The sequence below is a fragment of the Peromyscus maniculatus genome, chromosome 10, assembly GCF_049852395.1.
Source record: "Peromyscus maniculatus bairdii isolate BWxNUB_F1_BW_parent chromosome 10, HU_Pman_BW_mat_3.1, whole genome shotgun sequence".
In the NCBI taxonomy this organism is placed as follows: Eukaryota; Metazoa; Chordata; class Mammalia; order Rodentia; family Cricetidae; genus Peromyscus; species Peromyscus maniculatus.
Window position 1 is genome coordinate 54,816,144 of NC_134861.1, and position 72,089 is coordinate 54,888,232.

The 72,089-nt window shown below is 37.9% G+C and overlaps 1 long non-coding RNA gene across 2 annotated transcripts; it reads left to right on the top strand.

Moving 5' to 3' along the window:
- The first annotated feature begins 23,955 nt into the window (after nt 1-23,955).
- Nucleotides 23,956-39,794, top strand: LOC143267522 (uncharacterized). 2 transcript variants are annotated; one of them, XR_013042658.1, is made up of 3 exons: nt 23,956-24,077; nt 25,171-25,281; nt 39,321-39,794. It is a non-coding gene; the product is annotated as an uncharacterized LOC143267522 (long non-coding RNA). The 2 variants fall into 2 exon arrangements; XR_013042659.1 differs by having other exon boundaries at nt 23,962-24,077; nt 25,166-25,281.
- The last annotated feature ends 32,295 nt before the right edge of the window (nt 39,795-72,089 follow it).

Consider the following 72,089-nt stretch of genomic DNA (forward strand, 5'->3'; position numbering starts at 1 on the left):
CCTCCAAATACGTACTACAGTACACACACATAAAAATGAGCAGGCACACACACAATAGATATACTAATAAATCAATAGATTTAAAGAACACAGATCCACCGAGCAAGGTCCAGGACAAGCTTCAAAGCTACACAGAGAAACATTGTCTCAAAAAGAAACCTAAGTAAATAAATAAAGTTAAAGCACACAGAGGTGACATTTCACATTTATATATGCATTCCATAATTTCCTGTTTAAGAATCTACTTTTGTACAAAACTAGTTCTCAACACTTTACATTTATGCTAACAATTTATATTTATAGGATATAAAAAGTCTAAGTTAATATATGTTAAGTAACAAGTACTTTTTAAAGTATAGAATATGTTTACACATCAGGGATTTTGAAATATTCAGTCTGTCAACAACTTCTTTTACATATTCAGACCACTTGATTTAGCAAGCAAGTGAGGCAAACACAGATTATATTTTGGTTATATTCATTTATAAGTTCAGAGAGAAACAAAGATGAATTTTGTACATTTTCAAATGATAAAGTGCAAGAGAATATAACCACAAAATCTGCACTGTTCTCAATTTATAAAATTTAAAGAAAAAAAAAAGTCCCATGAAGGTTTCTTAAGCATATTTTCTCAGAATTATCTGTTTCTGGCATGATTTATACTATTTCTCTAGGAGTTTATCTATTAGTTATGTCATGTGGGAAGTCAGTCAAAAGAGAGAGAAACTAGAGAAAAAGTATGAGTCACATCTATGGAAATACCAAATAAAACCCACTATGCTAAATTAAAGAATAATTATAATAAATTTACAAATGTTATATGCCTATACAATAGCTATATAAATATACAGGATTTCAAAATCAAAATGAAACATATAGTTATTTTATAGCCCTTACTTTAAAATTATTTAATTATTAGAATTTCCTTAAGTAAATATTCAGAAAACATACATATATGGGATTTACCATATAACAATTTTTTTTACATATATTGTTTTGAAAATTTCATTCATGAACACTTTATATTCTTTTAATTAAGTGTTGCTTATGTCCTCATGGTTAAGATGCAGGTTTGATATAACTGAGCCTTTCCTGCCTGTCTCTCATTCTCTTTTAATACCACACAAAGCAACCCACATCACACATGTATTTAGGGAGGAATAATAGTAAACTTAAAAAAAATTATGATTTAATACTATTTCTCAAACTTTATATGTCAAATACTAAACAAAATTTGGTACAATGAAACACATTGTTTTTTTAATTAAAAATAAATTTGAAGTATTCCTTAAATCATTAATTTGTGTACTATGATAAAATAATTTAAATTATTTTGTTAATTCACTTAAAAGTGTATGTTTTGTATGTTCTGTAAATTATATCTCAAACCTTACCTTAATTTTATAAAATATAACATGAACATTATAACCCAAACTCATGTTCCATACTTCAAACACTTGAAACAAAATGCATGATGTCTCTGGGTACTTGGAATCATAAATATCCAGTGAAGAGAAGCAGGTGAGAAAAACTCAGAGGACATGGTTCATTTGGAGACTGACAAGTCTTGAGTATTAACAGAAGCATGATAAGAAATAGCACTAAAGAAAATTACTCTGGGCTTTGATTTCTGAACAAGAAAGAATGACTGATGTGTATTTCTACGTTACGAGACTGCAAACATTCAAAAATATAAAATGAAATAATTAGCTGTGTACTTTGTCTTTTCTAAACATTGCTTTGTTTAATTGAGAGAGCATGTCAAGAAAGATATGGAGAATGGATAATCAATATTTGGTATGAACACTTTAGAATAAAAGACAGAGATGTTACTAGTATATATGAATGTTTCTCTTCCCCATGTACAAGAAGAACAATTACAGTCATCTGTAGTTCTGGGAAATAGTATGATGCTAATTTATAAGACATGAGCTCCTTCCTATGTCTGGGTAGATTTAGAGGCCATTGTTTCTAGCAAATTCCTAGGATAAAGTTCTTAAGAAGAAAAAGGAAGAGGTGACATCACATAGAATAAAGAAGAAACATAAAGACAGAGAAAAGTAATTACTTTTTCTCCCAATCTTCTTATTCTTAGCATTCAGTTCTTGTGTAGACAATGCATTTAGATTATGTGTTACAGTGTTCCCTTGGTATCACTCATAGAAAATATTCAATATGCCAGGCATTTTTTTCCTTCTACTAAATATAGTTTCTTTTCTCATACAATATATCCTGATTTCAGTCCCCTTCACCCAATTCCTCCCTGTCTCTCCTCCCGTATGGATCCCCTCCCTTTCTATCTCTCATTAGAAGAGAGCAGGCTTCTAAGAGATAACAACAAAATGTAACAAAATAAAATGCAATATGATAAACAAAGCCAATCAGATCAAAGTTGAATGAGGCAAAACAACAGAAGGAGGAAAGCTACAAGAGAAGGCACAAGAATTGGAGATCCACTCATTCATATACTCACGAGTCCCATAACCATACTAAACTGAAAGCTATAATAGTTCTTAAAAATGATTTCATGATTCTCAGAATGGATTTTATAAGGTCACTTCTCACACAGGAAGAAAATTAAAGCAAGAGTAAATTAGACACTAAAATACAGACAGATTGCCAAATCAATAGGAAGCATATCTCGAAAATTTAATTTATGTTGTTGTGTTCAACATCATTGCAATATGCTTTTTTTCCTATGTCAAATAAATCCATAATGTTCTGCTATTAAGCCAGTGTGTACTTTCTCTTGAAGTAATATGGTTTTGATTAAAGTAATGTGAAAAAATTGTGGGCAGAATGAGAAGAAAATGTGTTGAAATGAGAGCCTAGGTTATTATAATTTTCAGACTGTACATGGAAAAAAGATTACATTTAAAAGAGAAAACTAGAAGTGATGAGACCACAGAGAATTCAAGAAATTCTCCCCATATTCAAGGTTTCCTTGAACCACTTACATCACACAACCAGCCAATTTCTGGCTGTATATTTGACTTGGATTTGGAAGATTACAGGATATTCCACTTTATTAAAAAAGATAAGATTATTAGATATCCTACTTTATTAAGAAAAGAAAAAGGAATAAAAATCATTAATTGGTCAAGGTCTTAGACAATGCCTAGGCCACATTTACATTAATGAAAGCACATAAAATATGAAAGCAAGGTGAAGTGTTCAGGGAAGAGTTGCCAGAGCTCAGCAGAATTACAGCCATGACCCTAGTCTTTGTTTTTCAATTGAGCTCACACTGGTTTGTTTCCTCTCAGTCTTCATCACCTTTTGTATGTTCCTACAGTCTTCTCACTCCTCTACTATCATAGGATCAGATCATAAGAAACACTCATTCTATGAAGTTTTTTTGATCTTTTCAGTCACAGAACTTTCCTGAAGGTCATCACTCCATAACTCACTTTCTGATTCTTCAGCTGTCCTGCTTAATCAACAATGCTAACTGGTTTGTGAGAGAGCAGCTTATCCTCCAAGGGGAAGGCATCTCTCCATTGAGTGCATCCCGGCATAGTACAGGCTCACAGAGCTAATCTTGCCTATCACAGTGAATTCTTCAGGTTAGCAAGCTCATAATTAAAAGTCTTCACTAATGACATGGTAATTGTTTTAATGGATTTCCAATGAAGTGTGAAGTTCCCTGCTGATATGTCAACAAAATATGAAGCATTGTGAAAAGAACGATGTAAAGCTTTTTAGAATTTTGAGTTAGAGGAGACCTTAAAATTATCAAAGGTAACCTTTCCATATTAGAAAAAGGAAAATCACCCCTGGAGAAGGGAAGTGTGATGCTGAAGGTCAGTACTCTGAATGGAAATGTAGGTGATCTGTACAGCAAATTGTTTCCATCTCACTGGTCATTCATTTTGAACTGCTTTTTATTTATATGGTACTTGTATTTTTTTAAAAGTTGCATTTCTATTTTTTCATAATATCAATAGAAATATTTATTTATTATCTAATAAAATAGTGCATATGAAAACAATTTTATTACATTAGTTTTATGGGAAGATTGTGAAGGTGACTTTGAAGATGAAAATCAACAGGGCTGAGAATGTCTTGGTCCAGTGCTTTCAGAATAAATACCTTGGGAAGTCAATGCAACAACAGCTCTGAGGGAATCTTAGTGTAACTGAAAGCATGGAAAGTTAACTACCTGGAATTTGTTTATGACTGTATAATATTAACATGCCTAAAAGTCTTTCTTGCGATTTTTGTTTCAGAACTACAAGGAGAAATAGAACCTATTTCAGAGTGTCCTAAGGAGGAAAGTGAAGGGGCAAAAATAAGCAGCTTATGTTACTAAACCAAAACTTGAATTTCTTATTTCAGAGGTAATTCAAACAATGAAAAATAAGTTGCAGACATTTTTCAGCATCACTGACAAAATCCAATTTGAATATGTGATCATCACTGAAAAATACAGAATTTCTCCACTATGCAATCTAAGACTATTCCTTAGAAAAAAAATTACAAGAGTATTTTGTTTTGATTGCTTTCAATTATCAAATGAGAGGTATCCCCTATAATATAGGACAGCTTTAGCATCTTTAATTTCAAAATATGAATTAATGACAGAAGTCTTGTGTTTACCCACTCCAAAGTAGGTTAAAACATATGTTCTTAAGGAATTACAGATCCCTTTGATTTAGTCTGGTTTGTGTTACTATAACAGATAACATGAGCTTTAGTAAATTACAGAGAGTAGGTAGTATTTGTCTTTGGCTGATGTTTGTGGAATTTGGGAGTTTCACTTGAAAGAAGCCAGTGTTAGTTCTAGTCATGACACAAAGCAGAAGAGCATGGATCACATAAAGAAGGGACAAACTAGTATGTTTTTTTGCTTTCTCAATAACCTCTCATTTAGAACAACTGAGTTCTGAAAATGAGTTCTGAAAAAAATCACAGTACTTACTAAACACCCCGAGAAAGAAGAACTCACTTCTCTAAGACAGTGTTAATCATGAGTATAGAGCATGCATTCTAACTACCTCTCACTAGGTTCAATCTCCTGAATCCATCATCCTTGGACCAACAGGTGATTTCTGGAAGATACTGTCCAAACACAGCATTTGTTCTTTTCCCAATACTTTAAACCCCAAAGAATTAAAAATTGATGACAATGATAGACCATATCTCTGACTGTGTTTCATTTTAAATAGGGATGGTGTTCTTATGCTTGTCCTCATTTAGGAAACATCCAAAGAATGATAATAATCACTCAAGAAGTTTCCAAAGGCACCATTTAAATGCAAAACACTCTTATTATCACTGTGCAGCATCCTGGCTCTTGTAGAGAAAGCAATGCTACTGCTTCCTCACTTATATCTGGCTTTTGATGGAGTCTCATGCTGTTAAGCTGACTGTTTAGACTGTTTGATTTTCCTACTTGATGAGGGAAAGTGAACTTAACTTTAATTGGATTCCTGTAATTCATTACTTGCAAATTCCACTCTTTTTACTTAATTTCTGATAGATTTCATCAAAAATCAACTCCAAAATAGATTCTATCATGGGGAGTCTTCTATAGTTCGCCTAACGATTATAGTCACTTTTAAACTTAAAGGGTCTATTAAAGACATAAAAGAAAAAAAATAACTATGATGTCTGATCACAAAAAAGCATCTTAAAAAATAAACTTTCTTCTAAAGTTGAATCTTAAATGTGTCTCCTTCACCTTCTCTGGGATCTTAGATTTTGTCATTAATGTGAATAGCTGTCTATGTGCTATGGCATGAATATTTAATGTCTTATGGTCTATTTGTTGGAGGTATGGTGCCTGTTATGCTACTGTTGGGTGGTGCTTTGGACTTTTGTGAGGCTATGCTTCAAAGGGTATCTCTAGGCAAGGAATAAGCAATTTCACTCAGAAGTCAAACATGAGGGGCAGCTTTGGCATTTTACAACCCTTGAAGGAAACTGATACCCCAGTCTCTTTCTGTTCTCTAGCTTCTACTTTCTGACATGTACATTTATGTGTTAAACAGTTTGTTATTCCATATATTACTGCCATAGTTTCACAGATGTTCAAAAATAGAGAGGCACTCATAATTCAAAAGTATAGAAACACCAAGGCCATGAAACACAGTAACCATTTCCCCTTTACAAATATAATTGCCAGCTGGGCAGTGGTAGCACATGCCTTTAATCCCAACACTCGGGAGGCAGAGGCAGGCAGGGTTCTCTGAGTTCGAGGGCAGCCTGATCTACAAATTGAATTTCCAAATAGGCTCCAAAGCTACACAGAGAAACCCTGTCTGAAAAAAAAAACAAAGAAAAATTCCTATGTGTGTGTGTGTGTGTGTGTGTGTGTGTGTGTGTGTATGTATGTATGTATATATATATATATATATATATATATATATATATATATATATACTTTGCCTAATATATTTCATCAAAGTAGTATTTAACTGAGTAAAAAGAAATGCATGATCCCTCCGTAGGATAGCATAATTTTATTCTTGACATGTATTTAGAATAATAGCGTTCAATAAGTCACTCAGTTAAGCACTAGTGAATATACAAAGAACAAATATGATCTGCTACAACTGTAAAACCAAAAATGCAAATTACTTTCTGGATATTGAATAGAATGTAACATGTAAATATAATTGCTAGATAGTATCATTGGAATCCAGGGACCCAGAGTTTTATCTTCTGTACACCAAAATTCTTCTCAAACATAGATGGATGGTGTTATGATTTGATGTCAAAATGTTACCCACTGACTCATGAGTTTCAGTACTTCCCATGCAAGGGATACTGTTTTGAGAAATTTGGATGCTACAGAAAAGAAGGTATGACTAGTAGAAGTGTACCACTGAGGGCAGATATCTGAAGATTATAACTCAGGCATGTTCTTGGCTCAGGATCTCTGCGTCTTCATCTCCCAGGATTTAAAAAAAGTAGAATACTCAAACAACTAACAGGACTGTTTCAGCAACAATTCTTCCACAGTCATGATGGAATTCATTCTTGAATCAAAAGCAAAATGATTCAATCCTAGTTTAAACTGCATATCAGATATATTGTTATAGTAACAAAGCATATAACTCCCACAAATATTTGGTACCTAGAAGTAGGTTTGATGCTGTGATAAACTTGACCAATGTGTAATAATACTTTGAAGCTAATTTCACTAGGAAGATAGAAATACGTGGAACTGAATACACACCAGAGAAATCTTAGGAGGTGGTTATAGTCCAGTAGGCCACTTTGCTGGAAGTGCAGAAGTCCAGAATACTGACAGATATGTGAACAGTGAAGACTGTACTTATGAAATGTTATACTGGAACAAGGATTCTATTGGTTACTGATGTAGAAGTCATTTGGGGTCAATTTTGGCAACATATTTGGCTAAATTTTAATCCTGTCCTGAAAATTTGGCTGGGTTTGATTTCAAAGGCAGTAGAATGATCTGTATGCTAGGGGAAACTTTACAATAGAATAGCATTCAGACAGTGGCACAGTTATCATTAACTATTTCTAGACAGATTTATGGTGAGACTTTACAGGAAAATACAGAACCAAAAGATGTGAAAACAGGTGATTTAGTGAGAAGATATAGCATGTGCATAGTAAAAGCTTTCAGCCAAGCAGGTATGGACTAGCCTGAAGCAGATAAACAGATGGAATACTGGTAACAGTTAAAAAAATAAATGAGCACCACTTAAGGGAAATCTCACTATTCACACTACAATAGCAGTGACATTTCTTTGAGGAAAAAATCCATTCTACCCATCAATGTTGTAAGAACCTACAAACACAAACCTACATGAAAACATTGGATTTGAAAGGAATGTATAAAAATATAGATCAATAGTTGAACCCCCCCCTCCTCAGAAAAAAATGCCCCAAAACAAAACAAAAAATGTAACACAAAAAGAAAACAACTCCATAGTTTAATGTTTTCTTAGGTTATCAGAAATATTGATGCTGCTATATTTATGGGCCAAAAGAACCTAAATACATCTGAAGCTGTAGCAGAATTTCTTGATATTATCCACATTGTGATATTTTGTATCGAAAAGGTTTGGAACCCTTGAAATTTATGCCACATTTCCAGTTAAAAGTCGAAGTGGACAAAAAAAATGTGGAGGTGGTTGAATTTCATGTATTAATCTCATGAGAGAATTGTGCATGAAGCTTTGATAATGAAATACACATTGAAATAGAGACTCCCCAGTGTTAAACTCACTAAGAACATGGGCAGTGCCCTGAGGAATGCTGTCATCAGAGTGTGGAGAGCCAGCCTGGCAAAGGGATATAGACAGGGCTCCTTCAGACTGTTGGCGCCCAGACTGTTTCATTAAGTATTCCAGAAGCTACATTCTGATGTTATATGTGTTGGTGGTTTTTTTTTTTCTGGTTTTTCAGTCTTATTTTGCCCAAATTTGTTTCTTGTGAATACTAATTTTTACTCAGTAACATTGTCTGTTTACCATGTTTAGCTTTCTTTTTTTTATTTTACTAAGATTCAAAAAAAATTTTTTTTGTATTTTTCAAGACAGGGCTTCTCTGTGTAGTTTTGCGCCTTTCCTGGATCTCGCTCTGTAGACTAGGCTGGCCTTGAACTCACAAAGATCCACCTGTCTCTGACTCCCAAGTGCTGGGATTAAAGGCATGTGCCACCACTGCCAGCCAAATTAATCATTTACTTTTAGACTCTGAAGAGACTTGGGTGCTGTGAAGGTTAATATGAGGACTCTTGAACTTACAATGGCACACACACACATTCACACACACACACACACACACACACACACACACACACACATTGCAGTATAAGTTCAAGAATTCCCATATTAATCATCGAAACCCCCCTCTCTCTCTCTCTCTCTCTCTCTCTCTCTCTCTCTCTCTCTCTCTCTCTCTCTCTCTCTGTGTGTGTGTGTGTGTGACATGTTTGTGTGTAAATGTGTATGTATATGTAAAGTTGAATTATGGAATGATCATGAATTTATGAAAAATGTTTTGGCTTTAACTTATGCTGTATCCTGTAGGCTACCATGTTTTAACATTTCATTCTGAGATATCTATACTATTTTGAGAGACTGTGAAGTGTTTGGTATGATGATCATGGCTGCCAACAATGGGTCAAAACAAGTGATTCATTGGAAGTTAAAGCTGTCCTTTTTTCCCACAAGATCACCCAGTTTTCTGTTTTGTTAAGATGTGGAAAGGGAAGAGCCATTACATCTTCCCTGAACTAATAGAGGCACAATGTCTTTCCTCTGTGATTGAATATATTCAATACACTCTTAGTCAAAATAAAACTGTATCCCTTAAGTTGCTCCTGTCATGCATATTTTTTTTCACAAGGAAAAAAAGGAAATAACTGATGCATATAGACAGTAATACTATGAATGTATCATGAATACAGGGTTGCAAACGGAGGCAAGCAGAATTTGATCTTGTAAACATAGGTCACTTTGATTGTATGGCCTATAAGTATGCCAGGAAATAATAGCAGTAAACCTTTAATGTCCCCTACAGAAGATGTTTTATATATATATATACTTTGATATAAATATATATATATATATGTTATTTGAAAATAAAAATCTGTTTCTAGGATTGAGCTATGTTTATGCACAACATGGAGATGATGACAGAGCATATTTAAGCCCATGTGAAATGCTTTCTTTTCCTTCTCTACTGATGAAAATGTGTACAAGTCAATGGTTCTCATAAGACAATCTAAATCAGTTTGAAAGTTATAAAATTAAGCCTTAGCATGAATTTTATGAACTATTAGTTATATAATTACTGAATTTTCTAAGTACTTAAAAATGATAAAACATGAGAATTTTTAGTATTCTATCCCAAAGCCCCTTTTCCCCCTTTTTTTTGCCCAAAACGATAGTCTATTGACTAAAGATCAAATAAAAGATGATATTGCAAATTAACTGCAGCTCACTGTAATTTAATGTCTGGAGCCAATTTCTCTAGCTCTGTAGAGTTGGCTTGTAGTCCTTTGGCCAATGGCAATTGGCATTGCTCTTGCATCAGCTCTAAATCCAGGCTTTGGTTTTTTCATCTCCTAAACTTGGAATCTAAATCCAGGCTTTGGTTGTTTCATCTCTTAAACTTGGAATTCTGCTGCAGCCTTTAAAAGCCATGTGAAACCTGCCCTGGGAGGTGAAATGCTATCCTCCTCTGACTTAGCCAGCTATTCCAGCTAAATGGGTGAGTTCATACAAGCCTGGACAGTTTTGGCTGGGTTCAGCCAAGTGCCTAGCTGAGTTTTCTACTTATTTCCAATTTACATAGAGTAAAACAAAATATGATTGTCATTGAAAGCAACAAATTTGAATGAGTTGTAGAGTAAACTGAAGTCAACAAAATGTGTTGAACATTCCTAAGGCGCTCATAGTATAAGTAAACAGATTTATCAATGGTTTCTAGCATGGGTGATGCAGAATATAAAAGTTATTCTATCTTCTGTTAAAAATCCTATGGAGAAATTTTGGATGTCATTGTTCAAAACAAAAATAAAGAAAACCCTATTTTTTTACACACGTTATTTTATTTTCCTATACTTTAAGATATAATCAGATGACTTCTTTATTTTGTCCACAAAATTCTCCCATATATTCCTCCCCATTCTCCTTTTAGATTCACTGGCCTTATCATGACCTGAATATCTCTAGTGTTTTTTCAAGAATATGTTAATTCAATGTCATTTTGCATAGCATTGAACGATGTAGAAAAGAAAATAATTTTCTGTAAGATTCACACTATGAAAGTTAACAGGATAGTGCAAAACACAGAAAATTTATGCCAATGTCTAATATAAAACATAAAATAAATTAGGGGGAAAAGACAGAACAACATTATATGAGCTGGAAATTAATGATGCAAGAGTTTGACAGTTTTCCTTAGCACAACACTGCCATGATTGTTTCCTATTGAACAAGTGTTCAGAACATGGGATTTTTCCATGTTCCTAAAGATGGTAAGTCTTTGATTAAAAAATGACAAAAGTCAAGGCTAGGTATACAGATCAGTGTGCAAAAGCACTTGTTTTTCATATAGAATCACCTGAGTTCAAGTCTCCAGCAACTCACCAAACTGCTGTGCTTGTATTTACATACTTATAACCCTAGCATTTTGAGGACAAAGACAGGAAGATCATGGCAGCTCATTGAATAGGTTTAGCAAAACAGCAAGCTTCTGGTCTAGTCAGAGTGTCTTTTTCTGGGCAAGAAGTTGAAGAATAAATAGAGGAAGATACTAGCACTTATACAGGCATGCATCCCCACAAATGCAAACACACACACACACACGCAAGCACGCACGCGCAAACACACACATATGTACACACATTCCATCATCTTTAGTAGTTTCCAACAGTGAATTTTGCTAAGACATTTTATTAAAATGATAACTAGTAAAAGTACCAATTCCTGTCACTATTGTAATTTTCAGTTTTCATTCATTATAACAAAATTATTATAGAAAGTATGTCCAAAATAAATAGTAACTACATTGTTTTATGGATAGATTAGAATGTGGAAGGGAAGAAATATTTCAAATTTTTTAAAGATTGCTTCTATAAATGAAAGTGCTTCATAATGCCCTGAAAATTGGCCACCTACCAAGTTCACAACAAAACTTACCTTAAAAATATTTGTCATGAAATTTAAAGATATCAAACCACATCAAATGCATGCACTTACAACAAAATAATTTGAATGCAAACCATTGTACTTGTCACATATGATGGAAAATTTATCTTCAAGAAATTTTAGTTAAGCTTCAAATGAATTATGATTTATTATAAGAGATTCATTGGAACTATGTGAATAATAAATGAATATATACCCTAACATGTGCATATGTATGTATATATATATATATATTATATATGAATGCGTGTATGTTCTAATACATTCTATTATACGTAATTAAATTGTTGTTTGTAGCATATCTTTGTTTTGTGCATTAATTTTTCTCAAATTGAAACATTTCCTCCAAGAGAGAGGAGAGAGATTCATAAGTCTCAGGAAGCACACAGATAAGCATGCCCTTCACACACACACACACACACACACACACACACACACACACAGAGAGAGAGAGAGAGAGAGAGAGATGGAGAGAGAGAAAGAAAGACAGAGACAGAGACAGAGGCAGAGAGAGGACACATCCTAAGGAGCAAGGAACACTGAGTAAAGAACAAGGAGAAATTATATTTTGTTCATGGCTCTACTTTCTAAGGCAATCCTATTTCTGTAGGCAAGTTTCTAGGTTCTCCATTGTTCTTGATTCCTTATTTTCCATCTTCTTTTTTTTTGTGAATTTATTGCCTTCATCCAGAAGAGCTAATGAGCTTTGGAAGTTCAGCATTGTATGTGGCTTTTCCAACATTCACTTGTGATGTTGGGAAACATCAGAGTATATGTTCTCAGTATATAAGCAACAGAAATCAAAATGATCCAATCAAAACTCTGAGATTAAATTACTATCCTGGTTAGAGGTTCCACGACAGTGCCTTTTACTGATCCTGAATGCACAATAGATTTGGGCTTATATGAAACCTCAAAATGAAGAGGACCCACATGCATCAGCCTAAATAAGTTGGCTAAACTACATTTGGGTATTGTCATTTTCTATAGTTTGTAGCTGACAGAAAACCAGAATTGACCTCAATCTGTTGGTTTGAAGAAACCATAGACCATGAAAACACCAGCTGGTGCTGGTCTGAACGAATGAATGCAATGGAGATGTGCACTCTCATTTCATATTTAATTGGATACTTTGGCCATATGTAGAAGAAACAGTTCTGTTAAGTTTTCAATAGCAGCTAAACAGAGAAAGAAGAGGACAGAACAAGGTAAAAGATTGATGTTTCCAAGAAGTGACACTTCAAATCTCAACCTTAATAAAAATTAACAACAACCACCCCTCACCTTGAGGACAGTTTTTCCTCTTTCTCTTCAGATGCATCCCAAAAGACGCCACAAGTATGTACAAATACAGATGTGCTTGAATTACTGAGCTCTCTACCTGTACTATACTTTCTCTTATTAATACTTCTGAAAAAGTCTATTTTATGAATTAGGTACAGTGTGAATGTACCCATAATAAAATAGAAAGATATACTACATTAAAATTACATAATTGCATTATTTTCCCCAATTATGGGAACACTGAGTTCATTTGACAGTTGAAGCAGTTCCTAAGGGACCAATGATTATATACTATATACTGTGTGAAAACACTGGAGAGGGATATTTCTTTAGTACGTGTGAGAATTGTGGAATTTTCCATTTTATGTTTTCCACCACAGTTAACTGCAGTTACGCTGAATGTGCACAGGAGGAACTACTGAAGTCCTCCTGGCTGTATTTTGTAGACCCAGATAGATATTTGGGTTGATTTTTCAAATAAATGACTTTTCAATATAAAATAAAACTAGTCTCACTATTTAAATTTTTTCTTTCATTATTATAAAGACATCCATTAGTCTCCAATTATCTAAGAGAAGTATATTAGCTTTCCATGAATATACCAATTTAAAAAATATGATCAATATATAAAAATAAAGGTTTATATTTTTTAATGGTTATAGAAGTTCCTGTGCTGGATAAGCCAACCTAGTTCTGTCGAGGGCTATGAGGTTAAAAACACATCATGTCAGAAGTAGGTAGCAAAACTGAATCACTCACCTCATGTCCAGGGAGGGAAACAAAAGATAGAGTTTAGGGTCCTACAACTCTCACCAAAGGCATATCCCCAGTGACACTGATATTACCAGTAAACCTTATCTTCTGAAGTTTTTACTAACCATTTAAGAGTTCCAAGGTTGGGACAAATCTCCACTGCATAGATTCTTAGGGGAATATACAAGGTCCTAATATTTCTATTGCTGCCCCCCTCAAAAAAATATCCATTTCACAATAAAACACAGATTCAGTTGGTATTCAAAGACACTATAATCCTTCGTGTTCATGCACTACACAAATCCAAAGCCTCCATAACCTGTAAGATGAATTGCTAAATGGTCTTCTTAATTAAAAACCAGGAGTCAGATGTTGGGGTTAAAACTGAGAGATTAATGGAATAGGACAAACCACAGCCAACCTTACCTCACCAACTCAGCTTCCAAAGAGCCTTACTTCCTGTATACCCATGCCTATATGCCTTTCTGTTCTGCCATCTCACTTCCTCTCTCTGCCCAGCTACATCACTTCCTCTTTCTGCCCAACTCTGTCACTTCCTGTCTGTACAGACCTCCAGACCTTTATGGTTAACTAGTGTTGAAAGTTAAGGTGTGTGCCACCATGCCTGGCTCTGTTCCCAGTGTGGCCTTGAACTCACAGGGATCCAGATGGATCTCTGCCTCCTAAATGCTAGGATTAAAGGCATGTGGTATCATTGCCTGACTTCTATGTTTACTATAGTGGCTGGCTCTTCCCTGTGATCCTCAGAAAAGCTTTATTGGGGTGCACAAAGAAAATATCACCACAATAGATAGAATGCAAATTGAACTACAAGAACCTGTGACAGGAAAAAGGAAAGCTCTAAGTTTGTAAACTCTAATAGTAGAACATTCACAGAACAAACATTAATTTTCAAAGAAAATAAGAAAAAGCACAAGTAATCATGAGATCACAGCAATATAAAACACAGCAGGGTAAATGCTAAGTATTACTTTAATTCAGCTCTATGGTACTGTGGCAGGGTTCGTGAAAACTACTACGAGGGAAGTGCTCACTGTGGCAGGTATGCAGACTGCCAAGTAATTTTGTGACTTTACCTACATAACAATGTTGTTGGTAGTCTATATTATGAATATTTTATTATAGTGGCTTTGAATGACACACAGTTTTTAAAAGAAGGTTCTTTGGAACAAAAAATTTAAAAGGGTTCTTTGGAACTAAATTTCATTTCTGTACCTTTATTCCCATGATTAGGATTCCCTAATAAGTTCCCTGGATGACCATGGGGTGTCCTTTCTATCATCTTTGACATCTTTTCAATCATGTTAATAAGCACTTTTTCCTTGGTGAAAAAGTTTCATGGTTCCCTTCTTTTCTGGCTAAGACACAAATATTTCAAGTATTTTGGCTTTGTTCCCAATTGGAATCTCACAGTAAATTCAGCTAATAATAGCCAGTAATACACACACTATAAATTAGGTGCTTGGAATCTTTGAAATTTTCCTTATACAGATAAAATCAGTATCACATATTCAAACCTGACAACCTATAAGTTTGAGGAACTGTACAAAATGCATGCAGTTTCAGTTCATAAAGCCACAGTACCTTAGTCCAATTGCCAACAGAATTTTTGTTTCCATCTGATGCTTCATCTGATACTTTCAATGATATCCACCTGATACTTTCAGTGATAGCATTGCTATCATTTTTGCTATCAGTATGTTCACTTTTAACCCTCTACAAGAATAAACTCTTAAGCCCTGTTCATAGGACCCACCTTTAGGCAGTTTGCTTCTCCAAACTTCCCCAAAATACTTCTTAGCAAATAAATTCCAGAGGATTTTCCCATGTTGCCTCAGGCACAAAAGTGTGGGAATCCCCATTTCTTCCTAAAAGTTTGTCTTTGTTACTTTGTTTTGATTTTATTTTCTGTTTTCTGTTTTGTCAACAGATATCAGAGATAATACACGTATTAAAAAGAAAATATTTATTTGTTCATGATTTGTGAGATTCTAGTCCATTATCCATGTTACTACTGTTTTAAAGACTGTGAAAAGCCAGTACACCTGGGTGGAAGCATATTACAAAGCAAAGCCTCTCACCTGGATGGCCAGAAAGTGAATAGGTAGGTACTGATGCCCATGCAAGTAATTTTTTTTTTTTTTTAATGATCTGAGGACTTCAACTAGGCTTCAACTTTCAAAATTTTTTGCCCTGGCCGACTGGCATTAAGTTTGAAGCCAATCCTTTAAAAGATGGTGGTTGACTAAACCTACAATAAGAACACTAGCAAAAGTAAATAAAATCTATGAGCAAGAAAATTCATTATGGATGACTTACTTTAACTTCATCCTATAAAATATTGTGTTATTTAGTAAATAAGGCAGACTAATGTGGACTGTATGTATTATTATGATCACAACTTGAAAGACCCCAGCATACTAGCTTAGCCTAACGCCATTTCAAGTAAGGTCTAAAAAGCGCAGGGTGTCTACAGCCGGCCTCCTGGCCCCAGAAAAGGGTACTAAAGGTCAGAAAAACAACTTGGAGCCAGGCAGCAGGCGTGTCAAGCTCGGGGAAAAACCACGAGCTGCCCTGAGTTTGAACCCGGCCTCATTTGAATCGTCCAATCAGAGCCCTGTAAACCATGAGTTGCCCTGAGTTTGAACCCGCCCTCCTCGTGCTCCTGCTGCCCGACCCTATAAAAACCCTCCGCTCCAGCCCGGGGGGGCGCCAGTCTCTTGAGCTTCTTGAGGGACTGTGTTGCCCCGGGTACCCGTGTTCCTGAATAAAGCCTCTTGCTGTTTGCATCTGACTTGTGGTCTCGTGTGATCTCTGGGCGAGGGTCTCTCCAGAGGGAAGACTGCCTTCGGGGGTCTTTCATTTGGGGGCTCGTCCGGGATTAGAGACCCCCCGCCTCGGGACCACCGACCCACTGTCAGGAGGTAAGCCGGCCTTGGTGTATGTCGTTTCTGTCCTGTCAGAGTGTTGTCTGTTTGCGCGCCTGAATCGGTCTGGAGTCAGTGGGGCTGAAGGAGCTGACGAGCTCGGACTTCGCCACTGCGACCCTGGAAGACGTTCCACGGGTCTCTGAAGTCCCCTTCTGGGGCACGGGAAGTCCCCTTCGGGGGCACGGAAAATGTTGTCGGTTTGTCTGAATGTTAAATGTTATCTGTTTGCGCGCCTGAATCGGTCTGGAGTCAGTGGGGCTGAAGGAGCTGACGAGCTCGGACTTCGCCACTGCGACCCTGGAAGACGTTCCACGGGTCTCTGAAGTCCCCTTCGGGGGCACGGGAAGTCCCCTTCGGGGGCACGGGAAGTCCCCTTCGGGGGCACGGGAAGTCCCCTTCGGGGGCACGGGAAGTCCCCTTCGGGGGCACGGGAAGTCCCCTTCGGGGGCACGGGAAGTGTTGTCGGTTTGTCTAAGTGTTGAATGTTGTCTGTTTGCGCGCCGGAATCAGTCTGGAGTCAGTGGGGCTGAAGGAGCTGACGAGCTCGGACTTCGCCACTGCGACCATGGAAGACGTTCCACGGGTCTCTGAAGTCCCCTTCGGGGGCACGGGAAGTCCCCTTCTGGGGCACGGGAAGTCCCCTTCGGGGGCACGGGAAGTCCCCTTCTGGGGCACGGGAAGTCCCCTTCGGGGGCACGGGAAGTCCCCTCTGGGGCACGGTTTTTCGGGGCCACCCCCGTATCAGAAGGATACGTGGTGCTGGCAGGGGACGGAGAATTCAAACACTCCGTGTCCCCATCTGAGTTTTTGCTTTCGGTTTTACACCGGAGCCGCGCAGCGAAACTGTTTCTTGTTTGTGGTGTCGGTCTGTTTTGCGTTCTGTGTCTAATCCTTCTCCATCCAGGTGCGGCGCCTCCTGTCATGGCGCCAGCCGCAACCACCTCAGCGGCTGCGTTCGCGGCGCCTCCTGTCACGGCGCCAGCCGCGGTCCCGGCGGCTGCGCTCGCGGCGCCTCCTGTCATGGCGCCAGCCGCGATCCCGGCGGCTGCGCTCGTGGCGCCTCCTGTCATGGCGCCAGCCGCGGCCCTTCCAACGGCTGCGTTCACGGCGCCTCCTGTCACGGCGCCAGCCGCAACCCCGGCGGCTGCGCTCGCGGCGCCTCCTGTCATGGCGCCAGCCGCGATCCCGGCGGCTGCGCTCGTGGCGCCTCCTGTCATGGCGCCAGCCGCGGCCCTTCCAACGGCTGCGTTCACGGCGCCTCCTGTCACGGCGCCAGCCGCAACCCCGGCGGCTGCGCTCGCGGCGCCTCCTGTCACGGCGCCAGCCGCGGTCCCGGCGGCTGCGGCTGCGCTCGCGGCGCCTCCTGTCACGGCGCCGGCCGCAACCCCGGCGGCTGCGCTCGCGGCGCCTCCTGTCATGGCGCCAGCCGCGATCCCGGCGGCTGCGCTCGTGGCGCCTCCTGTCACGGCGCCGGCCGCAACCCCGGCGGCTGTGCTCGCGGCGGCTCCTGTCACGGCTGAGCTCGCGGCGCCTCCTGTCACGGCGCCGGCCGCGACCACCCCAGCGGTTGCGCTCGCGCTCGCAGCGGCTCCTGTCACTGCGCTCGCGGCGGCTCCTGTCAAGGCTGCGCTCACGGCGGCTCCTGTCACGGCGCCGGCTGCGACCTTCCCGGCGGCCGCCCCCCCCATGATGACCCCGCTCGCTGGGGACTCGGAGGAAGAAGAAAAGCAGAGAGTTTTCCCGGAGGCCTGGAAGCAGGTTCCGGGCGATGACGGGAGGCCAACCCAACTCCCAAATATCATCGATGCCGTTTTTCCCTTGACCCGCCCAGACTGGAACTTCAATACACCTGAAGGTAGGGAGCATCTACGTCTCTATCGCCAGTTGCTCTTAGCGGGTCTCCGAGCGGCCGCCAGAAGGCCTACCAATTTGGCTCAGGAAAGGAAAAAGAAAAAGGAAAGGAAAGGAAAGGAAAGGAAAGGAAAGGAAAGGAAAGGAAAGGAAAGGAAAGGAAAGGAAAGGAAAGGAAAGGAAAGGAAAGGAAAGGAAAGAAAGAATCACCCGCTGCATTTTTAGAGAAGCTGAAGGAGGCTTATAGGCCGAACCGAATTGCAGCGGTTGGAAAGTTTGCAAGCGCTAGGTTTGCCAGATTTATTGAAGGAAGCAGAGAAAGTGTTCAGTAAGAGAGAAACTCTTGAGGAGAGTGAGGAAAAGAGATGGCAGAAACGGGAGGAAAGGGACAAGAAAACAACATAGGGAGATGAAAAAGGTTTTGGCCACCGTTGTGTCTCAGGGACAGCAGAGAGAGGGAGATAGGTTGGGAGAGCGAAGGAGGCCACCCCTTGATAAAGATCAATGTGCTTACTGTAAGAAGAAGGGACCAAGAGTCACAGGTCCTAAAGGAGACCCCCTACAAATCCTTGCCCTCAGTTTAGAGGAAGAATACCGTTTGTTTGAGGCAGAACCCACGGAGAAGTCACCTGAGGAGCTACAGAACTGGCTGAGGAAGCTTCCTCAGGCCTGGGCAGAGACTGGGGGCTTGGGATTGGCACGCGATCAGCCACCGCTGATGATCTCACTAAAGGCCTCCGCGACTCCCGTTTCAATCGGACAGTACTCAATGTCACGGGAAGCTCATGAGGGGATCAAGCCCCATATTCAGAGGCTCCTGGATCAAGGGGTGTTAAAGCCCTGCCAGTCACCTTGGAACACCCCTCTCTTGCCTGTTAAGAAACCGCGGACAGGAGACGATAATCTCCATCCCCCCTCCTCGGAACCCCCACCGAGTTCGAGAATTCCTGGATACCCCCTCACCAAACCAGGGACCATGTTCCAATGGAAAGAGAAACATCGGAAAGCGTTTCAACAGATCAAAAAGGCCTTACTCGAGGCCCCGGCTCTGGGTCTGCCAGATCTAACCAAGCCCTTTGAGCTGTTTGTGGATGAGAACTCAGGCTACAGGATGGCCTCCATGCCTCCGCATGGTGGCAGCCATTGTCGTATTACTCAAAGATGCCGGAAACAACCATTGACTGTGCTGGCCTCCCATGCAGTGGAGGCCTTGGTCCGACAACCACCGGACAGATGGCTTTCTAACGCCAGAATGACTAACTATCAGGCCTTACTGCTGGACTCAGACCGGGTAAATTTCGGGACCACAGCCTGAGAGAGACCCCGTGCCCTATAGCCCAGAAGACCATGAGCTAGCAAAGAAAATGGGGGCGGACTGGGATCCAACCAAGAATGAGATGGCTAACATGGTAACAAAGAAACTGTTGGAAGAAATCTTCCCCAGGTATGGGATGCCTCAATTATTGGGGTCAGATAATGGGCCTGCCTTCGTCTCCCAGGTAAGTCAGAAGGTGGCCGAACTATTGGGGGTTGATTGGAAACTCCATTGTGCATACCGCCCCCAGAGCTCAGGACAGGTAGAACGAGCTAATAGGACAATTAAGGAGACTCTAACCAAATTAACGCTTGCAACTGGCACTAGAGATTGGGTGCTCCTACTTCCCTTGGCTCTCTATCAAGCCCGAAATACCCCCGGCCCACATGGCCTAACCCCTTTTGAGATCATATATGGGGCCCCACCTCCTGTTGTAAACTTTCTCCATCCTGATATTTCCTCTCTTGCCACCACCCCTACTTTAGAAGCACATCTTTAAGCCCTCCAGTTGGTGCAGAGGGAGGTCTGGAAGCCCCTGGCCAAGGCTTATCAGGAGCAGCTAGACAAGCCGGTGGTGCCCCACCCCTTCCAGATCGGGGACTCCGTTTGGGTCCGACGACACCAGACCAAGAGCCTGGAAGCACGGTGGAAGGGGCCCTATACTGTCTTGCTGACCACCCCCACTGCACTCAAGGTCGACGGGATTGCTGCATGGATCCACGCCTCTCATGTGAAGGCTGCCAGGGAACCCGACCCAGCAGGATCCAGAAAGTCAACATGGACAATGCGCCATACACGAAACCCCTTAAAAAAAGGTTGACCCGTGGCTCCTCTTCCTCCCCCTCCTCTTAATCTCTACCTACCCCCAGGGGACTAGGGTGGCAGAGAGCCCGCACCTAGCTAAGAGGCTCACTTGGCAGGTCATCTCACAAACTGGGGAGATGGTCTGGCAAACGACCGCCTTTCACACCCCCTTTACATGGTGGCCTAACTTACATCCAGATCTCTGTCAACTAGCAGCAGGGTCAGAGGACTGGGACATCCCTACCACTGACCCCATGAACCCCAGAGCACTAGACGTCTGTCAGGATGGTAAGGGAACTTGCAAATGTAATGATGGGAGATACGGATGTGGCCACCCTGAAGCCAGGGCAGCCCTGTCACAACTATCCTTCTACGTCTGCCCCCGGGATGGTAGGGACAGAAAGCTGATTAGCCAATGTGGGGGTTATGAAAGTTACTTCTGTAAAACATGGGGATGTGAAACAACTGGCAATACCTATTGGAAGCCTTCGTCCACTTGGGACCTCATTAGGGTAAAAAGGACTACCCAAGGGGAAAGCCGCACATGGCGCCCACTCACCCGAGCACATTGTTGGGGTTTCCCAGGCGAGCTTAGTACATACTGGGAGGGGGAGGGCCCCTGTATAAACTTCACCTGCAACCCCCTAAACATATCCTTTACTCAGAAAGGAAGGGGGATGGCACAAGATTGGATTAAAGGAAAAACATGGGGACTTAGATTTTTCATGACAGGACAGGACCAGGGATTCACCTTTATGATTAAACTTAAAATTGAGGAGCCCTCCGCCTCTATAGGCCCCAACCAGGTTCTCTCTGACCAAAGGCGCCCCTCTTTACCTGCTCCAGCACCCCCGAGGGCTACCACCCGACCCAATTCGGCCATTCGCCCAAGCACGGCTCCGAATGCCGCTGTAACCCCAGTCACCCTCCAACCACCCAGACCCGGTACGGGAGACCGGTTATTGAATCTTATAGAGGGCGCTTACTCAGCCCTCAATGTTACTAGCCCAAATCGGACTCAGGAGTGCTGGTTATGCCTAGTTCCCGCACCTCCCTATTATGAGGGGGTGGCCGTAGTCGGAAGCTTTACCAATTCTTCTTCACCCCCATCAGGATGTGCCTCGACACCTCAGCATAAGCTCACAATCTCCGAGGTGTCAGGACAAGGACTATGTCTGGGGACAGTACCCTACACCCATCAACACCTGTATAATCGCACCCAGGTACTTGTTCCAGGACCCCATTATCTCGTGGCCCCCAACGGAACTTACTGGGCCTGTAGCACTGGACTTACACCATGCCTCTCCCCCTCAATACTAGCTAACACGGCCGATTATTGTGTGCTCATAGAACTGTACCCCAGGATAGTCTACCATACACCTGAAGATATCTATGCCCGATATGAAACAGGGGTCCCCCGTATAAAAAGAGAGCCAGTCTCACTAACCCTGGCCCTGATACTAGGTGGATTAACAATGGGAGGGATCGCCACCGGAATAGGCACAGGTACCACTGCCCTCATGGAAACCAACCAGTTCCGACAACTCCAGGTTGCCATGCATACCGATATCCAGGCACTGGAGGAATCCGTGAGTGCCTTGGAAAAGTCACTCACCTCCCTGTCGGAGGTAGTTCTGCAGAACCGGAGGGGATTAGACCTCCTCTTCCTGCAGGAAGGGGGGTTATGTGCTGCCCTTAGAGAAGAATGTTGCTTCTATGCGGATCATACTGGGGTGGTGAGAGATAACATGGCTAAGTTAAGAAAGAGACTAGAACAGAGACAAAAACTCTTTAAAGAACAGCAGGGGTGGTTTAAAGGATGGTTCGGAAGGTCCCCCTGGCTCACCACCCTCATCTCCACCCTTATAGGGCCCCTTCTGATTTTATTCCTCCTTCTGACTCTCGGGCCCTGCATCCTAAACAGACTTGTCCAATTTATCAGGGAACGTGTTTCTATTGTTCAGACCTTGGTATTGACCCAACAATACCAACGACTCAACCAGGTGGAAATGGAGCCACATCCTTATTCTTCCCCATGAATGGAGGATTCCATTCCCTGAGATAAGAAAATGGGGGAATGAAAGACCCCAGCATACTAGCTTAGCCTAACGCCATTTCAAGTAAGGTCTAAAAAGCGCAGGGTGTCTACAGCCGGCCTCCTGGCCCCAGAAAAGGGTACTAAAGGTCAGAAAAACAACTTGGAGCCAGGCAGCAGGCGTGTCAAGCTCGGGGAAAAACCACGAGCTGCCCTGAGTTTGAACCCGGCCTCATTTGAATCGTCCAATCAGAGCCCTGTAAACCATGAGTTGCCCTGAGTTTGAACCCGCCCTCCTCGTGCTCCTGCTGCCCGACCCTATAAAAACCCTCCGCTCCAGCCCGGGGGGGCGCCAGTCTCTTGAGCTTCTTGAGGGACTGTGTTGCCCCGGGTACCCGTGTTCCTGAATAAAGCCTCTTGCTGTTTGCATCTGACTTGTGGTCTCGTGTGATCTCTGGGCGAGGGTCTCTCCAGAGGGAAGACTGCCTTCGGGGGTCTTTCAAACTGATAGCAAACAATACATCCTAAGTCCATGAACCCATTGTTTTTTGTGGTAGAGCCTATTATTTTCTGTCTAGAAAATGAAAACAAAAATGTGAATAACTTTTTTAAGGAATTGTCAAGGAGCCTGGGTCTAAATAAACACAATTAACAGTAATAGCCACACTTCAGCTTTAAATGGAAAAACAGTTTAATTTATTTATATACTTACAGGCTAACATTTTGAATGATAGTAATTATATTCAAATTTCTACTACTTAAAATTCTTATGATATTCATTTCTACAGATTAGCTAATATTACTACCAATGCTGTTTTATAATTCATGGACAGGATATTTTGATCTTGGTGAATGAATTTTAGAACAACATTCATATTATCATATTTAGTTTATAATTTCAGCATCACATTCATCTGTGTAACTAAAAATATTTTGACAAATATTTCTTCCTTATTTAATCTCAAGATCTCTTTTATAAGAGCAGTTGACCACAAGCTTTTGGTTATTAAAATCTAATCTTGACAATATTATTTTCATTGGAAACTACTTAAAATTTTCACTAATTTAATCTACCCTTTTATCCTATTACATCTATATCCTATATATCTTTATCAACTAGTCATTTTACATGTGGGTCCTTACAGCAAAGGAGTTAAAATGTTCTTCCAAGTATTTTTAAAATATAGTAGTAAAACTTGACCTCACATTATACTTTAAAAGAGGGAAACATTCTGTGGAAATCTAATGTGACAGTCAAAATTGAGAAATGCCCTAACCAGTTCTTTAATGTTTAAGACTGTTTCTATAATCTGTTCTTTGTTCTAGATGACCCAGTGCTCAAGAAAATGTGTGATTTTGCCCTGTGCCTTAGACAGAAACCCTTTGCTTTGAACTGTGAGAATTCCATTTCTAAAGCACTAATCAAGGAAATGAGTGTGTATAGGGTAATGATATGCTTACAAATAGGAATCTATAAAGGAGTGAGGGTGGTTTTATTCACTGCTGATTACACTATTTCAATCAAAGTTTCTAGGATAATCTCTTTTGCTATTGTTCACTTATTTCTTTTTAAATAAAATATAATTATAAAAATATTTATTTTTATTTAATGTGTATGGTTGTTTTGGGTATATGCATGTCGGTGTGCCATGTTTATGTGGTACACTCAGAGACTAAAATATTGAGTGAAATTCTGAAACCAGACTCACATGCATTCTCTGCAAATGCAACAAATGATTTTAACTATTGACCACCACTACAGACCCCTAGTTTTTAAAATTGTCTTCATTCATTAATTCAGATGTGTGTGTGTGTGTGGGGGGGTGTGCAATACCAGGCTTGGTGGCAAGTAACTTTATTCTTTATTTTCTTAGCCATCACACAAGTCTCTTCTAGTTCACTCTTTCTGGATTTCTAATGATAATTATTGTCCTTGCCAACTAAAACTTTAAAGTGAATTCTGGGCTTTTATAATCTTTAAGGCACATAGCTTTATTAATGTAAGGTTATTATTGTATAATAATAATAATAATGTATAATAACGAAAATCAGAGCTAAGCATGGCAGTATACACCTGATATACCTGCCACTGATGGGTTTTCCATGCTTTGCTAGAGTGCATGTCCGTATCATCACTCATTGAACTTAGTAGCTATCAAGATTAACAATAAAATAAGAACACAGGAATTTGGGAGGAATATAGGCATTATTGAGGTCGGAGAATGAGAGGATAGATATGATCTTATTTCAAAAGACAAATGTATGGAATTCTTCAGAATAATCAGCAACTATTTTACAAAGAGAAAAATGAAATAAAAATCCACATGCTTTCTCTACTCACTTCTAAAGGCAGCAAAGGATGTAAAATTAAGGAAACCCATGAGACAGACTACATCTTCCTTAGCTTAATCATTCAGAAGAGAAAGAAAACAATTTAGGAACAGCAAATGTCAAGGGTTTTGTACTGATCAAAACTAAGAAAAATACTTCCAAAATTTCTTTCTTAATAGGTTTCTTCTCTTTTCCTTTAAAGAACAGGATCCAAAGTGCATGCTTTCTGTGCAGAATTCAATTTCTCAGAGGTGGCTAATCAATACAAAAATACAGAGAGCCTTCCTTTATGGAGCTAACAGAGGAACAAGGCTTGGGGTAAGATCAGACTCCAATGACTTCTCTGTTCATTTTCTAAGTAATTTAAAAGGATTTCAAGCCTACCAATGGAAGGAAAAGTAAACTATAAAATCTCTTCTCACCTGCTGCTAACATGTCTTCTTGCATTTATTTTCTGTGAAGAATAGTTGATATGCTGGGCAAGGTCTTTATGAAAGTGTAATTTTTGAACCAGTCTACCTGAGATTTATATCACAGTTATAACCTACATCATACTTCACAAAGGCATTCTTTGCCTCTACTTAAGAATGTATGCAATTTAGTTGAAGTACTTAATTCCTTGAAAGTCCTTTATTTAATTTAACTTTTAAAATTTACTTTTGATAATATCATTTGGGTGTACTGTTTTTACATAATAGTCAACCTTCCATCTCCCTCTCCAGGTCTTCCCCTCCTCCTCCATCTACTCCCTCTCAAATTCATGACCTCTTCTTTTTTAATTATTATTGTATAAATGGGTGTATACATATTTGTGTGTGTGTGTGTATGTGTGTGTGTGTATGCGCGCGCACGCGTGCATATGCTAGAGGTTGTCACACAGGTATCCTAACAGGAGACTTATCCCTGAAGAAGATTTATTTCCCCCTCTTAGCAGCCATGAATTGGTTATAGCTCTTCATCTGAGGGTGGTCTGTGGGAGACTGGTTCCCACTTTTTCCCAGGGTACTCTTGAGGAGAGAGGGATAAGAAATATTTAGGTAGAAGATAATGTGGGAAAGACAGACAGAAACACAGGATACCTCAGGGAGGACCTGGATCAATATCTACCACCTTCCAAGGGGCTTTTTAAAGGAATGCCAAGGGGTGGGGCAAAAGACCTCTCCCCAGCACAGCCAAGTACAGACCCTTTCAAACACCTAGTAACCATGTAGATGGTTAAGCCATCCCCTAATGCAGCCCTGCTGTGTAAAGCAAACTCATATCTCACTAGGAAACCTCTGTGGGCATCCACAGTGGTCCTTTATAGATTTGTGATATCAACAATGGAATGCCAACTCATGTTAATATGCATGTCTTGATCACATGACTGTCTTAGTCAGTGTTCACCACATTCAGGCATATCACATTCTATTCCCTGGCCTCCATAGGCTTGTAGCCATATCATAATACAAAATGCACTTAGTCCAGCTCCAAAAGTCCCCATAGTCTATCTCAGTCTCAATACTGTTCAAAAGTCCAAAGTTCAGTTTCTCTTCTCAGACTCAAGATAATCTCGTAATAGTAGGGCCCTGTAAATCAAAGTCAAAAAGCAGATCACATATTTCCAACATGCAATGGCACCATTCCAAAATATAAGGAAGGGAGCATAGTGAGGAAATACTGGACCAAAGCAAAAACCAGCTGGGCAAACTCCAAACTCTGCATCTCCATGTCTAACGTTCAGATCTCCAACTTCTTGCAGCTTTACTAACTACAACCTACTTTTTTCTCTTGGGCTATTTCCACACCCCGTTAGTAGCTCCCATTGGCAGGTATCCCACTATTCTGGAATATCCAACATCTTGGGGGCTCTAGTGAAATTCAGTCTGTACCTTCACAGCTTTACTCAATGGCCTTTCTGGGCCCGCATGCAGGAACGCCCTGCATGTCTTGCTTCAGCATTTTTCCTTAGCCACGGAGGGGAGATTCAACAACTTCTTCCTTGTATACTTGACTCTAAAGCCAGAACCGTATGGCCGAAGTTGCCCAGTTTTTCTGCTTGCTGAAGCTGGCACTAGATCCCCTGTTTAAATACATTTTCATCAGCCTTCCGTTTCTGATGGTTTCTTTCACTGCTTAAGCTTTTCTTTAATTCATTTTTATAAATTGGAAGCTTAGCCTGTTGGGTCTTGCCCTGAGGGCACCACTCCCTTTATTCCACTTAGCATCAGGCTTTTCTTTCAAGTTTTTATCTCCCTGAGCACTGGATTTAGCTTCATTACACTTCCTGGTGCTGCTTTTTTCCCCCCTCAAATTCTACAGTTTGTACTTTCCTTGCTCACCTTCCTCCTTTTCATTATATATGTACATAACAGTGGCCACTAATAACCTTGTGGCATAGTAACACTAGGCTGTCTTTAATTTCTCCTGACAACTCTATTAATCCCAAACTCCTTAATTTATCCCCAGGCAGATAGATCTTTGGGACATGGGCAGAAAGCTGCCACATTCTTCACTAAAACATTGAAAGCATTTATCTCTAGGCCACTAGCTAGTATTCTTCTTTGAAACCTCTTTGTCTGGACTTTCTTAATCTAAACTGCTCTCAGCACTGTTTTCCATGGTCCTACTGGTATGGCCTATTCAGCTCTACTGAAAAGATTCAAAATCTTTCCTAATCCAAAATCCACATTCTACCAACAAGAAGCATGACTATGCCTGTTAGAATTGTAGGCAGCAGTGCTGGTGGCTACCACACGGAAAGGTCACAGTCATGACAGAACCCAGTATCAGTATCAGAGCTTTATTAAGAGGAAGAAGCCAGTCCTGGGGCAGGAGAACTTGCAGAGAGAGAGTGATGGTGGGGGAAGAGAGGACAAAACAGAGAGAGGGGGTCGGGTCTGAGTCATGGCTCTTTAAGGCGATGGTGGGTTTACAGAGCTACACCACTCAATCATATATTGCATGACCTCGCCCTGCATATGTAATCAGCAGTGCACACTGATGACATAAGACGTATCAGTTAAGCTTGTCAAGCTCCTGAACTGAGCATGTGCGATCATGCAGCTGGACTGTGGCAGAATCTTAACATTCCAGGCTTTTTGCTTATTATAAAAAGGTGAGTTAACAGAAATAGGGGTGTTGTTCTCATGAAAAACTGCTTCCAGCTGACTTGGTAGGTATTGGTTGACTGCTGGGGTAGGTAGGAGGCTTCCAAGGTAGACAGCTGTCCTGGGATGGTGGGCTGTCCTGGGATGGTAGACTATTGTCTGCTGCCTTGGAGCTGTTCATCTTTCTTGGCTTGGCACTCTGGCTGCTTTTGTGTCTGACAGGATTCTGGTGAAACAGAGAAAAGCTTAGGAAATAGAATTTATTATTATTATTATTATTATTATTATTATTATTATTATTATTTTCTTTGGAGTGTTCCCAGGGTAATAGAAGGGGTCCCAATACCAGGAAGGTTTGGGCTTGGCACTTTACTTGAAGTAGATCTGACCTGGCCAGATGGATTTAAGCTGGTTTCTGGAGCTTGGGAAAAAATTTTAAACATATTAAGAAGCAGCCATGAGAAAATTAAAGTCTTGAGCTGGTGTCTATTTTAGTGTTTGGTACTCTGCTTGTATTGGTTTGTGTGTGTGTGTGTGTGTGTGTGTGTGTGTGTGTGTGTGTGTGTGAGAGAGAGAGAGAGAGAGAGAGAGAGAGAGAGAGAGAGAGAGAGAGAGAGAGAGAGATTGCAATGTGTTTTTAATTTTTTAACCTGAGATAAGCTTTGTCAGAGACAGATTATTTTAAGGTACCTGTTTCCTTTACTAGTTTAGCCTCAAGGAGACACAGATGATCAATTGTTGAGAGCATTTAACGGTAATAGTTGGTTATATTAAAGTCTGTTTTTGCAAAGCCTAGACCCTTTTTGGTCTGGGGATGTAAATACCTTTTAACTGTTACTGTTCCTTTTTCTTACCTCTTGGATATATCTGGTGGTCCTTGGATTCCGAATCTATGGTGATCCTGTAACAATTAGCTGAGTAGTTAATTAGAAGAGGGAACTGTGAAGAGAAAAGCTTGTAGGGTGAGACCTCATTCCTCTGGAATTGGGGACAAGGTAGAGAGTAGGGCCCTGTCTGTGTCACTGTGCATGAGGAGTAGAAGCACTGCTGACAGGTCTGGAATGAGGCACATGGAAGGAGCAAATGAAATGAGAGCTCCTACCTTAGCCAGAAAATCTTTACCCATTAAGTAACCCTGAAAGGACAATTAAGTCTAGTGAAGTAGGTAAGGTTGTCCTCTGCTACCCCAACAATAGTGAAACAAGGAGAGGTGGGACCCCCAAACTCCCCTAGGACTGAGCAAGTGCCCCAGTGTCTAGAAGGAAGGAAACAGATCACCTCCATGTTCCATTCTGGGTTCCCTGTGATCGAGCCTGTGGCCAAGCCTAGGAAGTCTGCTGGAGGTCTTTGTTTGTCCCCATGTCACTCAGGGCCTGGGTGCAGTCAGCTGACCAGTTGTCTCTCTAGGTGGCACTTTGAACAAGGCTCAATTGATGGTTCAGTAGGCCACACACTAGTCCCACCCTTAAAACAGGGACCCGGCGGCTTTCGGGAGCCAGTCGGATAGCATGTGCCAGCATTTGGCTCTGTCATTCTAGGTTTTTGAAAGTTGTTTATAATTTTCACTTCCTGTTACCTTAGGTAACACTACATCCTTCTGAGGTCTCTGATATAGCTGAAGACTAGATAGTTACAATTTTCCTTGGTTATGATAACAGGTAAATTAGATATGAAACTTTAGACTCACAAATATAGGATAAATAGAATACTTTCTTTAATTTTACAAAATACAAATAGATTAAATATTGTAACTGTAATTCTTGCTAGATAACAGTTCTATTATATGTAATTTTACTATGTTGAAGTTAAAACCTTCCTTTTAAATAGAAAGAAAAGGGGGAAAGATGGGTGATGGTGCTCTGCATGCTGTGAATGTGTTGCTCTGATTGGTTGGTAAATAAAATGCTAATTGGCCAGTATCCAGGGAGGAAGTATAGGTGGGATAAGCAGAGGAAGAGAATTCCGGGAAGAGGAAGGCTGAGTCAGGAGATGCAAGCTGACTTTCCAGGGAGCAGCATGTAATAGCAAAAGTAAAGCCACGTGGCGACATACAGACTAACAGAAATGAGTTTAAGTGTAAGAGTTAGTCGGTAGTTAGCCCGAGCTAATGATTGAGCAGTTATAAATAATATGAAATGTACATTGCCGCAATACTATAGTCATGATTGATAAAATATTTTAGATGCAAATTTTTCTTAAAATTTGAATAATCATGGATAATATTTGATAATGCCATTGAGTAATCTTGGGAGAATAATAAGATCCTGACTTTGTGGGAATACTAAAGAAGTAATGTTTAATTTTAAAGAAATAAAGAACAAAACGTTAAGAAATTCACTATCTACTGTATCTGAGAGATAATTAAAAAGCTACAAGAGATGAGAAGTCTTATAGGAATAAACCCATCTTTTTGTGTGATTTGAAGAACATTTTCTTGTAAAAACATTAATCTGAATAAATTGTATATATATATATATATATATATATATATATATATATATTTACTACTGGTAATCATTTAGATATTATATGCTGGAAAATTTCTGTCTAAATTCATAGCAGTACTACTAACAAGTTTATGTTTTAAGTTCTGCCTCATTATATGACTGTAGTTGGTTAGGTATATTCACTCAATTTTTTTCTACGAGGCCATGTTACAAAGAATTTTTAAAGGTTTTTATTTTAAATGATTGTGCATTATTTGAACATAATTCCAGGGGAGGTCAGAAAAGGGTGTCAGATCCCTGGAACTGGTATTACATATAGATGGCTGTTAGCTGCCATGTGGGTCCTGGACAAGAAACCATGATCTTTGAAGAGCAGCAAGTAACCAAACACGGAGCAGTGCCTTCAACCCCTTACACAGAATGGTAAATCAATTTATGTGTTTCCTGAAACCACTGCCCTGTCTAAATCAGGACAAACCAAAGCGTCATGACAAAAATTCCCATGTTGCCTTGCCTTCACTTACATGAGGATCTGTAGCTAACTCTTGCCATGGTTAAGTGTCAGTCTATAATTCTGAGGTTACTCATAATCTCAAATGTATGTTACGGTTTAAAGTATATATATATATATATGTATGTATATGTATATATATGTATATATATGTATGTATATGTATATATATGTATATATACATACATATATATGTCAGTTATCCTTAGTCTACCTACATAATTCCTTTTTGTATGCTCATATCTTTATTGAGGAGAATATGTGTAAATGGAGCCAACCTTGTTTTATCAAAGGACATGAATATATGTGGCAGGGTTTTTTAGACCGCCAGCCCCAAAATCATGACACAGAGACTTATTATTAGTTATGAAAGCTTGGCCTTAGCTTAGTCTTGTTTCTAACTACCCCTTATAAGTTAAATTAACCCATATCTTTTTTCATAATTTTTTTTTATTTAAAAAAATTTCTTTCCTTTTGCATACCAACTCCTGTTTCCACTCCCTTCTCTTCTCTTGCCCCTCCCAGCCTCCCCCTATCCCACCCCCATCCCCTCCTCATAGCTGGTAAGGCCTCCCTTGGGTAGTCAACACAGGCTGGCTTACCAAGCTGAACCTAGCCCCTCCCCCCTGCATCAAGGCTAAGTAAGACATTGTACCAAAGGGAATGGGCTCTAAAAAGCCAGTTCATGTACCTAGGATAAATCCTGGGAGGTGGGAACATGAAGGAGAGAAGAGGAGGGAGAGCAATGAAAGAGATATCGTGACAGAGTGTACCATTAAGGGGATGGGGCAAAATCTGCAGCTAGAGAAAACCCCAGAAACTCACAAGATTGTCCCCAGCTAAGACTCATAGCAATGGTGGAGAGGATGCTTGAACTAGCCTTCCCCTGCACTCAGATTGGTATCTCCCTAATTGTATGCATAGAGCCTACATCCAGTGACTGATAGAAGCAGATGAAGAGACACAATTTCATCTCAGCTTCCTATTTTGAAAACAGGGTACCTATATCACAAATCTTGATGTGTTTCAACATTGCTCTAATTGATTCAGATTATTCTGCATAAGGGCTTTTAAGCCACTGGATATTTCAGTTAATCCAATAGCATACTAAATGAATTTATAGGAAATAAATCTTCATGAATCTGTATAATTTGAATCTCAACTCTAGAGAAGCTTCTAAACCTCATTGTCAATTTAATAATCTTTTACTTTTATGAAAATATGCACTTTCACTATGAAAATAATCCCCTTAATTTGTACTTATTTCACTTCTATTAATAGAGTCAAAGAATATATCATTAAAATTGATAGCAGATAAAAGTTTGAGAACACATTGAATGAAAATTATGCATATAACATTAAAGAAATTGAAGAAATAGCTAATATTGCTATCTGGGAGTTTGACATTCAAAGGAATCCACCAACTTTGAAACACTATTTTAAAGATTATAGGAAAATGTGTGTAGTAGGATTCCAACATATGAATGGTTGGCATTTAGTTACATGTGGTGTTAAAGGAGATAATTTATTTTAAATAGTTTAACAAGTGCCTTAATGTTGCTAGAAAAACAGTTAACAATTTTCATATATGTTGGTACATTATCTAGCATTTGGGTAACCAACTTATTCCAAATTAACATAGACCATAAGGTAACAAGTAGGTTTGAATTTCTTTACAAAAAAAAAAAAGTCCTCAAAATTCGTGCATACCATTTCTTCATCTCTTGTGGATTTGTTGGTTTTAATGCATGTCCATGGTTATTCCTTTTGAGTCTTTTCCCAATGCTTGTTAGTTTTCCATGACTGTTCGTTCAGCTTGTAGTATTAACTTGAAGTCATCACTGTCTGAATCCCACAAATTGTACTTTGAAAATTATATCAGGAAAAAATCATAAAAAATTTTCCCCAAATATTCAACAGAAACAGCATGCAACCAATCAAACTAGGCATGCTGCTTATTTATAGAACAACACACAATAAAATGTGTTATTTTATATTACATCTCAAATTCTCTAATTACTAGAATAACACAATACATTAAATATTTCTATGTATTATTCTACTTGAGATTCTTATATAAGCTTATAGTTTAATAACCACTGTTTTTAATCTATTAGTTTCTGAGGTGTTATAATTTTATAATCAATCTATTTTAAAGATAACAATATACTCTCAGGGGCTGGAGGAGTGGCTCAATATTAAAGAATGCTTCTGGTCTTTCCAAAACCCTGAGTTAAATTCTAGCACCAATGTGGCAGCTCACAACCATCTTTAACTGCAATTTGTAGGGAGGGGAAACCCTCTTCTAGTTTCCTTAGGCACCAGACACATGCATGGCACACATCTAGGTAAATACACACAGAGATTAAAAATAAAAATATCTTTTTAAAAAAGATAATACTATATTTGGGGTCATCTGTTTAATGTTGACTCTCAAATCTGAAGTTCTGAATACATTTCAGTATTAGAAATATTTCATATCAATTCTGGAGAATATAATGGGAAATTTTCTTTTTGTAACCACCACCCCACTAAACACACCACACAGCTATAGCATAGCATGTATGATATGCTCCTCTGAAATAACTGGCTTACACTCTGCTCAGGGTCTATTTGCTTTTCCCTAAGGAGTCTTTATACCCATCTTGTCATTGGAGAAACTCACAAGCAATTCACTGTCAAGCACTGCAGTGCCATGTATGTAAGATTGAATTATGCCTTCCTCATAAGGCACTATTGTCTGGATTGACCCTTGACAGGATGAGAAGCCCTTCCTATGTCACCATTGGGATTTTGGCATGTTCTTTCTCCAAGCCAGGGCTAGAGCCCACCATACCCATGGGAATAGCATCTCCACAGACTATGTCTTCTTCTAAATTGTCAACGATGTACCGTGATTATGACAAGTAAATTCTCATTTTATATTCTGAAGGACATCATTTGTGGGAGCCCGTTCTCAGGTTCCTCGTAGCTTTACCCAGCAGGTCCACATAGAGGATGATTAGGTCCACGGGCCTGAGTGCAGGTGTCTGAGATGGTTTGCACTTGGCTGTGCTGGGGGAGGAGGTCTTTTGCTCCACCCCTTGGCGTCTCTATAAAAACCCTGGGGCAGAGACAGTCGGGACCCGTTGGAATAGGTTCCAGGCCCTCTCAAGGCTATCCTTTATTATCTATCTGTTTATCTCCGCAATATTCTCTGCAATAAATCCTTCTATCTAATATTTCCTGCTGCTCGTACTCAAAAAAACTCTAGGAAGCTGTGGGGGTGGTGGGTAAACGCCCCATAATCATTAACATGCAATTTTCGATACACAAACACTGCATTTGTATAAATGTCATTGTATGCTTTCATAAAGAATAATACTAATTCATTTACTTGTCTTGTACATAATTTATAAAATTTTTATACTTTCTTCTCACTATGAATTTATACTCTAGGCACAAAGATGTTATTTGAAAACAGAACAAACTAAGGTCTTTTTTTTTTTTAATGAAATAAGGTCAAATTTCAGTTAAGCTTCAAGAACAATAGAATTTTTCCAGGGATCACTACACCTGATCCAATTTGGCAGATGTTCCTTGACCATAATGTCTTTTCTTCATGATTACAAAGTTCTATCATGTTCACAGACAGGATTCCCCTAGCATTACTGCAAACCCTCTATCTATGATCATTTGTAAATGCATCTCATTAGAGAACCATAAACAAACAGAAGACATTTGGTGTTTCCTCTAGAACATTTCTGTTTATCATTACTTTATTGGAGGTATGTAACCTTAAATCAAAAATCACTCTCAGTGAGCCACATTGACTACTGTGAAATTCAAATCCAAACATTTAAATAATTGTTTTCCCTAGAATTTCAGTTGTGATACGCTTTTAATCGTAAATGACTTTTGCCACTAATTCCTGGATCTCAAAAACATGGACTTTGTTTACAGCAATTTAGAAAAGAAATAGAAAAGTTTGGTTTATGTGGAAGATTGAGGGATGTTGGGAGGAGAAGAGGGGGTAGACTTCTCTTAACAAATGATCAGTCCTGAAAACATACATACAAGTATCATGATAGGGACTGATTAGGCTGTATTTAAGCATATATATCTTGTCTTTGCACACATACATATATGAATGCAATAACAATTAATGAATTTAAAGGAGATTGGGGAGGGATATATAGTAGGGTTTGTAAGGAGGAAAAGAAAGGGAGAAATATAACATCTTAAAACAAACAAACAAAAAGAATGCATTTGTGTACAAACCAGGTCATGAGCCCTCAACAGCATCAAATTTTTCATCACCTTGGCATTTTGCATCATCCCATTCTCCAGAACTGTGAGAGAGTTAAATGCACTTTGGGATACCCATGGTAATTTATTGTAGACAATGAAATAGAATTAGAGGATAAAATGAGATTCTAAAGCAAAAATAATATCTTAAACATTGTTTAGATAAATAATAGTACAAAAGCCTACTATGCTATCAACATGGCATAGTTTATGCGATCAAATATTGCATCTTCATTAAAATATTCAGAAACTTTTACCCATTGGTGTCCCTGAATATGAGATGATTTAATGATGGAACAGAAATTCAAAACAAGATACCTAACAAACATTAAAGGGTATGGTATCCCTGAAAACAATTCTTGGAGAATTAGTCATTATTCATGTATTGCATTGATCAGGGCAATTATATAATTGACAACAGTGGAAATGGTGTGCCAGTTTGATATCTTAAGATTTAATTTGCTACATATGATTTAAGGGCACATATTAAGTTTCAATTTATTTATTTTTATTTTATACTTATGTATATATGTTAGTCTTTGTGCACGTGTGTGTCATGTATGTGCTGGTATCTGTGGGGCAATGGGTCTCCCATTGCTGAAGTTAGAGGGAGTTGTGTGCCACCCAGTGTAGGTGCAAGGAACTTAGTTCAGGTCTTCTGCGAAAATTGGATGAGTTACTAAAGAATGAGACATCTCTCCAATCTCCAGTTTTAAAGTCTAATATTCAAACGAAAACTGATTTTAAACATCATTTTTAAGTAAAAGGAAGTTTATAGAAATATAGGAAGGTGTAGACCTCAGGGAAAGGGGGAAAAGGTGACTGGGAATAGTCGAGGGAAGGTGTGGGGGTTTGAAAGAAAATGGCTCCCAAAGGGAGAGGCACTATTAGGATGTGTGACCTTATTAGAGGAAGTACGTCACTGTGGGGGTAGGTTTTGAGCTATTTTTCTCAAAATGACAGTCAGTAAACTTCCTGTTGCCTCTGAGTCAAGATAGAGGACTCTCAGTTCCAGCACCACGTCTAGCTGCATGCTGCCATGCTCCCCACCATGATGATAACAGACTGAACCTCTGAAACAGTAAGCAAGGCACCCAATTAAATGCTTTTCTTAGAAGAGTTACTTTGGGCATGGTGTCTCCTCATAGTAATAAAACACTAACCAAAATAAAGGGGAAACTGTGGTGGGGATTTATTGAAAACAAAAATGTAAGAACATAAAATAAAAAAGAAATATATTTCTAAGATTCAAGTTATTGCAATAGTTTAAAAAACATTTTAAAGTTTCAGAGGACTTTTGGATTTCTTTCTTGTAATGAATGTAATGAATATACATGACATTTCAATACTTTAGCTATGCTGTGCAATAAGCACTTAATTATTGTCATCGTGAAATACAATATTCAATTTTCAAAACAAATTAAGTATGAAAGGACCTTGCTATAGCTACCTTGTTATCAGATCCTATATTTATTCCCTGTGGTCTGGAACTCTATACTTCAATAATTCTATTACTCAAGAAGGATATCTGATTTACCTCAATATAAGACACCATCATTAGGATATAAGATCAATGAGTCAGCCATGAATGGTTCAGTCACAATGCTCCATTCAGTGCAAGTAGTTGTGTCTGTCTCACAACTGATGCTAAAAAAAATGGTTGTTGATTAAATGAGTGGACTGACAAAAAAGTATGTATGTGTGGACTCATGCTCATTTCTAAGTAAGAATATGTAACTTTTTTGTTTTCAAATGCAAAAAACAAATATATAAATGTCAAATATTCATGTAATTTAATTCATGAGATTAATTTACTATTTTACATACAGTTGTAGAGTCTAGTAATTTTGGAAGAAATTAAATACTTGTATTCCCAAAATATTGTATTCTATATTGATAAATTAGGAAAAAAATATAGAAGTCCTCAAAAAGGATCATTTCATTTGTTAGAATGTGACAATAGTTTGTGGTGAGTTTTAAAATGGCCTAATATATTTTTTTTTTATTTTTTAACCTAAAAGGTGTGATTTCCTTGTCAGTTGCTTGAATCTAAACTATGCTTCAATGATTCATTTTTAGTGACAACATATTGCTACAGAAACAAGCCAGAGTACTCCATACAATGTCTGTGTGTTGCTAACCACCCCCAACCCAGCACTTGATTGCTTACAATGTACTGTAGTAGCATCAGCAACACATGCTTACCCAAATGGCTCAGGTTCAAGGTCTCAGAGGAGCCCAGTCTTGGATCTGCCTGCCCTATTATCTATCTTCACAGGGGAGAAAAGTTGTGTTTAAATAAACCCAGTTCCAGTCTTTGAACAACCCATTGCCAGTTGTTAGATGTTCCATTCTCTGCCATCTGACCTTGGTGATGGAGAGATGACATATCCCTGTACATCTCTTCATCTCCAACTGGAAAATTTGTGAGCATGTTAAAAATTATTTTTATATCTTACCAGAAGTATGTGAATATTAACTGTATATTAGTAGATATCTTAAAGGATAATGAGAAAAAAAGTATCCAATTATGTAAGATTTAATTAACTCAAAACATGATGAACTCACTTAGAATATGTAGTTATTGCTAAAATAAATTTTGTAGTAGAAATGAACAGTGATACAGCTATCAAAACAAACAGCAACCCAGTATGTGTGTACTTTCCACCTCACACAGGAACTAGGGAGGAGAAGGAAGGCCAGAACAGTAACTGAAAGTATATTTCTGAAGCATCTAACAGCTAAAATGGACATCTCAAAAAGTTTGGATATAGAAAATATCTGCTATTTTTGCAGTTCTAAGGATGCATACTTATAGACACACCTCCTAATTTTGGCACAAATTTATATATTTTGAAAGAAAACACTTCTGACCAAATGCACCCACAAATAAAGCATACTTCAAAGAAACCACATTCCATACTATTGAATTTTAAATAAATAATTTCTATTTGAATAGATCTGTTTAATTTGTCAAGTGTAACTCTTCTTTTTTTTTATTCTTAGCTAACTTTATTTACATGCAAGCACTTAAGATTAAAGAAAGTGTGGTAGTTTGAAAGAAAGTGTCCCATATAGACTCACAGGGAATGGCACTATTAGGAGGTGCTGCCTTGTTAGAGTAGGTGCTGTGTGATGGTTTGTATGTCAAATGTGTTGCTCTGATTGGTCAATAAATAAAACACTGATTGACCAGTGGCCAGGCATGAAGTATAGGTGGGACTAACAGAGAGGAGAATTGAGAGAACAGGAAGGTGGAGGAATACATTGCCAGCTGCCACCATGATAAGCAGTATATGAAGATGCCGGTAAGCCACAAGCCACGTGGCAAGGTATAGATTTATAGAAATGGATTAATTTAAGAAATAAGAACAATTAACAAGAAGCCTGAGCCATTAGTTTAAATAATAGCCAAACAGTTTAAATAATATAAGCCTCTGTGTGTTTATTGTATAAGTGGGCTGTCAGACTGCTGGGGCTTGGCAGGCCCCAGAGAGAAAACTCTCCAGCTACAAGTAGATGTGGCCTTGTTGGAGGAAGTGTGTTACTGGGGGCAGGCTTTGCAGTCTCAGAACCTCAAACCAGGCCTAATGACTCACAGTCTCTTCTTGCTGCCCTATGAACCAGCGGCATACCACTCAGCTACCTCTGCAGCACTGTCTGCCTGCATGCTTCCGTGCTTCCTATAATGATGATAATGGACTAAGGTTCGGAACTGTAAACAAGACCCAATTAAGTATTTTCCTTTATTATAGTTGCCATGGTCATGGTGTCTCTTCACAGCAATAGAAACCCTAACTAAGACAACAAGGAAGTTAGTTACAATTGACAGACAAAATTAATAAATAATAAATGTGTAACAAGAATTTTATATCACAGCGCATTACCCAGCTTATTCCTTTATGCTCATAAATGTTTCAAAATTATATAGGCCTTAAAATATGTAGTGTGTGCATTATGATGCATGAATCAATGCTTTAGAGTGTACATTTTTCATTGTTCATTTTGTTCTCTTCCTTTCAGCATAGCACTTGCCAAGCTTCACCAATAAAACATAAAGAAGTAAGGCTTGAAGAAATATTTGTAGAATATTCACTAGGTTCATCATAGAAGCTCAAGTTAAGCATCACAGGAAATACCACTCTAGCCTCAAGAACCAAAAGAATGTTGTTAATATTTACATAAAATGAAAATTTGCTTCTGACTTGATTTAGCTTTCTAGATCTACACAAACTTATGAGAAATACCACCTACTTTTAATTGAAGCACTATTGCCTATGAAATGAACAAGATAATATGTGGCAAATATATTCTTTAATACAGATGCATGAAACAGGGGTGGTGAGCACCACCATTATGTCTTATGGGAAACCATGGGAGGTATTTTTGCTGATCTATATTTTCATAATCTTCAGTGCGTGAATATTTATATATTTAAAGTTTCTGCATGATATATTTATGTTAAATTTCAAAATACAATAAATATTTTCTGCCATATACCTTAGGTCTCTAAAACATGCATCTGTTGGCTATATATTTTGAATTTCAGTTTTTGAGGAATTAAATTTTGTTAATTAAAAGCCACGTTTCCATCAAAAGTGTTGAAAAGTGATACACAAGAAAAATCATATATATATACAGATTATATGAATGGCAATCTGCAGGTATTAGTTTATAAAGAATATTTCTGAGATTATCATATACTAAAATAAGCAATAGTACAAATGGCTGAAAATGACAACAAAATCTTATACTGAGTGGCTTAGAGTTTTATTTTTATGATAAAAGCAAGGATTTTGAGGGTGGGCACATGAAATGGTAAAGAACACTTTTAAATAAGTCATCAAATATTCATATAAACAATGAATAAACATATATGCATTAGTACATAGTCACACTCTTACTCAGGTAGTCTATTTGAAATATATGCACCCTTTACTTTCAAATTATATGAATCCATTTTATAATAATAAATTAGCATCAGTTCTTTACTTAAAGGGGGATTTCTTCAAACTCACAGACTGAACATGACTTAGTACTGTCTGTAGCTTTAAAATGATTGTAGCCAGACATTCTATTTCCTCAAACAAAAATGCATTGGTTTTTGAAACAGAAAAAAATTTAATGTACAACACAAGAGACCTCAGAAATAATGAGCAGGGCCAAATCTTCCGTCTGTCATTTATTTCTTTTCTGTAGAAAATGTTTCTGACTCTGTGACCTACTGATATCAAACCTACTAACATCTCAGTCACAATGGGAAAAGAAAATAAACATTATGTAGAGATTAAATAAGGCTCCACAATTCTGGATCAAATGTTTACAATGTTTTCCTGACAGCAATTTTTTGGTTTTATGAAATAAAGAAGATCTACACAATCCAAATTCAAAATGTAGATAGATCTGTCATTAATGAGGAATAAATCTCAATAACCCCATGAAAGTCAACATCATTAGTAGTTATTCTAACTATGTAATAGCAAATCTAACTGAAATAAAATATTCCTTTATATTCACCACAATGGAACCATTATGTTAGAAAGAGAAATAACCAGATTTGTAGAGAGTATGAAGAAAGTGGAACACTCACATTTTCATTTTGGTATAAGGAATATACAGTGTTATAGTCACTATGGTAGGCAGTTTTCCAAGAACTGGAATCAAGAATTCTGTGACAAAAAATGCAACTTGTAGCTAATAAGCAAGAAAAGTGAAAAGGGGCATACCTAAACAAAAAGTTCATACTGGTATTGTTAACAATTGTCACAATATGTGAAGAAGCTAAATGTTTCACAAATAATGAATGAGTAAACATAAATGGTATGTTTGTAAAATAGAACAATTCCTTAATCATATAAAAAAGTATGAGTGTAGACATAGTTCAGTGGTACAACTTTTGTTTAACATGTTTAAATACATGAGTTTCATCTGCAGTACTGGAAAAAATTCAGTTGTGAAGCTCATAGTTCAAAGTCTAGACACAAAGGATCATTAAAACACTGAGGTCAAACTGTATGTCCGCACAGTGATTATCATGCTCCTGCATCTTATTTCATTCTCCTAAAATTGACTATTTTATCTAATACCCAATATTTCATGACATATTATCAAGAAAAAAACACAAGACATCTTTATATGTAAAAAATGAAACTCATGATTTAAAGGCACAGAGATAGCATCAGAAGAGATAACAGTCATGACAGATTCAGGAATTCCAGTAATGAGCATTTAGAAAAAAGATGATTAATATACTGTGGTCTCTAGTGAATAAGCAAGACACGTGAACAAATAGATGGGAAATGTAAGTAGAGAGGTGGAAACTATACAGAACCAAAGCCAAAAGGAAATACACAAGATTTGTAACACTGAAAAGGAAATAAAACACATATATGATAGACTTCAGTAGATCCGCCTCAAACCAAGAAGAATTGGATACTGAGACTGAAATTTCACAAGACACAGAACGTCTCACTTAGAAGAAAAGAATACATAATCAAAAAATGGAATGGAAGAAGAGAAAGCAGAGTATTTAAATACTTAGGAATTAGAAAGTAAAAAGTATAAAATGTACAATGAGAATTCTAGAAGGAGAATAATGAGGAAAAGTACAAAACAGTTCAATTAATATTAATATAATTTTGCCAAGTATTAAATGAATTGAGGAGTCAATTAATAAAACCATTACATGCTTTTACTTGTCATTTTTCCACACTTAAAGTCATGATCACCCCACACCTATGAATTAGCATTAATTTATGGTAATACTCTGAAAAGGAATGAGCACTAGATTATTATATATGATTTCACTGGAAATAGGATTAATATATTGCAAGGAATACAGGGAAATCCTCATATATGTTTTCGGTACCTGAGATGATGCTTTGTTCCCTTAAATAAATAATGCAACAATATGTGGTGAATATCATTTCTACTTTAGGGGTATTTTGCCAAAGTTTTGCTTTGAATTAGTTGTGCTATCAAGGTGATTTGTAAATGAGTTTTTTGAAAGTCATAAAACAGGGAGGGAAGAGAAGGACACCCATGATAGGGACGGCTAAACTAAGAGGGATTTGAGAGTGGTATTCTAGCATTCTGAGTGAGTACAAATTGGAATTCTCCATGTCCTGTGAATAAATATGTGGTATCTTTAGCAACAGTGTTTTAACATCAAGTTCTGGAGGGCAATCAAGAGCATTGGCAATAGCTTTGACAAGGAATACATAATATTAATTATGTAATTAAAATTATTCAGTTTATATTATGTAAATAAAATGCTTATATGTTAAGAAAGACAAAGAGTTTTTTCATAATATTTATCTGTAATATTTAGTGATAGTTTTGCATTATCTTTATTTTCTATTCAGGTTTAAAGTGGGATCTTGAAACAAATTAAATTATGAAATATTTATTGTATGTTATTTCATAATTTACAACCTTGGTTTGCATGAGTAGTTGTTTTTAGCAATGTGCTATGAGCTGTCTTACTTAATGATAATTAACACTATTGTAAAAAATATTCTAAACTTAGTGGAATTAAATAAAATGTAGAATCTTAGCTTGTCCCATGACCTATAAGACATCTCTTTAAAAAATATTTTACTATGCTGGAACAACACTGCAAATACTCTTCTTAAAGTGGTGAATTTTCACTTCAGGCAATATAATTTTTATCTAGCAGAATGTGAAATCAAACTTCTAATTAGATTATCTAACAGAAAAAAGCAGGATTCTGTAAGAATTTACAAGTGTTGAACTTTATGAAAACAAAATAATGGGAGCAATCTCACTTTTAAGAGCTACACAAAATAAATTAAAAGAAAATGCTTGGGAATAAATGTAACCAAGGAGGTGAAAAATCTCTGTACATAGAAAAGTATAAAGTATTAATGAAGTAAAATGTACAGGATAAAGAGAGTGGAATGCATTCTGTAATAATGGCTTAGATGAATTTTATCCTGTTAAATTATTACCTAATACAATATATAGATTCAGTGCAAAGTCTGTCAAATCTCCAACCTGTTCTTTACCAAGGCACACAAAAAATGCTGAAATTCATAAGAACTTCAAAACAAAAAACAAAAAAACATGAAAATCTCCAAACCATGAAACCAAAACAACATTAAGTAAAGGGAACAGAGAAGTAGACACCACAAACTGACTTACAAAAATAAGTACTTCAAGACTATACCAATGAGAACAGTACACATTTCTCATACAATTAGAATCAGGGTACAACCAAGTAATAGCCTACACATCTGAAGTAAACTCTACTTCTACAAAGAATATGCACCCAGGAAATAATGATCTGAAATAAATAGTACGAGAAAATTCACTATCTCTTACCAGTTACAAAATCCATTAAGAATAGATCCACTGTTTCTTACCAGGTACAAAAACAGTTTCAAAATGGACAAATCCCTAAACATGAAAACTGTGCTTTGCAAGTATAAGAAGAAAATTATGGAATAAACATGTGATATACACTAGAATGGGTGATTTATTATTTATTTATTTATTTATTTATTTATTTATTTATTTATTTATTTATTTATTTATTTAATAGTTAAACCAAAAAAATAGAAAAGAATGAGAAGAAATGGCAACAAAAATCAAGAGGAAATATTTCAAGCTAAAAAGGCATCTAAAGAAAAACAAAAAAAATTAAACAAACACACCCTATATAATGCAAAAAAAATTCCCAACTGTCAAGTAATTAATGAGCATAATGTATACAATTCAAATATCTTAATATCAAATAGTCATAAATGATACAGTCAAAATAATAATCAGCCGGGCGGTGGTGGCTCACGCCTTTAATCCCAGCACTCGGGAGGCAGAGCCAGGCGGATCTCTGTGAGTTCGAGGCCAGCCTGGGCTACCAAGTGAGTTCCAGTACAGGCGCAAAGCTACACAGAGAAACCCTGTCTCGAAAAAAAAAAAAAATAATAATCAATATGAAACTGTGAGACACAGATGACCAATAATGTGAAAAATTTCAACATCATTTATCATATTGTTAGCAAAGCAATAATGAACAATTACCTTTATTTAAAATGGCCATTACAAAAGTGATATAAAACTATATCATGCTATTTAGAATGTTAAAAATGAGGAGCCTTTGAGCAATTGTAAAACAGTATGTTAGTTTAGTCATTATGGAACATAGAACAGTTTTCTCAAATGAGGTAAAATATCTGTTTCATGATCTAGAAATTCCACTGTGGGGACTAGTATAGAAAAGAATTTCCATTTTGAAGAGATTCATCTGTTCTCATACTCACAAGTAACATTGTCGACAATACCCAAGAAATGGAAATAACTAGAGAACTATTAAATCTAATAAACAATAAAATTGAAGGACACAAAAAAATCAATATATGAAACTTATTTCTTATATATTGATTTTTTGTGTCCTACAATTATATATATGTGTCATATATATATATATATATATATATATATATATATATATATATGTGTGTGTGTGTGTGTGTGTGTGTGTGTGTGTGTGTATACACATATACATTCTCAGAGGAAGAGACTAGAAAACTATCTCATTCATAACACATTAAAATTTAATTACAAGGAATAAACCTAAAAAACAAAACAAAATCTTCTACAGCAAAAGTAAAAGACACAGAAAAAGGAAAGGAAAGGCACTAGAGGATACAAAGGACCCCCATGCTCTCAGACTGACAGAATTAATATTGTGAAACTGGGAGCTGGCAGTGGTGGCACACACCTTTAATCTCAGCACTCTGGAGGCAGAGGCAGGTGGATCTCTGTGAGTTCGAGGCTAGCCTGGTCTACAGATCGAGTTCCAGTACAAGCACCAAAATTACACAGAGAAAAAAAAAACTTGCAATGGATAAAAGCTACTCAACAAAGGACACTTGCATAACTAGATATTCACCTGCAAAATAATAAAATTAAGTTCCATCTTTCCTTTTTCAAAAAACAATTATAAATTGATCAATGACCTTAATTTAATGCAGGAAATGCTTAAACTTCTAAAGGAAAACATAAAAAGTACTCTGTAAGAACTTGGAGTAGGCATGAATGTTTCATACCAAGCATCAACTGCATAGGAACTAGCCTCAAATATCAACAAATGGGACTACAAGAAATTATATACATATATATGTATGTGTATATAAATTTACATATAAATACATACAAAATATGTATGATATATATATCTCTCTGGTAGTTTCTTCTGATTGATATATATATATATATATATGTGTGTGTGTGTGTGTGTGTGTGTGTGTGTGTGTGTTTGTGTGTGTGCAGACTGGGAGAAATTTCTACAGTTCAGACAAGGGGTTAATATTGAGTATTTGCAAATAACTCAGAAATTAAGTAGCAAGGAAATAAAGCCAACAATCAAAAATGGATTATTGGAATGGAAAGTTTTCAAAAGAAGAAACAAATGACCAATAACTGTTTTAAAGTGTTGAACATTCCTAGTTATTAGTGAAGTGTGAATGAAAACAACTTTGAGATATCACCTCACAGAGTCAGAATGCTACTATCAGAAAACTGACAAGATCCTCCGAGGACACAGATGGATTCCCCTAGACTTCTTGGTCTGGGGAAGGCAGAATCAACAAGGAGCCAGACCATTGCCTCTGGTGCTAAGAGGTGGGGCACCATCATACCAAGTGCTGCCTGAGGTTTCTAGTCCCACACTTGGGAGTGAGGAAAGGCAACAGCTCTGCACAATGCTTTGAGGCTTGAGCAGACATGATTTAACCAAGCACAAACTGTTACCCTACCAAAAGCCCTGGTGCTGGGTAGTCAGGCATCATTGTGGTGAGAGAGTGCAGGGTGGGGATGTGGATAAGAGAGTGAGGCAGAATGAATGAACCTGGGCTGGGGAGAGAGGCAGATCTGGAGACCTGAGGGAGGGTGGTGAGGAACAGGCTATCATGTTGGCCACTGCTGGCCACCTGAGTCCAGGGTGATGTCTGAAATAGAGCTATGGCCAAGGGCCAGGTCTTGTTCTGGGATTGCAGAGCATGCTAGGAGATATGTTGATTTCTGTAGCTCCTATAATCACAGGGGGCAGCGAGGGGCCATTGGTCTGTGCTGCCACCTAGGGCGCTGATGGTATCCTAGGGCCAAGGTGCTGTGTGGACCATGCCAATCTGGGTAACCTGTACAGTCACCTGTGTTGTGGGACATTTGATCACACTATGTGAAAGATGCCTTCTGAATGGTTTAATAAAGAGCTGAATGGTCAACAGTGAGGCAGGAGAGAATGGGTAGGACGTCTAGGGACTGAGAGGAACTGGGAAAGAATCTGAAGCATGTGAAGGTTCTTCAGGCATACACGGAGGGAGTTGGACTTACAGAATGAAGGAGAGGTAAAGAGCCACATGGTGGAATGTAGATGAATAGAAATAGGTTAATTTAAGGTATAAGATCTAGTTGGGAATAAGCCTAAGCTAGGACGAAGCCTTCATGATTAATAGTAAATCTCCATGTCATTATTTGGGAACTGGTGGTACAAAGAAAATCTGGTTATATTTGGCACACAATGTGGGACCACATATATCCACACAGGGCCGGAGAAAGCTGAATAAAAACAATTCCAAACATTGAGTTGGATATGGCTTCTTAGCAACCACCTCTTCCAAACAACCTGGTGCTCACAGTGTGCAGAGGCATGGCTCCTTTCAGAGCCCCCACTGTGCAGCCTAGCACTTGGGCAGCCAGCTACTAGCTACTAGGCACTTGGTAGAAATGCCTGCTGCAGTTCAGGCATACCAACTTTCCAGAGCTGGAGCAGGTAGACTTGGCTTTCTGCCAATACCTGAGGACATGAAGCTAAGCTTTTACTGAAGAACAGACAATGGCCACATCCCAGAACCAGTTGGAGAGCCTGCTGGACAGATCCTAGGGGGCGGGGCCAGCTGCCAGTGCCATGTGCTAAGCTTAGCCAAGGGTTAGTTAGCCAGGTCATTTAGGGTTTGGCTCATGTGGTCAGAGAAGGTACCAAATGTGCAGAAAGGTCCAGACTTAGAAAAGCTCTGAATAAGTCCAATGTGTTTAAGAATGTGCTTAGATGCTGGGAAAAGAAAAAGGAAAGAAATAGGAAATGGGTACAGATAATCATAGAAAAATTAGTTATAAAATAATGTAATAAAATCTTTAAAGATATAGTAAAGTAATATAAAAAGAGAAACCATATAAAAATGGAAAATATGACACAGGATATCTGCATTCTACATGGTACTTTATTAACTTTAAATTTTTTAAATGCTACTGAACAAAGACAACTGTGAAAAGACATTGGATAATAGAAAAAAAACTGCTGAATTAAACCAACCTGCATATTTTAAGGATGTGTTATGTGTTGACTTCAGACTGGATACCAGGATATGTGTTATATTAGGGAAAGGTTTTTATTTTGTGTCCACGGGGGGGGGGGGAGCTATGGATACCATCAAGATTGATAACGATTAGATTCAAATAGGAGAGATGTCTTGATTAAGGAGAGACAATAGTTCACAAAACAGCTTGGTCATTCAATCCACTAAGTTATAAGACTAGCAAATGGCTTTCATTTGACCAGGTACTATATATACATACATACACAACACACACACACACACACACACACACACACACACACACACACACACGTGTGTGTGTGTGTGTGTGTAATTTTTAATGATAATTTACCCAAGGCATAACTGCTTTACTGCACTGAAAGAAAAAAATGGGGTTTCTTAATTCCATACTAGAATGTTAAACTATAGATTTCCATGTAGCTCAGGCCATCTTGGACATCAGATTTGAATTTTCTTCTCAAATAAAAAAGATTTTTTTTAAATTGTTTGGTATTAAAACCCCAGTTAATCCAGGAAAGGCATAAAGCTACACAGAGAAACCCTGTCCCGAAAAACAAACAAAGAAAGAAAAACCCAGTTAAGAGTTTTAATATGTAAAGTAAATTCAAACAGTTACTAAAATACAAAATGAAGGTCCCTTGTAACCTAAAAGAAAACACACCTTAACTTTGTGTGTGTGTGTGTGTGTGTGTGTGTGTGTGTGTACATACAAAGAAAAAGTGAGATATAGGTATATTTACCCACACATACCAAGGTACATTTAATTTCAAAAATCCAAAAAAAAAATTAATTAAAAGACAATACTTTTTCTGTTAGCAAAAACATTTTGCCTTAACAAAGATATAATGTACCAAAAAAGAACTCCCCAAAGTTAGGGTTGGGCAGGATTTTATTTTATTTTTTTCTTTCAAGAATAAAATCGTCTAACTAAGGAATGTAAAGACCACTGGACAAACGAGACATTGGCAGAAGGACGATTAATCATCAAGAGAAAATGCCCCCCCCTCAAAAAAAGTAATTTGGCCTGAAGGTATAGCACACTTCTAATAGGGCAGAACTCCATAAATTTTCCAAAGTGCTTGTTTTTGCTGCTCTCTTCAAACATAAAAAGGAAATGGTCTTTTTGTGGTCTCAACTCAATCAAAGCTGGTTTGGAGTTGGATCATGGCTCTCTCTTTCTCTAAATCCAAGCATGCTTGTAAAGTAATTCTAAAATCTCTGACTCATGTCAAAAGTCCCACCTGGTATGTGACAGAAGAAAACCAAAATTAAGGGACTATGTTATTGCCAATAATCTCATAATCCTTTGGTTTTATTTTGACTCTATAAAATTTTTCTTAAGATATAAATTTTATCTTAAAATCTATTATATATAGATATTTCTGTGGCGATATTAGTAGTCATACAAAGGATTAACTAATTCTGGAAATAAACTTTATCTAGCTTCCTGTACACGTTTTTTAGGTTTGAGTCTGAAGCAGGTATAAAGAATCTAAATTTTTATTCCTCAAATATATTTAATAGATTGTGGCTCTCTAACCTTCTAGAGATGTGCTGTATATGACATTTGAAATGTTTATGTTTCCTTCACTGAACCATGACTATTCCTGGCAGTGTCCTTTGAGGGCACCAAGAAGATGATGGGGCCCTGAAATGATTAATCCACCTGGATTATGGTAAGGCCACTAAGCTGACAAACACAACCCAGAGATCAGTTTCAGACTGCAAACTGCCCAGAACAACTTCAAAGCTGCCAGATGAGTTGGACTAGCCTCACAGACTACCCCAGCCGGGATTTCAGATAAGTCCTGTACTTTCTCATCACATTGAGACTGGACAACAGCTAGCTCTCACAGGACTTGACCATTATCTCAGTTTTCTCAGGGTCCCTTAACCCCTTAAGATGTCGTTGCCCCCAGACAATAGGAAGTAATTTTAAGAACATGATGCCCATACTGCTGAGGTGGGGTGAGTGTGTTTTATCATTCTGTTGGTTATAGGTTTGTCATCATTTGGTGGTGGTGGTGGTGGGGTTGGTTGCAAGTTTTTATTGGTCGTGGTCATGGAGGAAACTAAAAAAAAAGTTAGATTCAGGGATTTCTTTCTGAAAGAAAAAAGTGGTGGTTTATGAATGATAGGATAGAAGGGCAGATTATTGAATCTACTATTAAACTAAAAATCAACAAGTAGTCTCAAATATTTCACATTAGTATGTATTTTTGTATATGGATACAAATTTAAGGTTATTTTTGTTATAATACACTGTATGTGTTTTTACTCTTGTTTAAGGTACTGTATGTATGCAGCTCATTTAACAATATAATGTAAAGTTCTAGTCCTTGAAAGCTATTATTATTACAAACTGTTTAGGATAATTAAGAAATGCTGGTTAGTAGTCATCTATAGCAATCAAATCTGTAGTCAAGTTAAGTATATTTTCAAGTAATCTATTTTAGATAGGTGGTACTCAAACACTTCAGAGATCTATAGAATATGGCATTTAAGAATTTAAAATAACATAAGGTTTTTCATGACAGTGAGATACCTCTTCTCTTTGCAGTACAAATCTACTTCATAAAACAAACAAAAAAGATGATGAACATCACATGACTTCCATATGGAGTTTGCTTTCATTGTGGTAAAGTTAAACACTGGGCAAAAAAACTGCCCTTGCCTTGATTGCTGACAATATGCTGTCCAAATTGGACAGGCAGGACACAAAAGAAGGTGACTGCCAAACTTTGCCAAGACAAAGTAGGACAGTCCTTCAAAATTCATGCTTCACAGAAAAGTCTGTCAGATATTCTAGACCTGTAGTCTGAAGATGGATGCCCCAATGTAGCAGAGGAAACTTGTGTGACTGTCCAGGCAGCCAACTGCCTCTCTCCTTTTTATTGATTTGGAAGTTGTTTGCTCTGCATTTCTGTTTACTCAGGTAATATATCTTTTTGGGTCTTTGAAGCTGGTTGAAGACAAGATAATAATATAGTTTTCTTTATTTCAAAACTCAGTAAAGAAACTTACAAAAGAGTTGCAGAGTTTATGAAGTTTGAGAGGCATAAAAAGTTAAATTGTTTATCTAAGAAAGTGTTTTAAGATCTAAAAGGATATCTTAAGGCTGGCAATATAAGATATGATGGTAAATGGTTTAGGTTTAAAATTTTGGACTCACCAAGATAGGACACATATTAGAGTACTTATTGAGAATTTGCTAAATACAAATGGACTGGACATTGTGAATATAATTTTTACCTAATATTTTTTTCTTATTGTATGTAGTTTTACTATGTTAGAGTTAAAACTTTTTCTTTTTATTTAGACAAAATGGGGTAAATGTTGGAGGATAGTTGATCAAACTGTGTGAAAGGCATCTTCGGATTGGTTTAATAAAGAGCTGAATGAACAATAGCTAGGCAAGAGAGAATAACTGAGACTTCTGGGGAGAGAGCCTAACTGGAAAAGTATCTGAGGCACAGGGAAGCTTACCAGCCAGACACTGAGAGAATTGAACATACAGAATGGAGGACAGGTAAAGAGCTACACAGCAGAATGTAGATTAATCGCAGTGGGTTAATTTAAGTTATAAGAGCTAGTCGGAAACACAACTAAGCTAAAGCCAAGCATTCATAATCAATAGGAAGTCTTCCTGTCACTATTTGGGAACTATGGGTACAAAGAAAGTCTGGTTACACACCTGGGATCATGGTGACACACCCAGGGCCATGGCTATATCTTGTCCTGGGGTGTTTCTCTGGATCATGCCTTTATCCATGGTTCAGCTGCGTCCAGGGTCTGTGTTGATGATCATGGCCCATGTTGTCTCCAGGGGCCACTTAGATACCCAGGGTCTAGGCCACTGTCTGTGACCCTGGTGATGTCTGAAGATTGTGTCACTTCTGGGGCCAGGCTAACTTGAGTGACCAGTGCTGTCAGCTGATATTGTCCAAAACCAAGACTGTGGCAGAGGGCCATTTCTGGGTCCATGGCCCTACAGAAATAAGGGTCTGAGTTGATGTCCAGGATTTTTGTTACTGTTGTGCCCATGTTACAAGACCCCTGAGCAAGACCACCATAGAGCCAATATCCGATGCAAAACACACAGGGGGTTATTGATAACAAGCAAGCCTGGGCTTGGTCTGTGTCCAATACTCAACATGGAGAATGGAGGAGGATGGCCCCGAGCTCACAGGTTGAGGGGTTTTTAAAGGGAAAAACCATAAGCAGGGTGGTACAAGCCTTTGCATCATATGGTTGTGTGAGGGTGTGTAACCTTTGAATTTACTGGTTGGGAGTTACAGTTATCATTTAGGGGCAGGCCTAGACAAGTCACAGGCTTTGTCCATGAGCTGCCAGGAGGCTGGCTGACCTCACATGTTCACATTTACATGTTCACATTGACCCATACACGTAGCTCTAAGTTGGTGAGGGGTCCCAGACATTAAACAACTGGTTGAACCTTGAGCAGTCAGACTAAGTGCAGAAAGGGAGCTACTGCAAGGACTATGTCTTTTGCTCAAGGCCCTTCCAGAAACTGCTTGCTCAAGTCTCAGGAAACTGAAATTGAGGCCTGATCTCTGAGAAGAGACTGAGCAGCCTGTTGTGCCTTCTGCTTGGTCCTTTCATTACACAGAGGGCCACGTGGATAACTGGAATCTGATCAGCCACCTGAGATTATGTTGGGCTTCAAGGACCCTGACAGTTCCAGAGGCCATGCTGATGTAGGTGGCCAGTGCTGCCACCTAGGGCCTTGGAGACATCTGCACACAGGCCACTGCCTACAGTCCATGTCCCTGCAGCAATTAGAGCTACACATAGCTTGTTAGGACCGAGAGCTCTACAGATACCCAGGGTCTCAGCCATCTGAGACCGCTTTTGTGTCTAAGCACCATGCTGTCACCGAGGCTGTAGTAGTGCTATTTATTCCCATGAGCTTCAGGCTATATAGCTATATATAGCTATATAGCCTGTGCTATACGAGAGCACTTAAGGAGAAGAGAGAGGGGTCATGTGGTCCCTTCTTCCATTTATTTATATTTATTTATTTATTTATTTATTTATCCTGGCATGATCAGACTCCGGACTACCTAGGAGTTGAACCCTGTTCCTCTGGAACACCAGTCTGTGCTCTTAACCGCTGAGCAACCTCTCTCCTCTCCTCTGGAGGTCATGGGCAGAGCAAATACCACACTACACAGGGCCGTATGGATCTGAGTGGTCTGTGCTACCACTGAGCCGTGGTGACATCCGGGTCTAAGTTGCTGCCCAGGGCCATGTCTGGGTCTATAGCCCTGCTGCAGCTGGAGTCTCTGATGGTGCCCATGGCCTGTATTAGCACAAGGGCTCTGTTGGAGCAATCCCGTACTGACTCAGTCCTGTCCTTCACTGGTCCTAGCATAGCTGGTCCCTTGCCTCCCTGGATAATGTAGCAGGAGAGCTGGCTCTGCCCTCTCAGGGAAGAGCTCACCCCACATTCGGGAAAGAGGGACCCACACACCACCACAGTTGCGCCCCTCACCTGGTCATCACGCTTAGAGCTGATTTTGTAGTTGGAAATGCAGGTGAATCAACCCTGAGGGCGTGAAAGCTGAACTGACCCCGCCCTCCTTTGCCATGTGGCAGCATAGGTGAGATAAAGATACCCTCCCCTCTCCCCAATTACCTCCTGAGGCAGGTGAGAGATCTGGCCCTGAACCTCACCAGCTGCAGCACAGGAGCTAGCATCCCCCCCTTCCCCCCTTTCCCCTTGTGACCTGTGGTAGGCAAGGGAGTTGGCCCTGGTGTCAAGAGAGTAAGAGAACTAGCCCTCCCCCTCACCAGCTGCAGCACACAGGAGAGTTTGTCCTGCAAAACACACTAGAGCTGACCCTGCAGTGGGGGAGACAGGTTAGCCATCCATGAGGGCTTGAGAGCAGAAGAGCTGACCCTACCCCTTGGCAAGCAGGAGAGAAGGCCCTGCACCTTGCCTGGCCAAAACAGTAGAGCTGGCCCAGGCAATGTTAGTGTGGGGGACCTGGATCTGAGGACCTGAGACCAGAAGCAGCCCCCCACTTTACTGCAGGCTGCAATGGGTGAACTAGCCAAGAGAGTGGTGGAGAACTTCCATGGGCAGTTGACCACGAGAGAAAGCTGGCAGGCTGACCACTCCAGGTATTACCCAGGTCCAGAACCAGGGCTATTGATTTGGCCTTCCCCAACATCCACCGAATCTATGAACCTTTGGAGCATGTGAAGAGGACATACCTATAAATCCAAAATATCAGGATCTCCATGACACAGGGCAAGAGGATAGCCAAGAGGATCCCCAAGTCCATTATTGCTGGTATAACAGAAACCAGAGGACTGGAGCCAGACCAATTACTTCTGGCAATGAACACTTGGAAGTAAGGATGAATGATTATTCTTCTTTTATCTTTGTTTTGTTTGTTTCTTTGTTTTTGATTTTGATTTTTCTTCCAAATTTCATTTTGATTTATGAGAGAGGTTATTGGAGAAATTATTTTGGCCACTCCACGTAGTTAAAAGGATATTTATTAAATGGCGTAACTCACAAATTAAGTATTGGGTAGGTCGCAGGGTCTGGGGAAGGTGTAATGCAGTCTAGCGGTGTTCTCCGGAGCTCTGCACAGTCAATCTGCACCGGTCAGCGTTCCGGCACCGAGCGAGCGCCCAGAGCGAGCGCTGGCCCATCCAGCTCTCCGGTCCCCAGGCGCCTCCCCTCGCCCCGCCTCGTAGGCGTGACAGTTGCCAGAGTCTCAATGGGGGTTGGAACTTCCAGAACCAAGCTGGGATGGCTACCCACTACATCTCCCCCTTTTTGTCTAAATAAGAAGGTTCTAAACTAATACAAGACTATATACAAAGGAATGGTTATCAAATATTGTCCAGAAATAATGAGAGATAATGACCTTGATAAGATGTAACTACAACCAATGCAAACAATATCAAGCAAGAAACACATACTAAAATCCAGAGAAGTATAGAGCATAGGTAAACAGCATGTTATAAAGATCATTCAAAGGTGTCCTATCCTAAAGAACCTGAACCTAATACTTAATATGTTCTATCTAAGATATTATATATACTAAGTTGTAACTATAACTGCTAGTCTTCAATCCCATCAAAGACCTGAGAAGGAACATAATGGTCCCTGAGAAATGGTAGATGGATGCAAGCAACTTTCGGGAATCTTGCAAGAGTAGACCAAGACAGCTGGCAGCCTGGACAGTCACCTAATGTTTCTCAGCATTGTTGGTGCATTCAAATTGGCTACAGGCCTAGAGTATCTGACAGACCATTTTCAGAAGCAGGATTTCTGAAAGACCATCTTACCCTGTCTTGGCAGAGTACAGTGGTCGCTTTCCTTGTGTCCTGCTTGTCCAGAAAGGAGAGCATTGCATTTGTACTGTCAGCCATCAAGGCAAGGGCAGTTCTTTGCCCAGTAGGCCATTTTGTGCCAAAAGACAAACTTCCAAATGGAAATGTCTTAGAAGCCCAACATTCTCTCGGGATCAATTGGTGCAGCCAGGAGCAATTGTGTCTCACGTCAACAGAATTCTAAGTTATTTAAATGCCATATTCTCCAGGTCTATGAAGTGTTTGAAGATTACCTGCCCATCTGACCTATGTATCTGTAAATCTGGATAACCTAACTAACGTAACTATAGAGATGACAGGCATAGGCGACTATAAATCTATAAATATTATCTATCGAAATAACCTAAGGACTAAGGCTTCACATAAATAAGGTAAACAGTCTATAAGCAAATGTATGGTGAAGAACGATGACTTCAAAATTGTGACAATACACAAGATATTTATAACAGAGGTAGGAATATATAGTGCGATATGCAATATGACAACAATATTAAATACATATCAATATACCGAATATCCTAAACAGAAGTAGAGCATATATAAAGTATGACAGATATAAATTTACATTTGTATCAATATAAAAATGTTTCAAATAAGAGTAGAAATATATGTACATTATAACAAATATAGTTCTGTATTTGTATCAATATACAAATTATCTTAAACAGGAGTATAAAAATAGTTTACATTTGTATCAACATATAAGAATCTATAAGAGTACAAATTACAGTGCAAATTATCTAAGGTTGCTATTTTACTAAGTTTGTTTACTAGTGTATACAATGATTTACCATCATATCTTATACCTATCTGTTCCATTTCTTCTCCCCCCACCCCCCCCCTTTTTTTTTTCTTTTTTTTACAATCCTGAGTTAATATTTTCTTCCACCCCCAACCCTATAACCGTCATCCATAACCCTGAGAATTATGAAACCTAAGGGAGAAGGGGCGTCGTTTTCTTAGAATTGCTTCCTGCTGTTTAGGGGGTGATGTTATCTCTGTTGGGTACTGTGAGAAAGTTCAGATAGTTAAATCTCAGTTAGACTAACTGTAGGTTCTGCAGCAAGTTTTAGAGTAATAGGTAAGATTGTCTGAAATTCTGGCAAGAAGTGTAGTATGATGATGATTACCATGGCATCATTCTGGATTGGGTAGAGTTGTTGTTGTTGGGGCCCCATCTTCCTTCTGGTGACTTCTGAGATTGCTATTGGAAAAACTTATTTGTTATCAAAAATGGGAGGTTTGGATTTAAAGAGGACATAGCATGTAAGAAAGGATTCTGAGAAATCAAGAGTAAGCATGGAGAGAATTAGAATTTAGAAGACAATGGTCCCTTTTTATTGGTTTCCTTCTGTCTCATACCAGAGGGCTCTTCTGATATGGGACTGAAGAATCTCTTAAACTTTTCTTTTAGCAATATGCTTGGGTTTAGAGAAGGAGTGAGCCAATTCCATCTCCAAAGCCAGCTTGGCTATAATTGAATTGGAACCACAACTTTTCTAGATTGAGTCGGTAGAGCATGAGACTCTTAATCTCAGGGTCGTGGGTTCGTGCCCCACGTTGGGCGCCAGATATTGGAGAAATTATTTTGGCCACTCCACGTAGTTAAAAGGATATTTATTAAATGGCGTAACTCACAAATTAAGTATTGGGTAGGTCGCAGGGTCTGGGGAAGGTGTAATGCAGTCTAGCGGTGTTCTCCGGAGCTCTGCACAGTCAATCTGCACCGGTCAGCGTTCCGGCACCGAGCGAGCGCCCAGAGCGAGCGCTGGCCCATCCAGCTCTCCGGTCCCCAGGCGCCTCCCCTCGCCCCGCCTCGTAGGCGTGACAGTTGCCAGAGTCTCAATGGGGGTTGGAACTTCCAGAACCAAGCTGGGATGGCTACCCACTACAAGAGGTTGCAAGGGCTGAGGGTGGTTGCTAATGGAGAGGGGGGAGGAGATAAGTGGGATAGGAATGTATTATGTGAAATTTGAAAAGAACCAATAAAAGTTTATAAAAAAAAAAAAAAGGAAAATGAAATCTGACAACAAATACTGGGAAGGGTGTAAAGAGGGGTCTCTGATTCACTGCTAGTGGGAGTACAAATTAGTTAAGCCATTATGGAAATCAATTTTGAGATTCATCAAAAAGGTATAAATAGAAAAACCATATGACTTAGCTCTTTTATTCCTGGGCATCTACCTAGGGGTATTTTCACATCTATGTTTTTATAACTGACCTTTTTACAATAGCAAAGGAATAGAATCAACCTTTATGCTCATCAGCAGATTAATGGATAAAGAAAATTCAGTATATATTCAAAATGGAATATAATTAAGCTGTAAAGAAAAATGAAATCATGACATTTACAGGAAATGGACTTTGAGGGTATAAAATTAAGTGGGGTGAGGCAAACTCAAAAGGAAAAACTAACAGCGTTCTTCCTCTTATGCAGATTCTAGGCATACACACATTCACACACACACACACACACACACACACACTGACACATATAGATGGATAGAAAAATAGACAGATAGGTAGATAGATAGATATAGATAGATGATAGATAGATAGATAGATAGATAGATAGATAGATAGATAGATAGATAGATAGAAGATTGATAGATGATAGATGGATAGATAGATAGATAGATAGATAGATAGATAGATAGAAGATAGATAGATAGATAGATAGATAGATAGATAGATAGATAGATAGAGAAGGTAAGTAAAGAGCTGTAACTTTGTCTGTAATATATTATTTAGGAAGGATACCAAGAAATAATATTAGGTGATGAGGAGAATTGATTTCAGGTAAAGGGAGACATGAGTCATGAATGATAAAGCCTATTTCCTGTGTGAATGTCTTTGATAAACGTAGTTGAAGATGTTTGCTAAATGTCAGAGATAAATTTTACTTGTTAACTTAGGTAGACTATATCTCTATCTATATATCTATATCTATATGTGTGTAGGTATGGATATATATATACATAACTACATTTATATTCACATGTATTCCTATCTACATATCAATATCCATTTTGCATCTATACACACACATATATCAGAGAAAAAATATACTTCCCTCCATAAATATCTGTGTGTTCACATCCATGTATATATCCATTTTGATCTGTATACTCATATAATTATGCCTGTATCTCTCTTACGCTTAGTTTCTCTAAAAACTTGACTGTTAACAGATACTGATGGTGAGGGATTTAGAAAAGAAGAACATTAAAATGAGTTTCTTGAATTAGTTCCTAGGTTCCTGGAATTGATTTACAAGCCTTATTTTGTTTAAAGCATCAATTCCTATTTCTCAGTGATAAAAAACACTGCTTGGCCATGAAAATAGAAACACACGAATGTTCCCTCTCACATACTCTTAACAAGATTCTACTGAAAGAATTTGCACATGAGTCCACTGTATTTCTCAGAATCTTTTAAAAATGAAGCTAATATTTCTTTTCTCTTTATAATACAGAAAATATACAGAAGTAAAGGATAGTTCCAGTGTTCCAAATTCAAGTACATGTGAGCTGAGCATCTTTGTGTCTGTCCACAGACACAACACTTGAAGTTGAGATATCTGAAAAACATCTCAACTTCAGAGCTCTATCATGTAGTAAAAGGAAAATTGAATTTCTGACCTTGAAGAGTTTCTGCTATTACAATGATGGTATTGATTGTGAAAGAAGGAATCCTGAAAATGCTGTCTCATGAAATATAGAATTTATCAGTTCTCCTGAACCCTCATCAGAGAAGATAGCAATGTTAGAGAAGGCTTATATCACTGTCTTGCAAGAAAATATTTCTGTTAGGACCTACACTTAGTATCTTTCTGTGGAATCAGACTTCTAACTAGATTCAAATATGGGTTTATAATAGAGGAATAATACATGAGCTCTGAGAAATTATACTAAACTATAGAATAACTAGATGGTTTTCCTAATTAAAATACACATAGTCTAAGGAACATCTGCATGAAAATTTGGGAGGAACACAAATATTGATTTCACCAAGTTTATTTGTTTGAATCTAATAAACAGAAATTCTGAAAATGGTATTATAATAATAATATTGAAGGTTTAGGAAGTCACTAAGAATTTATCTTATTGGCTGGATAAAATATAGAACAGAAGTTGGACTATTTCAAATGTGTTGAATTATCTTACTTTCTTAAAATACTAATGAAGTTCTCTAAAGCATAAGCAGATTAACATGTTAAAGGGGATTGTTTTTTTTATTTAAGTTCTGTTGTGATCCATAGGAATGAATTGTTGAGGGAAGCCCAAATATTCCTTAAGGTCCAAAGGGTTATTCTAGGCAGGTTGTAAATTCAGTGGGAGCTACATCCACTGAACCAGATCTCTAAAAGCAGTGGAGTTAATTGGGTGCCAGTGTGGCCGAGGTCAAATGGCAGTACTTACTTATAAAGGACAAGTGAGCCGCAGTTATCATAATGAACAGCAAAGTCAAAGCACTGAGGAGTTTGGTCTGGTTCACGAAGACCTATGACACTAGCTATTTGATCTTGGTGTTCTTAGGAGGGAAGTGGAGAGGTAGTCCAGTTAGTCTTGACATAATCTATATAACTAGACAAGTGAAGAGGAATATAACTTGAATACTAGAACAGAACCAAGCCTTCTCTACAGTTTCCAAAAAAAAAAAAAAAAAAAAAAAAAAAAAAAAAAAAAGGTTTGACACTATCACCAATGGAGAGAATGTCTTTGATTTGATGGGAGAATGTCTTTCTGTATGCTTCGACTATGTATTGTTCTGATTGGCTGATAAATAAAGCCGTTTGGTTTATGGCAAGGCAGCTTTAGAGGCAGGTAGGAAATTCAAAGAGAGAGACAGGAAGAAGATTGGGAGAGATGCTGCTAGTTGCCGCGAGAAGAAGCAAGATGTAGAAGTACCCGCAAGCCATAAGCCATGTGTCAAAGTACAGATTTATAGAAATGAGTTAATTTTATGTTGTAAGATCTAACTAGTGACAAGCCTGAGCCATTAGGCCATACAGTTATAATTAATATAAGCCTCTGTGTGTTTACTGGGGGGATGCAAGTGGGAGAGATTTATCCCAACATTCCGGCAGGCTGGGACACACAACAGCCCTGACTACATTTTCTGGAAAGGCCAATGAGTACCTCTAGGACAGTCTCTACATACGAAGTTTGATAACAAAACAATATCACATTCCTACTGGGAATTCAGTCATTAGTGTTGCCATTGAAGACCTGAAGGATGTTGAGGAGGTGATTCCTGGTTCCATTCACTGAATCCTTTGGTGTGTTCAGTAGTTAGTCATGAAAACATAGACAAGGGAGAGAATAATTTTACTGATACTGTAAAACCAATTGTTATCAATTTAGCAAAGTAAAACAGCAAGCCTTTATTCTCTCATATGTTCTGTACCAGAAAGCATAGCATATTTTCCATGACTTCCATGTTTAAGGATTTAATATGATAAAGTTTGCATGGAAATTTTGATCTCATCTGAGGTTCAGAGTTGTTTATAAATGAAAATTATATTTGGTGTGGAACAAAGGACTTAAATTTTTGTAAATTTTCACATAGAACTGTTGTCAGGCGTTAGAGATTTTTACCTGTCTGCCCTCTGAGACTTATCTGTCCCCACATATTTTAAGAGGCTCCAGATCTTCAAATATGTCTGAATATTTTAAATGAGTTTATGAAGTATAGCTTCTTTTCCTAACTGAAATTCAATTTATCTAAGTTGCTAGTTACTTCTGCAAAATGTACATATCATGCAAATGGCATAATAATGGGAGAATATTCCATCTAATTCACAAGTGGAGTTCATACAGAAGAAGTAAAGGTGTAGTGTGCAAAAGAAGGGTTAGAAATCTCAGGGTCCTTCTAGAATTCTACTTGTCACAGAAGCTTGGGATGCAAAAATTAGTGTTTAAAATAATGATGATAATAATAATAAAATACTTCCCTCTTAGAAGTAAGACTAGAATGAAATCAAGTAAATAGTACAACAGCAGTGTCTGGAGACATGTTTAAAACTCTTGGATAACTAAGGTATTATGTTTCAGTGAATTTATTGGAATGACATTTTAAAGTATAATATAGAAGACACAAAAAATGTTGACATGATTTAAAAATACTTAGATTGGGGATATTACAGGGAATGTGGTAGCATTAATAATTAGGCATGTGAATGAGGGAAAGAACAAATGATATACTACCTAAGCATGGTGGTCACACAAAAAGAGAGCATTGCAGAGAAAAGGCCTATTTTGTGTGTGGAAATAAAAAGTAAGCTATTCAAAATAGAAGTGTCTATGCATAGGATAAAAATTGCCACAAATGTAGAGATTAAACAGAACAAAATATTAAATAATTTATATATATCTAAAGACAAAAATTGGTCTTGTTAAAGCCATCATGTCAACTATAAAAATTGATTTGAAAGAACCTGGGAGAATCTGCTTTCTAACCTTTCCTAGCATTAAGAATTCCAGTTTGCACAAATCTGGGTTATCCTCTTCAAACTGAATAAAGAAACTTGAGTTCTTTTCCTATTTATCTTGACTCTCTTTGTTATAATCCCCTCTAATTCAAAGGACCCTTAGGTCTATATTTATTTTACTTTAATAAGTTAAAATTATATTTTAATCATAAATTCAGTGGATCAGTGAACTTGATTTTATGTGCAACTTTAATTCTTCCTCTTTGTGCATTTTGATATATTCAGAGCTTTAGAAGCTTAGAATATAAACATCTCTTTATGCCATTATATCTTTCAAAAATGAAAGAAGAGATATCATATCAATTGTTACTGTCTTAGCTTATTTCATGTATTTTTAAAATGTCTTCGTATTTTTATTCCCATGACATTATCACTTTTACATTAATGTGATTTATATACTTTTCTGTCTCATATGATTTGCTCCATATGGATATATATATATATATATATAATGTTTATAGATATATATTATAATATTACTCCCTTAATATTAAAATTGTTTAAAATGAAACACAACAATGCCTAGTTATTCAAAGCTGAATAAAGGGAAAATGTATACTCTATTGTTCAATATTCATAGTTATATATTCTATCTTGTATTGACAAGAAAAAATTGAATGTTTATAACTGATTTATATTGTTTCATGGTCTTTCATTTTATAAATAAGATATTAATGCAAGTGTGTCATTCACTAATGTAGAAAAATTTTTGTGAATTATTGATAACACATCATTTATCAGTTAAAATTAAGATCTTTAAGTAAAATACATGTTAACAAAGGAATGTGTTATATTTAATTTTGTATGAGCTCTGTATATAAAAATAAATGCTTCCATAAAATTTCCTATTTTCATGGTCAAAAACCCACCTCAACTCAAATTATCTTATTATTGAAGATGTCAAGTAATTTATTATTAAGTAATTCCTACATTTTAAGTGTAAGAGAAGAAACAAAATTATACACATTATCTTGAGTCACCAAAAGCACCTGAATCAGAAGCTTGAAATGAAAATAGATGCTCTTTACTTTAAGAAGAAAGGCAAGTGCATCTTCACTTGTCATCAATATGAATTTATTATCTTATAGTCTATATTATTATTCAACTAAAGAAATATTCAGTTGTAGATTTGCAGCTGCTCGTTCTTTCTCATTAAACCTTTCTGCTGTCAAGATCCAGAAATGAATTATTTCAATGCCTGGAAAATAGATGGCTTTGTCCTCTACTTCATGCAGAATCACTGTAACTGACATTTATATGTTCCATAGCATCTCTGGAGTTGCATGGCAACACCATTATACTGAGCACCCTCATTCACTCAGTAATTCTGCATACCCATTATACAGTAGTTTCTGTTGAAAAAGATTTTTTTTTTTATTGACAAGTGACGAGATTAAGCCTCGGGTTGGGTTCAGGTCCTGAGACAGGGAAGGGCATCAGTGCAAGGATAACTTCTGACCAGCAAATGGGTTGCACTCAAGTGGCCCTGAATAGTTCAGGCCATCTTTATTTATACTTAGAGTGCCCCGCTCCTCCCAGGATTATACGAACAGCTTTACTATTGGCTTATATTTTCAACTTTAATTAAATACATCATAATTTAAGGAACACATCGTGATCACTATGAAAACCCCCATTGTTCTCCTTTATATTTTGCAAATTACACCTCCCCACCTCCTGCATAACCTTATTCTAGACATACAGTTCAGCATTTTTTCAGGTTTAACTAAATATCAAACCAGACACATCCTGGTCTCACAGCACTTATATCTGCTGGCAGCTACTTGCAGTTACAAAGTTAAAAAGTAATAGACATGGGCACAATGTTTTAAGGATAATATTCAAACCCAGACAATTCTGTGATGTCTGTAAGATATATTTTTATACAATTCCCTTTTCTACAAGATGGCCCCATGTCTCAATATCTCTGTAAAAGGCAGACCTTGATAAATCACTCTTCTCATCTCACTATACCATACTTCTTCCACCAATGTATACTTCTATGTACTATAAAGATGGATCTGCCCATCTCACATTTGGCACTGTATATTTTTCTCAGAGCATACTGATCCTACCAACGATTCTGTGCTTGGCGTCCAGGGAACATACTCTCAACAGTTGATACTATATGTGTATTCCTGAGGCTTTTTTCCTCTTCTGTGTGTGCACATGCCTTATTCTCCTTTCCATAACTGTGAAGTATGGTTAATGTGCCAAGTGTTGTTTTCTCATATGTACCTAACTGTCTCTGTTGATTCAGAAAAGTTCCCAGTATTGGGAGTTGTAGTTCTTAACTTCAGATAAGAGATTTGAGAAGCATTAGCCCTTGATGAATCTTAGGGGTAAATATTTGAGAAAGAGCATTATTTCAAGGGAAAATTACAGCTATTGCATGTATGACTGACAAAGTAAAACTAAACCAAAGAATCACCAATATAATAAGAAACTGCAAAGTACATGAATTTTGCAAATTCCTACACTATCTAGTGACCACAGGTGCCTTTTACTGAAGAAACCCATTGATCTGATACTAGGCTGCATAGCTCCCAACAAATGAGGAAAATAATGCAATCATTTTTTAAACATCTTATATTTTACTGGAGAAAGACAGGTGATGGGTAATTGAAAATGAAAAGAAAGTTCAAAATATGCTAGGAAGCTATCATTCCTGGTGGGGAGTATACTAAAGAAATACATCAGAAATGCATTTGGAAACAAAGTACAAGGTCAAAGAAAGTGATTAGTAAAGGTATATATGGTTGTTAATATTTTTGTAATCCCCCAGCTCACAATTTCCTAAATGTTAAAGTATGTGTGATTGAACAACTTCAGGTTAATATACCATTCCATTTTGGAACCTGGGTAATTTATATTGTATTTCCTAAGTAGCCCATGCGAAGTCCATCTAACTGTAGGCTATAGATATATAAAAATGTTAACCTAGAGATCTTCTGTTAAAATCATCCCTTAGACAATAACTCACCACTGTTAAATACTATGGGTTCATTTTTCAACAGCATATTTACAAGGAGATTACTGCCATATTGACCCATCTATTTCTTCCATTGAATATTGCCCTGAGTATCAATCAGTGATCACTAGGTAGCTAGGTAGTCTATTGTACATGTCCAATATGCCTACTATGATCTATCATCAAATACTATATCCAGTTCAAATGAAATATATCACGATTGTACACATAACCTGACAATCATGAGCAAATTGATGATGTGAAAAGAACTGAGTCAGTAGGGAGTTTCATTTCACCTCTTTTGTTCAGATTACATTGGGAGGAAGCTTGGAAAGTTTAGAAACCATGTTTCAATCTAAATGATACTGAGAAACCAAGAAGGTCATCTCTAATATAAAGCATTAATGAATGCCATATAAATGAGAAAGATGACGCAGAATTCTCTCATTTATCTCTGACTACATGAAATTGTCAGGATGATGCTTCTTTAATGTATGTAAAATAATAAAGATAACTTAAGAATGGTGGTTTTAGAGAGGTTTCAGAGGTTTTAAGGTGGTTAGAGAAGTTTGAAGGAGGGTAACTGTTAGGGGGCTGGAGTCAGGAAAAGGACATGGAAAATTGATTCATTTATATTTTATTTACAAGCATATTTTTAAATAGTAAAAACAGATGTTTGCTATGGATATCAGTCTCTATATAAAACACTGATTGGCCAGTGACCAGGCAGAAAGTATAGGCGGGACAAGGAGAGAGGAGAATTGGGGCAACAGGAAGAAGGAGGGGGAGACACTGCCAGCCACCGCCAGGACAAGCAGCATGTAAAGATGCTGGTAAGCCATGAGCCACGTGGCAAGGTATAGATTTATAGAAATGGGTTAATTTAAGATATAAGAACAGTTAGCAAGAAGCCTGCCATGGCCATACAGTTTATAAGTAATATAAGCGTCTGAGTGATTATTTTATACGTGGTTTGTGGGACTGAGGAGCTTGGTGGGACCTGGAGAGAAGCTCTCTAGCAACAGATGATATTTTATCTATGAATGGAAATATACTCCTAAGTATCTCTTCTAGTTTCCACAATACATAGTTCATTGATTGGTTTATCATTTAATGTATTTGAACTTTGCCTCCCTTACCTTGACCAGCCTATCTGCTAACTAACCAGGTGCAGTATTTTCCTAGAATAATAGAAATTATAGAAATCTGTTAAATATTTTGCTTATTCTTATACCAGAAATGAAATCTGTCATAGTCTTTACCTCCATCTGTCCAGTTGACCATGAAGTGGCTACAAGTTTGTATAGAATTAGATTAATATTCATCACTAGGGCCTTTAGGAATACATACTATTAAGTAGAAAAGGCATAAAATGCACAAATTTTAGTGTTGCTTAAGACTACTAACTTGTTAAGATGTGTGTGTAAGAGATCTTCCAGTCTCTAATTTACATTTTGATCTGAGAAATGTTTTCAAGCCAGTGTCCTACTCCTATATATATATTTTTTTCTATTTTCAAAAGGATGTTTTATTAAATATGTACCCTTTGCTTCTTTTGAGCCACATGGGATTCCTGTGATCTAAAGGTGGTAAAGGATAAGGATATATGTATTTAATGCTGTCTTTAAGTTTATGCATGCATTTTTATAACACTGAATGTGTACATTGGCAAGAAGAAACATATCCCAGGTGGAAGAACTTAATTGGCAATCCCATTATAAACATTAGCTTATCATGAGCTGCTGCTTCTTTTTCAAGATCAGTGACAACTAGGATATATTAAGGGTCAATCTCAGTTAATATCTACTTGTATCCACATGGGACTACCATTAATGCCTGAGACAATCCATTTACTGGTGATTCACTGCACTGTGTCCTTGGGGATTTTCACCCTCCACCATTTTCAAATGGTTCTTTTCCTCTTAACATTGACTAAAATATCATCCATTCCAGTCAGTGCAAAAGGCATTACTAATATTTATGATCTATAGCATACACCCTAACAACTTCACAATAAATTATATTGCAAAAACCCAAAGCCACTCTATGAATATAATTTAGGTTCTACATTACACTGCATTCTCCATCTAAGCTTGAAAGTAAATTTTAGGGTGTGTGTGTGTGTGTGTGTGTGTGTGTGTGTGTGTGTGTGTGTGTGTTATTTATGCACATGTCCATATGGGTGCTTATGACTTCATGTGAGAAGGCATGAAGAGGATGGTGCTGTTCTGCTTTATCATCTTATGCCTTTGTTCCTTGAGACAGTGTGTCTCATGTAGTCCAGAGCTATGTAGAATATCTGTTGCTATTTGCAGGCATCCCCAGACCTTCTTTGTCTTTTCTTCTAATTGATCAGAAAAAAAAATGTATACATAGGTGTCCTCTGTCAATTTACTTTTGCATTACCATCAAGGTACAATTGTCTACTGATAAAACAGAACATTATCTATTGCTCATCAATTATAAAAATACAAATAGTCCTGGAAAGACAAAAACTTCATTTATCTACTCTTTATAATTAGCACATGTGTCTGCCCACTGATTGACTACCTTTAACTTGTTCTAGTAACATTTTCCAAATGCTATCAGAAGGCCAATGATTTCAAAAGGAAAATCTGATCTCAATTTAACCTCTTCTGTAAACTAAGGTGTTGACTTTTCCTTGAATGGAAAGTATAGAATTCAAGGCACATTATAAGGATAGTATGGAGATGTTCTAACAGCTCTATGGTTGTTTCTATGGACAATAAAGTTACCTTTTAATGTATAGCAATAGAATACTACACCTGAAATTAATTTGTCATCAAAGTCTTGAATATATCATTTCCATATCAGTGGTTTGTCTGTGTTTTTCTCTGACTTTTGGAATAGTTGTCAAATAAGATATGATTTATAATTCTGCTCTAAGAATTATCTGATCATCTATTTGGACAAATATTCTATATGTAGCTATAATTGTTTTTACTTTTTGCAGTTATTTTCATTTTCTTCTTTTAAAAAATACTTCTAAATTGGAGTATAATTACATCACTTCCCACTTATCTTTCCCCCCTCCAACTTCTCACAAGTACTTTTCTTTAAACTCTTCTCAACACTCCCTCTTCAATTGAGAGCTTATTTTCCTTTAGATCATTATTGTTATACTTTATATAACATATATAGTTTATAAATACATATATTCACATATAGTGGATAAACAATCTGCTGAATCTATTTTTGTTGATTTTTGTTCTTTATGTGTATCTGATTTCAGCAATAACACTTTGTACTGGATAACTAATTTGAGAGTTTATGATTCAAACTTGAAACATGGATTAGCAGTATTTTGCCAAAGTCTAGTCAACATACATTCTGAATACAGATATTTATAAAACTGCCTGAGCATTTGAATGGCAAGTTTTTGGTGTGATTCTGGGTACCACAAGAACTGTGATTAATCAAGGCTTTTATTTTCTGCCTTGCTTCCAGATTTAATTTACTGGGACTTTGTAAATATAATTTAATATTATTCCTGTATGAAGAAGATAGTTTTCCCACAATCAAATAAATACCCAAATTAGTTAATATCTTTTATATATATGCTGCTTATGAAAAAAATGATAACTTACTTTTCATTCAAGATTATTTTTGGTTGCTCACAAGCAAATAATGATGCATCAAATATACCAGAATTTTCCCTAGATCACAACTACTATAGGATTTTAAAAACTAACCATTTTTCCAAGCTTCTATTTCTGAAAAGCATTTACCTTGATATTGTTAACATAGTCCTCTTGCTTATATTAGCTATTATTAAGGTCCTGACCACCCCTCCTAGAGTATAACAATACTCAGTTGTAATCAAAAGCTGTTTGGAGAACAGTGATCACAAAATAATTTTCATTTCATGACAATGTGGTCTCTGGTTTACTACAAGATTGAGATTGAAACAAGATAATGGATCCAAGCACATGATATCTAACAGCTACCCAGATTACAGTCTTATTATGCTTTCTGCTCAAAAAAAGAATGAATATCTATGAAGAAACAATTGATGAAAAGGGAAACTATGAATTATAAAGAGAGCAAGGAGGATGTAGGGGAAGATTTGGAGGGAAGAAGGGAAAGGAGGAGGATATAATTATACTATAGTTAAAAATAATTTCAAAAATAGAGAAAACACTATGCTGTTTAACAGCAGAACAACAATCTTGCAAAACCACACTTAAGAAAATAAGGGCAAACACATGTTTGAATGTGAATTGGGAAAAAAAAAAAGGCGACGGTCGAGGAAAAGAGAGTGGGAGATCCCAGCTGGATCAAGAAAAGAGAAGGAGAACAAGGAACAGGAGACCATGCTAAATGAAGACCACATGAGAAGGGGAGGAAGCAGAAAGCTAGGAAGGCCCACGGAGATCCACAAAGATACCCCCCGCAAAAGACTGCTGGCAATGGTCGAGAGACAGCCAGGACTGATCTACTCTGGTGATGGGATGGCCAGACACCCTGATAGTTGTGCCATAAACCCCATCCAAGGACTGAGGAATCTGGATGCAGACATCCACGGCTGGGCCCCTGGTGGAGCACTGGGAGTCTAATTAGTGAGAAAGAAGAGGGTTTATATGAGCGAGAATTGTTGAAGCCAAGGTTGGATAAAGCACAGGGACAAATAACCAAATGAATGGAAGCACAGGATCTATGAACCAAAGGCTGAGGGGCCCCCAACTGGATCAGGCCCCCTGAATGGGTGAGACAGTCATTTGGCTTGATCTGTTTGGGAGGCAGCTGTGTGTTGTTGCCGGGTCCTGGGCTCATTGCATGAGTTGGCTGTTTGAATCCTGGGACTTATGCAGGGACACTTGGCTCGGTCTGGGAAGGGGGGACTGGACAGAGTCTACCAGGTCGATCCCGGTCCTCGGGGGAGACCTTGATCTGGAGGAGGTGGGAATGGGGGGTGGGCTGGGGGGAGGGGTAGGGGGGGCAAGAGTGGGAGAACAGGGGAATCTGTGGCTATTATGTTGACCTGAATGGTGTTGTAAAATTAAAAAAAAAAAGTTATTAGCCCCATGAATGAGTAAACCAGAACAGCTAGCAGACAGCAAATATCTTTAGTAACAAATGGCATAACTCAATCACTTCTAGAACCTAAAGTTTAGCACAGTCTCTGGGCTATAAAATGCATTCTTATGACTTTAATTAATCTAATCACCTTATCAAATGCATTTTGTAATTACCATGGCTGCTGAGTGTCAAGAGGGATGCTGAGAGAGGACAAATTGCAGAAATTGCAGTCCAACTCCAGTCTTCATTTGATCGAATATTTCTACTCAAGCACTCAATTTCACATAGATTCTGGGATAAGGCTCCATGTGTGCTGAGCAATAAGAGCAGTTGGTATAGTAATAAAGATGTACAGAGCTGCATAAAACTGAAATTCAGTTGTCAAACTGAAGGGCACATTCCGATATCTGTCTCCTGAATACTCAGAGTTTTGTTATATTCTGTTCAGAGTAAAACAGTCTTCAAAAATAATACATTATAGTACTAGAAGAAACATGATATTGCTAGCATATTGATAAATTTTTTATTGTCACAAAAGCTCCCCAGCTTCTTTCATTCATTAGATTCTTCTTTCCTTCTTTCCTGCATTTCTTCCTTCCTTCATTCTTAATTTTATTCCTTTCTTGCCTTTTTTTCTTCTAATATTAATGGAAGTGAATTGTCCAATCTTTTAAGTATTTTACCTAGTTTTACACCTATCAATTTGTATATAATTACCCTTGTGTTAATATATCATATTATTTTATTAGCAAAACCCTATAAATACTAATAACACTCATTCTTCTATTTAAACATATTATGCTTGAAATATGTGACTACCTTTATAAACAAATACATCTTAAAACACAAACTTGTACATATGCCGTCAAACATTGCACACTTATTAAGTCCCATGCTGAGAACTTATGTATACTCAGAGAGCTTTATTCAAGTTTGTCAATGCAAGTAACTCAGTAATTCTTTTCTGAACTTCATGCTGACAGAAAATAAGACAGCTTATCTTATGTTTGTCTTTTTATTGAAAGTTATGGAAATCTTAGAATGAAAAAGCAAATAATCTTCATCACAAAATTCTGTTTTAAATCAGATATAGCTACATCAATGAGAGCAGAGACTGGTACTCACTGGGAAGTGTTTTTTCACTCTTTGTTTTGTAGGATCCCAGGTGAGGAGAGTGAAACAAAGATTTTCTCTGTGAGTATTGGGGAAATTGGTTCAGGTAAGATTTTAATAGTGAGAGCATAGATATGATAAGAGAAGAAGAAAAGCAAAAGTGTGTCATTAGCTTGCATCCAACTTTGCTGAGATTTCCAAGGAACGTTGATTAGCATCAAGGAACAAAATGAATGTTTTCAGCTGAGGTAAAGAGTATTTCCTTAGTGACGTTGGTCATTCACTGACAACACACTCTACTTCTGGAATGGAATCAGCTGATAAGCCACTCTGTACAGCTCTGCTGCAGGTAACTGAGAGAGCCTCTAGGGTAAGAGCCCTGCAATAAGCTGTTTATGTATAACATTCACATCATACTTGTGTTAGAAAGTTGTAGTCATATAGTCTTTTTGTACACTGTGAAGAGGTGTCTCTGCCAAGACAACTTCTGATCAATTTAATAAAGAGCTGAACGGCCAATATCTAGACAGGAGAAAATAATGGGCCTTCCAGGAAGAGACAGGCACTGTGGGAGTATCTGAGAGGTGGTAGATTCACCAGTGAGTTGCAGAGCAAATTAGATGTAAGGTACTGAGAAGAGGTAATGAGCCACATGATAGAAGGTAGATTCATATAAATGGTTACTTTAAGTTACAAGAGCTAGCTGGAAACAAGTCTAAGCTAGGGTCAATCTTTTATACTTAATAAGAAGTCTCCATGTCATTATTTGGGAGCTGGAGATCTAAAGAAAATCTAGCTACAAAAAAAAATGTTCAGTTTTATACTTGTCATTGCTAGAATTGTCCAGGTTTTGATAGCCTGAAGCTCTTTTCACTATTCTCTGCATTCCATTTAGATATTCCCATTAGTCCAGGATCCCCATATCCCTTCCTCTCCCCTCCCCTTTCTTCTTCCTTTTCTTCTTGCTCTCCCTCTATTTCACACTCCCTCTATTTCACTTTTCTTTCTCACCATGCTGCTTCTCCTCTTCTCGTGTTTCTGCTCTTTTTTCTTGGCCAGGCACAACCTTACTTCTAATTTGACTTAATGCTCCTGGAACATCTGCACATTTCCATTCTCCATCCTAGAATTCCCTCATGTGTTTCCACTTGCTTTCATTAGGTGATGCTAATAAAAAAAAAAAAAAAAAAAAAAAAAAAAAAAAAAAAAAAAAAAAAAACATGTGAGAGCTATGTGTCCTGAGTTGACACATGGGTGACATTGCTGTCAAAGCCACCTACCATAAAACAAGACATAAATGAAGTTCATGGCCTAGTTGAATAATAGCTCAAACAACAAATAATTACATATTTGATAAATGTGAAAAAATTTTCAGAAATAGCAAACACCAACATCAATGAGGATTTTTTCTTTGTTTAGTTTATTTTTCCCTTGTATTGAAA